Source organism: Lotus japonicus, chromosome 6, assembly GCF_012489685.1.
Source record: "Lotus japonicus ecotype B-129 chromosome 6, LjGifu_v1.2".
NCBI classification, from domain to species: Eukaryota; Viridiplantae; Streptophyta; class Magnoliopsida; order Fabales; family Fabaceae; genus Lotus; species Lotus japonicus.
Genome location: NC_080046.1, coordinates 41160012 through 41220959, shown reverse-complemented (window position 1 = coordinate 41220959; position 60948 = coordinate 41160012). Strand labels below are relative to the sequence as shown.

General features: G+C 36.3%; 4 protein-coding genes across 8 annotated transcripts; 2 read left to right on the top strand and 2 right to left on the bottom strand.

The window, feature by feature from the left end:
- Positions 1-7793: 7793 nt before the first annotated feature.
- LOC130725311 (leucine-rich repeat extensin-like protein 6) lies at positions 7794-8159 on the bottom strand. Its single transcript, XM_057576553.1, has one exon. The coding sequence runs from the start codon at positions 8157-8159 to the stop codon at positions 7794-7796; it is 366 nt and encodes a 121-aa protein (XP_057432536.1).
- A 554-nt stretch (positions 8160-8713) lies between these two features.
- Positions 8714-12446, bottom strand: LOC130726231 (nudix hydrolase 10-like). 5 transcript variants are annotated; one of them, XM_057577465.1, is made up of 9 exons: positions 11991-12427; positions 11656-11866; positions 11101-11166; positions 10840-10977; positions 10623-10700; positions 10478-10528; positions 10339-10373; positions 9960-10068; positions 8714-9247 (listed from the first exon to the last, which is right to left on the bottom strand). In XM_057577465.1, the coding sequence occupies exons 2-9, from the start codon at positions 11860-11862 to the stop codon at positions 8948-8950; spliced, it is 984 nt and encodes a 327-aa protein (XP_057433448.1). In that variant the 5' UTR covers positions 11863-11866; positions 11991-12427; the 3' UTR covers positions 8714-8947. The 5 variants fall into 5 exon arrangements, with proteins under 5 accessions (XP_057433448.1, XP_057433451.1, XP_057433450.1 ...); XM_057577468.1 differs by having other exon boundaries at positions 11656-11844; positions 11991-12425; XM_057577467.1 differs by having other exon boundaries at positions 11656-11849; positions 11991-12424.
- A 5269-nt stretch (positions 12447-17715) lies between these two features.
- LOC130724700 (NAD-dependent protein deacetylase SRT1) lies at positions 17716-31377 on the top strand. The gene is made up of 14 exons (XM_057575985.1): positions 17716-18011; positions 20046-20075; positions 20184-20276; positions 21176-21295; positions 21550-21650; positions 22181-22289; positions 24796-24875; positions 26070-26148; positions 26816-26869; positions 27566-27662; positions 28538-28620; positions 30022-30089; positions 30294-30396; positions 30686-31377. The coding sequence occupies exons 1-14, from the start codon at positions 17913-17915 to the stop codon at positions 30971-30973; spliced, it is 1404 nt and encodes a 467-aa protein (XP_057431968.1). The 5' UTR covers positions 17716-17912; the 3' UTR covers positions 30974-31377.
- Positions 31378-49435: 18058 nt separating this feature from the next.
- On the top strand, positions 49436-50469 carry LOC130724220 (uncharacterized). Its single transcript, XM_057575405.1, has one exon. It carries the CDS (start codon positions 49464-49466, stop codon positions 49884-49886), a length of 423 nt encoding a protein of 140 aa, XP_057431388.1. The 5' UTR covers positions 49436-49463; the 3' UTR covers positions 49887-50469.
- Positions 50470-60948: the final 10479 nt, after the last annotated feature.

Genomic DNA, 60948 nt, shown 5'->3' with positions numbered 1-60948 from the left:
TGTAACAACTTTCAATTTCGAGAAAAAAAAAGAACATGATAATGTATTTTCTATGGCTTGTATTCACGCCTATTTTACTTTTGACCACGTCTTTCCTAGTAAGCAGGTCCTTGCAGGCGCACCATGTTAATCTATGAGTTAAATATGATTTTAGTCTCTGACTTATACATTTAAATTTAAAATGGTCATTAAATTTCTTTATAGCTTTTAGTCTATGAAAAAAATTGCTTTAAATAAAAACATGTGATGTCATTATGTTTATATAGCAATTTTTTACCATGTCACCGACTCATGTGACAAACCTAATGAGATTAGATTTACGTTCTCAACCTAGACTTTTCACGTAAATTTTAGTTTTCTAAAGTTCCTTTTAATCATTTTGTTGCGTTATTATCCAACAGCCACCTCATCCAAACCTTCTCCCACCTCACCCCCTCCCCAGCCATGAAAAGGGGGTAAAATTGATGCAATCAAGTGGTGTTTCTATCTAGTTTAACTAGATTATGTTTGTTTTCAGTTAAAAATGGTGTACTTCTTGTTTCTGAGTCAGCTCGCATTTTGGCTTTTTTTTTTCTGAATGGCGTGAAAACAAATATTAATTGGAAAAAGGGGGTAAAAAAATAAAATTTAGCTGTCTGGGGTAGTTTCTGACATGCACTTTATAGCATTCGAAAGAAACCTTGCGAATGGTAGTAAGACAAACAACTTTTTCAGAACTGAATGACATGATGCAGCATGAACAGTAGCCATTCGCTTTGCGAATGGTAATAAGACAAATTACCTTTTCAGCACTGAAAAAGCAGATTCCTCCCTTGTCTTATTACCATTTGTAACACCCCGATTTCGGTGGTGTCACTTTAGTGACTTTAAATCAATAGTGCGGAAAATGCGTAAATATTTTTTTTCGTTTTCTTTTCAAATAGAAGACTTAACATAATGAAGACTCAACCCAAAGATAATAAATATAAAGTAATTGGGGATAGTGCCCGCAGGCGAATAAGTGCATCCCATGGTCAGAGCCATGAGTTTTATGAATACAGTTTTCAAGGAGATAAGTCAGCCCCAAAACGGGAAATGACAATCAGAGCTGTGAAAACAATCCCCCCATATAATACACTCCTAACATCGACCCTCATCCGATCATGCATGAAGTCCGGGTCCACGTCAAAGGCTCAGTAGTAGTCATTGCGCTCCGGATCCTCCCCGAACGACGATCCATCTTGAATCAGCTGTTGGACGTCTGGCAGCAGGCCGACCGCCCAAACACAACCATACACACAAAGCCAAGGCGCTAGGGTCAACTCACAGAATATAATAGATAATACAAGCAACATGTGATGAATAAAGGGGTATATATATATATAGGTTGTATATATCCATATAAGTTCTGTATCGTCTACCCTAAGGTATATACATAACATGTTATCAGATTTCTAAATTCAATATTCAATATCTCAACAGTTCAATAAGTTATATCTCGAAAACTCGATAAGCAATATATCAACGAATATAGTTAAATGCATGGTATGCCAATGCAATGTCATGCTCAAAATATGATCCGGATAAAATGTCACCCTCACGATGACTCGAAGCATCTCGCTCCGCTGTGAAGCAGCACGCTCCTGTGAAGCATCTCGCTCCTATGAAGCTGCACGCTCCTGTGAAGCAGCACACTCCTGTGAAGCATCTCGCTCCTATGAAGCTGCACGCTCCCGTGAAGCATCTCGCTCCGATGAAGTCCGATCTGAGATCGTCCTTCGGAAAGCAGCACACTTTCCAAGAAATGTATGCATGAATGCAATATGGTTAGCCAAACAACGAATCGTCCTCACCAAGGTACACGAGTCTAGCTAAAGTACATTGTCTCTACAATACCCTAAGGTAAACAAAAAAGTGCTAATCGAATTTGGTAACTTTCCTAGTCACTTGGGCTCACCGTCTCGATGGCCAACCAAACTGCTCAACGAGCAAAAGAATGCATCCCGCACTCAGTGACCTTTCAACTTACCATGGCTCACCATCTCGATGGCCAAACAAACTGCTCAACGAGCAAAAGAGTATCAACATACTCAGAACTGACTAGTTCCCCGACTTATCCCTTGGATTGGCCAACCAATAAAACTTGCTCATCGAGCAAAGGGCCAACGCACAATGGTTTCCCCAGAAACCTGGATCCGACGACACTTCTCATTTTTAAAACACTTATGTTCAAGCCCTAAACTTTCGTCTGAGTCTTTTATCATTATATTAAGGGTTTTGAGGTTGTTTAATACATTATGGAGGTTCATTATGAAATTGTTTAAGTTTTGTCTCTAATCCTATTAGTTTCAAAGATCCCATAATTCCAATGATTCCCTGGAGAAGGTCTCAAAACAAAAGGTCCATCATCACCCAAGTAATGGCCCGAGAAGTTCCCAGGTAAGCTGGCCGGGCACAATGCCTCATTAAAAGCCCTTCTTGCCTTAGACAGAACAACCCAAGTTCTTACGTGAATTCAAATGGGGTTTTTCCAATATCATTTTCAAACTCAATTTTCCTTTGAGAAGGTCTCGATCCATAAAACAATAATAGGGTACGAACCTCGGTCCGTCCCATCAAACTTTATCTAAAAACTCGTCAGGAGTCTGGCATAACTACCCGTTATCCACTATCTTGACGTTCCTCACTCATTCGCACAATTGCACGGTATATTCAATATAGTCAGCAATTCAAGTGCGTAATAGAAAGACACATTATAATCAATATAATCCAAATATCATGTGAACAAATAATCACATAGCCTATAGTTAACCATTTAACAATTAAGCATGCGAGTCAATTATCAACATATCAATGCGATAAATCCTAATCTCCCATGTCGGCCGAAGCCCAGAAAACGGAGACACACGTCTCAATCAGTTCACTCGGCCGAAGCCTTCAGAAAACATTTTCAATCCAGACAATTCATATGCATAAACAATAAATCAAGTCGAATTTATCGACGCCTACAAAGCATTAGCTAGCAAGTAAGTTGCCCTAACCTCGAACTCGTCCAGTGTGTTCAAGCAAGGCTCCTTCACAATCCTCTTTTCCTGCTCCAAGTGTTCCTCCAAACGAATCTTTGAGCAAACGAAGCGAAGGTCAATCAAAACAAGTCAATTCGGTCAATATAACACTAACTAGCGTTAGACAAAGCTTAAGAAGCTTCAGAGTACAATTTTTAAGCATGAATAGACGACATAACCTCGTTCGCTAAAACGAGCATAACTCGAGCTACAGAACTCGGAATGACACGAAACCAGCGCCAAAATTTCGACAATCGAAAGAGCTACGCAATGGCTCAGGTCATAGAGACCCAAAAATTATTTTTGGACACGTTACCCTAAGCAATAGGTTTCGGCCACTATGTAAAATAGGGTTTCCGAACTTTTTCTTCGATCTAAATCGATTCCTAGGTATTCTTAGGCGATATCTAGGCCAAGGAAACTCTCAGAAAAATTATCGAATCGAAAACTGCCGCAGGGGTATTTTGGTCATTATTTTTAGCTCAGAATTTCAAAACTGAAATCTCAAAATGCAAATTGGATGGGGACGTCACCAACGACGTTTATGACAACTAATCATACTAGCACTAAGCTAAGGCGATGGTTTTCAGCTCAAAGGTTGAGACTTTGCTTAAAAATGGGTATTTTAAGCAGAAATTGATTCCGGCGGAAATCCGGCGACATAACGGAAAAACTAATCCGACAGAAGTGATCTTGGGCACGTAAGGAAGATGTTTAGAATCAAAAATGAAGTATTCAGGATAGTTTTGTAAAAACCTCAAAACTATGAGCACAGAAAGACATAGAGAAAAGCTATGGAAAAAGCGATCAGAGGTAAGGATTAGCGACTATACCTCGAAACCTTGAAGTAGCAACTGTCGGATCAATGATCAAGCAAGAAATCAAGAAAATCTTCTTCTCCTCCTCTCCTCTTGGCCGCGTGTTGTGTGTGTGTGTTTGTGAGGTTTTGTCTCAAGCTTCAACATATATATATAGGGAATGAAATGGAAGATATTTAGCAAGGATCAGATAAGTATGAATAGATATTTATCAAAGATTGGATAAGGATGAACAGATATTTATCAAAGATTGGATAAGTATGAACAGATATTTATCAAAGATTGGATAAGGTTGAATAGATATTTAGTAAACCGGTACAATTTTGTTTAGATATCGGAGGATTTGGCTCATAGAGTTACGATAAAAATATGAGAGTGATTTCCGATTCTTCCTACTGATTCCAACGTATTTTAGACACGATATTCACCCCGCTGAATCTTCTAATTCTTCAAAGAAATATCAGCATGATTTTTGGTTTTCGAGGCTTGCTATATAGAGGATGGAAAAACGCGGGAAAATGAAAGTTTCACGATTCTGATTTTTCCGGCTTCATTCTCCGTGAATTCTAAGATACGTTTTGGCGAAAGAATTCCAAAACTAAAAAGAGGTTCCCTTGTATTTTAGGCGACTAATGCAAAATCGGTGTAAAACTAGTTTACCCGATAAGTTGCTTTTTGCATCGGATGTCGGAATAGAAAACTTCCTTCTGAAGAAAGATTGAAATCATCGAGAGAAATGGGTGTACGCGTGTAGAATCTTCATTTGAAGCTCTGAATAGAAAAAGTCTTCATTGACGGTTGATTCTAGGGTTTTGAAATACCAGGGTTTTGGTTTCAGCAAACTTCCGATGATTGGAATCGGACGTTCGTAGATTCTAGAGTTTCGCCTCGAAACGATTGTGATATATGGAAAAAGAGAAGTTCTAACATTTCTCTGAAGTTTTTTTTTTGGAATAAATTCCTACAGTGTTCCAAGGGTGGAACTTAGTCTTTTCCTAAGGTTCTTGTCCTAGGCTTAAGTGAATCGATCGTGCTATACCTTTTATCGATTCGGATACAATCCTTAGACTTTTCCTGAACTTTCTCCTTCATAAATTTATTTCATTCGATAAACTCTTGTTCAGGTTTTTCCTTCACGATACGTCAAGCCTAATCGTAAATGGAAATCTCTTCCACTTATTCTAAGCTTAAAAACTTGGGTCTTACACCATTCGCAAGCATCCTTGCGAATGCCTACTGTTCAACCTGAAAAAGCTTCCATTCATGTCATTCAGTTCTGGAAAAGTGTTTTGTCCTATTACCATTCGCAAGATTCCTCTCGAATGCTCACAAGACCAAACCAGAAACTACCCCAGACAGCTAAATTTTATTTTTTTCACCCCCTTTTTCCAATTAATATTTTTTTTCACGCCATTCAGAAAAAAAAGCCTCGCATTTTAGCTAATTTTTGGTTTTTTTTTACCGTGTTGTTGATTTTAGGGTTTTTACCGTGTCATGATACATTATCTCTTTCAAATGGAATTGCATCAGCTCCCAAAATCAAATCCAATTCAATAAAATTTAATTAATTTTTCTAATTTCCAATTTCCTCGATTTCTATCTTTATATTATTTCTTAAATTATTTATACTGGATTGAATTAGTCTATGAAAACATTTATTTAAATATAGTTGAAGTTTTTGCTAAAGCATATGGAGCAAGAACGTGGTAGGCACAAATAGACCAGCAAAGCTGTCCTTTGTGCCTTGCTCCTTTTGCAAATCCCACCTAAAGAATCATGATGACGTTTAAAGGGGAGTCAATTTTTTTTATCGACTATAAATAATTTTATATGTAGAAAAGTTATTCTTAGTTCATTCTTCCCAAAGGTTTTGCAAATCTTTTATAATTTTATTTTAACCTCTTATCAAAAAAAAAAATTCTGGATACGGTCTTGCAAATGACGTTCTCACACACAAGAGGCAGTTACTATTATAAAATTTGGAAGTGGCTAGCTGTACATGCAATTCAGCCACCTAGCTACCCAGTGAGCACAGAGCATAGCACAGACCCAATTATTCTGTAGTCCTTTATGAACACATACCTTGTTTGTTGCTATCAGTTGCACAAAAATAATTTTTTCATAAGCACTTTTGAAGTCAAGTGATGTGGATGTGGTAGCATGTGTTTTGGTATTGTACCAAAGTAATACAGAGAAGAAAGTGTAAATATTGTAAGGTGAAAAGGGGTAAGTGGAATTGGCAGTTTGGCATGACATGACATAGTTTTTGTTCTTGAGAAATTGGTGGTCCAGGCCAAAATTCAATGCATTCGGTGGCTTAGCTCAGGATATTCATCATGGTCCCCATTTGTCACAGAAGTTGATACTACTCTCCGGATTCACCTATAAAGGGATAAAATTTTCACACCAGATTCTTGTCCTTGTGTAAGGCTTGAGAGGCCATTTTCAATGTTAGCACAAACAAACACAAGCCAAGCCATATAGGACATCCTTCATGCATTTACTAGTGACACATCATCAAAGTATCAAACAACTTTACCTTCTCAAATCTCAACTAGGTAGTTGATTCCTCAGTGGAATTTTATTTGAAAGATATGTAAAAAATCTTCATTTTAAGAGGAGAAATTGAGTTTAATGGATACTGATGATGGTCATTGAACTTGAAGAACCAGTCAAGGCAAAACTTTCTCAGACACATGAATGGTTTTACATAATGAAAGAGTTCTTGGACTTGAAGTGTATACCATGTGCATGTAAACTTACCATAGTATAATGAATTAATGATTGAACTCTAGACTTCTTAGTTATAGAAGCTCTCATAACATATGATGAACCAATAGACACATCAATGGTTATGTATTGTATGTTATAAGTAGTTATCCCAAAAGTTTAGTAATTAGGTGTGATTTTATTTTATATTTCTAAAATATTACAAAGTTGTACTAAAGCTTTAAATACTACAGCATAATTTATGTAGGTATTGACAACATTATATTATGGTTAATAGGATATCCAATTAAAATTGATCATTCAATTTCCTATACTCGACATTTGTTTTTGTAATTTGCTCTTGTAAATCTGACATGTGGTGAAAACTGAAAACTAAATGTCTCCCCAAATAAGCCTTCTAAAAATCGAACTATCGACCTAGCAGTTTAAACAACCATTTTAGCAGCAGCCAAATTCAGAAGAGAAAAAGAAAGTAAGAAAAAAGAAGGCTTAAATAAGTTTTTCGTCCCTAACCTTTACCAAATACTTGGTTTTGGTCCCTCGCCGGAGTAAAGGTGGGTTTTAGTTCCTAACCTTTGTTAAAAGATTTGGTTTTGATCCCTCCGGAGCTCTAGGTCAACGCCGGAGCTCCGGTGGACCATGTGACATGGCCACGTGGGATTATGAGCTGACGTGGAATTTCTTTCATTTAAATTAATAAAACCTAAATAATTATTAAAAAAAGAAATTGTCTAAAATTCTAAAAAATAAAAAAATCTTAACTTACTTATCTTAATTTTAATTAAATCATTAATATCTAATCTTCCTCCATATTCATCTCCAATGAATCAACAACACAAGATCTGGGGAGATGAAGATGAAGATATTTTTTCAGACCTGATGAAGAAAGTGTGATTCAATGATCTAATGATTTGTTATTTTTTCACGGTAATGATTTGTTATTTCCTTTTTTATTTTATTTTGTTATTTCTTTTTTAAAAATTAATTAGGTTTTTTTAATTTAAATGAAAAAATTAAATTCCATGTCAGCTCATTAATCACACGTGGTCATGCCACATGGGCCACCGGAGCTCCGGCGTTGACCTAGAGCTCCGGAGGGACCAAAACCAAACCTTTTGACAAAGGTTAGGGACTAAAACTCACCTTTACTCCGGCGAGGGACCAATGCCAAGCATTTTGTAAAGGTTAGGGACGAAAAACTTCAAAAAAGAATTATGAGTTGAACTAGAACTGGCCAAAGTGTTGAAGCAGATCCTCTGCCTTCACTGTAAGGCACATAAGTGTAAGGATTTGGAAGAGCAAAAGTGTAAGGAGCTGGAGGGCACATAGCATTATAGCCTTTCTCTTGTGGTGGTGGAGGTGCTGCATATATAGAGTAGCCAGAAGGTGGAGGAGATGGTGGTAGTGGTGGTGGAGCCTCATAAAGAAGTGTTGGATCAGAGGGTTGTTGACAAGGGTATTCACATTTGGAGCAATTCTTACATGATGAAGCATCACCAGAAGCTTCAAAAGCATAATTGGAAAGTGATAAGCAAAGGGCTACAACCAGCAGAAACTCTGTTTCCATTAAATTACCTTTTGGCTTCAAACTGAAAGGAAGAAAGGAGAGGGAGATCATGAAGATAGCAATGATGATCTGACAGTGTTTTAGATACCATGTTTAGATATATAACTAGAAGATGTCTAATAAGGCCTTGGATCTTTCATCTTTCAACCTTTTTTGATTTGAATACCAGATGGGGTGCCGTATGGCAGAACATTTGTCTAAATCAGTTTGCATGACTTGATGCAGACAAAATGTTAAGATGTTTAACCATGGCTTTTCACTTTTACTTTTATTTTCATCTGTTTAATGGAGGTTTTCTTTCTTAGTAGTGCATGATTGAAAATTCTTCTCCAGCTGATTTTAAAGCTATGATCAATTATGGGGAAAAACTTATGTGAGTAATTTTTGGGTTTCAGAATTAATTTCGAGGAAATAGAAGGTAATCCAAAGAAGCTATTTATCAACTGAAGATTCGAAAGAAGAGTTATGAGCTTATTATAAAAGAGTCATGATTTTTGCGCATCAAATTCTTTTTAGTTCATCAATCTTACATCAGTTTAAGTTTTGCATAAAAATTGACCATAATGAACTTTGATTCCAAGACTCACACGTATGTTCAGCTCAAAATCCAAATAACATATAGGAATTATGAACGGAGGAAAAAAATAGCAATGCTCTCTAACACACCTTTTTCAGTGCAACCTTTCTTAACCGAAATTCATCTAGATCTCACTAAGTTGCATATGACTTGCAAATTGGTGGGTCTACTTGAATTTCACTCAATAATAGCGCGCATTATAAAGAGTATCTCAGAGAGTATTGTAAGTATTTCTCATGTGGAGAAATAAACATACAACAAATATTTGACAGAAAAGAAATATAAAAATCAACTTCAGTGGATGACCAAGACTTGACTTGGAAGACTTGTCAAGATCTTGGCTATTCAAGTATAGATAATTCAACTCCTCAGCAAAAAATGATGAGACAGGCCGTGGAGAGAATCCAGTATAGAACCTTTCTTCCTTTGCCAAGCATAATTCAATTATGTACTTGAAGGGCTCATGCTTCTGATTAAAAGGTTGAACAGCAAATTCCTCAAATGGCATCCACTTCATGACAAAGCACACCAAAAGAAATTGTGACAAAGAGAATTGAACTAATCAACAACACAGATTTCAAAATGTACCACTAATGCAACAACTATGGAATGTGGATTACATTACAATAGTAGAAAGTCTGCATTGAGTGATATGCAGAATGCGTGTAAAGAATCTTTAGTTTAACATACTAGTATCCCCTCCTCTCTATTCTCAATGTAGAGATTAACTCATGATTTTATCAAGGGATCTTGGTTTGATTTGTGAAAAACTTGGAACAAAGAAAAAATCCTCAATCATAGATTCCAATACTATAACTAGTTGCACTTCATTCTTCCACAAATTGAAGGACAGTGATTAGAACGAATCATGAAATTATGTAGGTTTATGGGTTAAAGAATGTTTGGACAAGTTTATAGTACAGATAACCATGATTTTTTTGTGAAATAATTAACGTTCATTCTATTAAGGTAAAGTGATTGTTCAGTGTTCACAGGTCAATTTCTCTTTTCAGTTAAGATTTTCATAGTGCTTGCACCATTGGACTTTGTTGATGACTTTGCAATGTTCAGCTCATGTTTTGGACAAAAATGATCCTAAACCGGAAGATTATCCATTGATGTTATATCACCCTAAAAGAATCATTGTGAGATGTTTACATTAATAAACAAAAAACGGAAAGAAAAACAGAAAGACATTATGTGACATTGTCAAACAAAAGTACCTGAGCTGCCTCAATTTCCAGCTCTTGCTTTTTGATGTCAAAAGAAAGAGGACGCAGCGTACAAAGAAAAGATAGACCTGACTTCCCAAAGAATGAATTGTGTGCCTGTCTGAAAACAAGTAACACGATGTTGTCAAGATATAAATTATTTAAGGGAAGAAACTAGGCCAAGAGATGTTAAATTCTATGATTTTACAGAACTCCAGTTAATTGTAATGTTAGATTCAGAACTTCTGATTAGACAAAGCAATCTTCTGATTAGACAAAGCAATATTTCCAATTCATCTATTATATTATAACTGAAATGTGAACAATAAAAAATACTGATGAATAAGAATTAAGATTAGAAGAACTTCAATGCAAATTAGAGGATTCATACTTGAATGCTAGTACTTCCACAAATTCTGTATCAACCTGAACAAAAAAAAAGACAGACCAAACTAAAAGTTAATATGATCAATACAATAATACTGGCATTCTACAACACATGGGAATACAACTTGTAGACAGATACTTACTCCTGTCTCTTCTTTTACTTCTCTAATAGCTGCTGCAAAAATGTCCTCACCCTGCAGGCACAAAGCCAAGTTTCACGTTTCTAACCAAATTGTAAATTTTTTCGTTCGAGATGAGATGTGTTTGATCTTTGAAAAATAAGCATACCGGATCAACTATTCCAGTAGGTAGCTTCCAAACGCCAATCCCGTGGAATATGCCTCTTTTTTCCTGGACTACAAGCACCTATAAGCCCTCCACCCCAAAAACAAAGGGAGCAAATAAATAAAGAAAGGAAAATACAGGGGAAAGAACTACAATCCAGAAATCAGAATGAAAAAAGTTGATTAAATCAACAAAACCTGTCTTTGATCTCATTTTGTACCTCTTTCTTATGATTTAAGACAATAGCAGCAACTGTTACACAATGGGAAGCATTTGGAGGGATTGTGCAGCCTATTTTAGGAATCCAGTAAACTAGCATCACATAACTTGGCTCAGCATGGTGGTACCAGAAACCCTCCTAAGAGCAACAAAACACAGCATTATTAGCTCAAATATCAAGATTCAAGATCCCATCAACTACCTTAGACTCAGTTATTAACAACACAAGAGAACAAGTAAAATAAAAAATGAAATAAATTACCTTGACTGCAGTTTCAACAAGATTAACAAGCTCGATAGGTAACTTGATCCAGACTCCATCTTTTCCCTGCAACGTGTACTAAAGTTGCTGAAGGCTGGCTAAGAGGTCATAGGTTCTCAATTTTATTGTATGGCTGAATCAGTTTTAGGTAAGATTTAAGAACATTATAAAAAGCAGTTAAGAAATTAAAATACAGATGAAGCTTTGAATCAATTACCAGATTCCCCATTGAAAAATTGACGTTGTATTGAAATATAGAGTGACGTTATAATAGTCATATATATCACATATCCCTTCACTTGAAGCTTCACATTTATCAGCTGAGTGAATGCGGTGTTAAATAGTAGTTGGTTCTTAAGGTGCATGTTCAACTGAAATCAGAGTCTTCCAAATGTTTAGTACTTTAGTCTTAATGTGTATGATTATACCGAAAGATGCCCTTAGGTCAAACAAGTGATATCATATCACCATGTGAACCTTAGTGAGTATTTTATTTCATGAACCTGAATACAACGAGTACTATTTTTGAGAAATACATATCATAATAATCACTACCTGTTGCTTCCATTGTGAAAGTGAAGATCTAAGCAAAGCAGCAAAAACTTGAGGGTCCATAGCCTCCTTCAAGTCTACAATGACTCCTCCATGGGCATCATTAATGGCAGGGAGAATTTTAACATATTCAAATCCATTTTCACATAAATGGTCCCCTAATGGTGGTGCTGGACTAGCTGAGACCATGGACTGAACTGCATAGTGCATATCACTCACATCACAAAAAGATGATAAAAAAAACCCAAAGTAAGTTGAAAAAATATCAACAATTAGTAAAACTGAACTCCAATGTCACAAAAAAGTGTCACTAAGAAGAAACATACAGAAAACATTACCTTAAGAACAAACCCAGGAAGCACTGAAGATTATCTAGAAAATTGGGGGTTTTCAAAAGCTAGAGTTTGGAAGTGAATAAAGGCATGTGGTTGCAATTTATAGCAAGCACTGGGCTTGGGCAGTGCCATGAGTGCGTGGTGACGTAGTTCCATCAACTCTTGATGAGCTATGTTCATTAGCCGCCCACAAGTTTGGTGTTGGTGGCCACAGGTCAGTGTCATGGCTGGTTGGGTGGTAAAGTCGACAAGAGCTGATTCTTTCAGCAGTATGAACAAGGTTACCTCTTTGGCTACATCATTTTGAATTCATCATCCCTTGTGTACATTCTTTTCAGCATTATGCCTAACTTCAAACTTTTGAAGACGAATGGACTTCTTGTTATCTCATTCATGATTTTTCTTTGTCCTCATGATTAGCTTTCTATTCTATGCGGATCAAATGGCCATAAGTCCACAATCACCGGCCGAAGTTTCACAATCAAGTAAATACCATGTTCGCCAATAGCGAGAAACTCATCTTGTCCAAGAGTTAGTCGAGCCGCTGTCATCATCTCAAAAATCATTCACAAGGGCGAGGGAGCTTATCAGCCAAAGAAATAAGATAGAGTTTATAAGTCACATCTCTTATAAAATCTTCATCTCGCTCATTCTTAACTACTATGGAGGTCCACCAACTCACACTTGAACTCCCAATATTTTCCTCCTCAAGTGTGAGTCACTAACACATTATCATGTTTTTTCCTCCGCAAAGTTTTGCACACCTGCAAAGCCTTTTCGCTTGGCAATGTTAGGCCGCCAAGTAGGCTTTCGATGTAAGGAGTTTTCACCATGGTCAAACTAATCATAAACATAGGCTCTAATACCATTTATTTATTGGGGATAAGAGGAGCCCATAAACCAATGAAACAAGACACTAAGGAACCTTAAAAGATTGAGCTTATAGATTAGATCTTTTATAAAATCTTCATCACTCGTAGAACTTTCAACTCACATTAAATATGTGATGAAGGAGTTGTCAACACTCAAGACTGCCACCATGTCAATGGTCAAGGAAGGAGATGATGAAATACCACCACCCAGTCAACAGAACTCATTATTAACAGATCCATACCTATTATATCCATTTCAATCGATAATTCAAAGAGTTTATGATGGGGTGCACCGACAGTGCATTGTTTACGCATAGTTTACACATACACCCAATATAAAAGTTTCTTTTTGCCACATCAAACTAATTTTAAAAATGATTTTGTTTCATTAAAACTAAAAATCAGGGAAAAACAAAAGATTTTGTTTGGTGCGTATTTAGGAAAATCCTATGCTGCAGGACTAAATTGTTTAACGAAAAACAGGAACAATGCCTTTTCAGTTTTTTTTTTTAATTGCATAACTGAATTTCTATTATCTTTTCTGTACTTTCGCAAATCCTAATTTGTTGTTTTTGTGTGTCGTGGACTCGTGGTAGTCATGCCTATCCTAGTTGTGTAGCTATTAATTAAATATATTTAAAATATTAATATAAATATTTTTGGTACATAAATTAATTTTAATTTTAAAGTAAATTTAATTTTAATTTTAATTTTAATTTTTTAATCATATTATATATTTTATACGAGAAACTATAATATAAATGAATAATAATAGATGTATATAACTGGTGTTTTAGAATTTGGACCTGACTAACAATTCGGTCAAAATGCTGAATTAGTAGTTGAACTGGTGAGTCATTAGTTTAACCTGTTACGCTAAGATATATAAAAAAATAATGTATGGTCATTTTTTTTGCATGGTTTATTGGTTTGATAGTGTAAAATATTTTTTTAAAGCAAAAGTTTTATTTTTATTTTTGAAAATAAAGCAAAAGTTTTATTGAATGAACGAGGTATTGTGAACAAGTCCTCTCGACAATGGACAAAGTAAAACGCCAACAGTGAAAAACAACACATGTCAAGATCACAACAATCCTAATAAAAACGCAACGAAAATAAAACCTGTGAAATTGCAAAATCGTATACAACATCTAAAGACACTTCATGAGGCACGCTTAAAGGCTAAGACAGTATCAACAAAACCTCCACTAAACTCTTCAAATTTCAACATGACAACTCCAGTGCAATCTGATTCGGACGTATATGCATTACGCACAATGAAAATAGAGCTAGAACCAACACCATCACATCCCATAAAAGCCAATGGAGGGAGTGGTTTTCAAATAAGCCCATAATGTGCAACAAGAGAGTTAGAGAGAATCGAAAGGAACTTCACCCTGAGTCCGCAAAACCTCCACTAAACTCATTAGCTTCAGATATGACGATACAAACTCGTTCTGATTCGGACGCACGTGCATTATACGCACAACGAAAACAGAGCGAGAAATAGTGCCATCATAGCTCAAAAAGCCAATGAATGGAGCAAGACTTCCAAAAGAGTCCATAAAATATGCATCTTCTTGACAAAATCCCGCAAAATAGCACCGACAATCTGAAAGCTTGCATCTTCCCGTTAAAATAGGAAAAATGTTGTCAAAGATGTCTCTTATTTGCAACGTAATCCAAAGAAAAAAATCAAAAATAGATAACATGTGAAATGGATATGTTTCCTAGTTAAGAGTGTGAGATATTTTGACACTATTAACTAACTAGATTTTAAAAATGTGGAATATTCTTTTTATTTAATTTAATGTGTTGATGTGACACATTTTATAAAATTGATGGTTAAGATATGTTTTTATTCTCAAACTTCAATAGAAAATCTAATCTAATTAGGTTACTAAAAAAATTCCTTAACAATTGTTAATAGATCTCTTAAAAAAATTGTATGCAATAGATTCCATTGATGGCATATCATCAATTTAACTTAGCCAACGCCTATGTGTATGTGTCGAGTAATGATACATACACACCTCACTTTCTCTTCCATCTCATTTCCACACATTTTTCTTCTTATTTCTTTCTGTATTTCATGTCGCATCACAAATCATATCACTCATTTCTCTCTTTTTTCTTCTCTTTTACAAAAGGTGGAGGTGGAAATGGATTGTTAAGGTAACTTTATTCCCTATGTGTCACTTTAGTAATTCTAGTTGGACTTTTTTTATCCACATGATTTTTTTTATTATTTCTATCATTTTCTTTCTCTGTCATTCTTTTCCCCTCCCCTCTTTCATCTTCTTCTTCCTTCTCCTTCCCACCACCACAGCAACCGTCACCATCCATCGGCCACCACCACAACCACTGCCTCTTAATCTGGTTGTGGTGGAATTTTATCGGTGGCGGTGAGTGGTGACAGTGATTGTGGTGGTGAGTGACGATGGTTGTGGTAGTAGGTGGCGATGCTATGGAGGAGGAGGAAGAAGAAGGTGATAAAAGTGGGAAGAGGAAACGAATGAAAGGTGACGAAGAGTTTGGAAGTAACAATAGAAATAACATGCGGATCAAAAAAATTCGACTAGCATTACTAAATGACATATGATTGCTGACCAGGTCAAAATTGATAATATGTCATTAATATATATATATATATATATATATATATATATATATATATAAATTATGTTGAGAAACAACCCCTCTCAATATGGGTACAGTAACCGAGTCAACAACTGATAAAAACAAGCTACTACAGCAAAACTCTCCACCACTAAAATCCCCACAAGCATGAAGCATGCAAGCATGCTTTAACACCCAAATCAACAACCCATAAAGTAAACGTCTACACCTATAGAAGAGTCCCTAGTTAAAATGATAACATTAATACAGTTTCCAAATACATGTGCAAAAACCTGAAAGTGACAGAAAATAAAGAACATAGATAATACATTTTGGGAATTGTTATTCAGACCCCCCTATAGCTATTTAGACCCCTCACTAATGTATGAAAAATCATAAATACCCTTAATGAAAAAAATATAAAATAATCCTCACTCTCTTCACATTCTTTCTCTCTCCTCTCTCATCTCTCCTTACCTCTTTCCTCTTTCTTCCACCCCCACCACCCACCACCACCCACCGCCACCACCGCCGCAGCCGCCACCACTGCCGCCACAGCCGCCGCTGCCACCACTACCACCACCACAACCTCCATCTTCTGTCGTTTTTGAAAATATCCAACTTTAGAGAGTTGTTTCTGTCGTTTTTTATTTTTTTTCTGCAAATAAACGCACTTTAGAAGTGCGTTACGTTACGCACGCACTTTAGAAGTGCGTAGTTAACGCACTGTTAACGTGCGATGTAAACGCAAATTTGTACATAACTAATATTCGACGATTTTTAAGAATCGTGAGACTACTAGAAGGTGTAGGAATTTGAAGATTCTAACTGCATATTTGAGCTTAGAATGATCCTATTACCTTAACTAATAAGTGACAGTCCAAAATTCCTTGCGAAAATTAAACAGGGAAAAAAAGAAATATTTGTGTTGCGCTCGCACTTTGAAAGTGTGTGACTATCGCACTTTGAAAGTGCTATAGTGACAGATTTTCAAAGTGCGAGCGAAAAAAATTTATAAAGGGCTTTTTTGGATTTTACAAATTTATCAGGGTCTGAATAGCTGTTGGGGGGGGTCTGAATAACAATTCTCATACATTTTATTTAGTTATAAGTTTAGTGCTAATATGTTATTTAAATTAAAATACATGAAAAATATATCTCGTTGAGTCCAATTTTTTACATTTAATCAGATGTTAAATATGATAGGGTTTTATATATAATTAAACTCATAGTTATGACTTGTAATTACCGTACACAATATACAAAATCTATTATGTTTGTTGTCACTTGTTTAGGATACAGTTGCATGTTCTTGCAAACAAATATCTTTCGCGAAATTCCAACTTTTGCTCTCATCTTTACATGGAGTCTAATTTGCTTACCACAAGATCAACACTTTATTGATAAAAGACTTAAAAATTATCAATGATACTATAAAGTATTAAATAAAAAATTATAGTATAACAATAATATTAAATATTAAAATTAATCAAATATAATGTTAAATAGTAATTATTATTTGAGTTAATGGTTAAATTAGTCCCTGAGTTTGTAAGAGAGTTTGATTTTAGTCTTTCTGACGAAAAATGACGTTTAGTGGCGGTTAGTTATACAATTACTGACGGTTTTTGGCCGCCACTAAACGTTATTTTTTGTCAGAGGGACTAAAATCAAACTCGCTTACAAACTCATGAACTAATTTAACCATTAACCCTTATAATTTTTAATTAATATTTTAAAAATATTAAATATTATTCAATGATGGTCTTTCGCAGTGATTAAAAGTGATTATTTGAATCTTAAAGTTGAAAATTCAATCTTTAGGAGACACACTCTTAAAGAAACATTTGACATTTATCATACTCAGGTCGAACATGATTGCCTGAAAAAGAATATATGTAGTTAATTTTTCTTATCAATTACTAATTGTTTCATATATGTATACGTTATCAAGCGAATAAATTTTATGCATTTGACGAAAAATTTACTTTTTATACACCGGAAAATAACGAAAAATTTAGTTAGTCAATTAATTAGATTTCAAAGATACGAGAATTATTAATTTTTATTTAATTTAATTCTTGATTTTAAAAACTAATTGGTTCACTGTGTAAAAAATTTCACATATACTATTTTCTCTATTATTAATAATTGTTTATCTTTGTATATATTATTGTCTATCTTTGTATATATTATTATTAATAAATGTTACTTGAGAAATTGATGTTGTGCTTGTTTGTGATGCCATGCTCCTGGGGATGAATGTTTTGAGTATATAGGCCTTTTGGGGTCTCCTTAAAAGAAGCAAATGCTTCACATTCCATTTTCTCTCTGCTGAAGAAAAGAAAAACACACACTTTCTTCTCCAATTTCTGTGTGTGAGAGATGGGAAAGTGAGAGGCATTCTGGCAGCACACTCAGTCACCAATCAACCATGTCTCTTGGGTATGCCGAGAAGCTTTCCTACATTGAAGATGTGGGCAACGTCGGAATGTCCGAATTTTTCGACTCTTCCCATGTTTTGCGAGAAAAAGTGGGTCCCTTGTCTCTATATTACCTTCTAGTTTCTTTGCTTTGCTTTTCTTCTCACTGTTGTTTGTGCCAGTAAGAACTTTGATGGGTGATCTCCCATTTGCAGCATTAATGCTTAAATGGGGTGCTACTTGGTGGCCAAAAAATGAAAACTTTGTGCTGTTTGTTGCATGATTGATGGATAATGGCATTGATGTTGTGATCTTGTGCTGATCAAGCTGAAATTTTGATGAAATTTTTAGTGCTGTTTTGATAATTAGCATGCATGATTTTGAATATGTGCTATACTGGATTTGGATGGCACATACTTTTGAGTAGATGATTGTTGTTCTAGTTTGAGGGTTTTGATTAAGTGATCTATGTTCGATACATTGAAATGCTTACTGGGTTTTGGGATTGTATCTCATACATTGGTTAATATGCTAAAGATTATCAACTATGGTGGTGCTTTTCGTGCATATCTGTGAGGCATGCCTTATGGCCTATATAAAATTGCTGTATATTCACTATTCCTTTTCTGGTTACAATCAGGAAATGGGAGTTATCTTTTGTTTTGGTGGAAAGTCAATTTCTCGCTATTGAAGTGTGATTTGGGTTGGGTAGCCTAGGTGTTTTATCTTAGCCCCCAAAATGGTGTTTAATTTCATTGGGAAAATTGTCCTTGATGAAATTGTTGGGGTTTGTTTAAGTGTTGTCTTAGATGGTTTGAGCGAGTATGGATAAGATCTGTAGAAGCACAGCTAAGAAGGGTTGATCAGATATAGAAGACGGAGGATAGACAAGTAGTTAGGGAAAGAGGGAGAATCAAGGAAAACTATAAGCCAAATCATTAAGAAAGATCTAGAGGTGAATGCTTTTATATTTGAACATAGTTTATGACAGGGCATTATGGCACTGTGTCATCCATGTAACCAACTCCACCAAATGGGAAAAGGTTTGGTTGTCGGAGTATTGCACAGAAAACTGTGGCCTGATAGATGCCAGAGTTGTCATCTTAACAACAAATAAAAGTTTAGATTTTCATTATAAATTTCAATAGTTAAGAAAGAACTCAGCTTATTAAGGATCCAGAGATAGGATGTGTATAATTGTTTCCGCAAGTTTATGTGTTGATTGACTTTGTCAATTCTTGCAATTGATGCTGCTTGTCAATCCAAACCTGAACAAGTGATTCAGTGTTAGGGTTTTGATTGGATTTTGTACTCGGAGATAAAATATATCCTTCCAATGATAGGTATATGCTACCAGATCATGTGATGTTTTGGTACAATGTAGAAATCTTCCAGGCTTCAATTTCTTTGGAAATCTTCTAGATATAAACCTATATGGACAATTACATAGTTTTTTAAGTTATAAGCTGAACCACACTTTTAAAGTAGTGCCATTCGAACCGTTGCCTCGTTCTTGCATCAAAAAAAAAAGTTGCACCATTCATCTTCTATTGTTTTATGTAAGACCACTCCAAGCTTTTCCGATGAAGGTTTTCATTGTTATCACAACATGATTTAAGCAGATCCATCAGCCACTATGAATATTATAATAGAATCATCAGCTGAACCATCACAAGTTGTAACATAATCATTGAGTGGCTTTAGTACCTTAAGCATTGGATTTGTTAAGCAAGTCTATTTGCTTTAGAGTAGGTTACCAGTTACAATATGCAAGCATTGTGGCTAGTATCTGTTTGATGGGTATGGACATGGTTTGACCATGTGTATATGCTGTACATTGTTCACTGTGTTTTAATTCATGAATTTTCTCGCCATTTATTCAATGATGGTTTCGTTTCTTATGGTGGATGGTTGCTATATGTAATAGTATAATCCTTAACACTGTTTATTTCAATCATTTCTCTCCATTTATAATTTCATCCTTATAACAGTTTTTTTTCAATCATTCCTCTTCTTTTTTTATTAGAATGCAATGTACCAATTTATCACCTTTTGAGGTTTTCTTCATTACATAGTAAAAAGTGTATATGTGTGTAATGAAAGTGAATTCTTCATGTGCTAATGTAACTTCTTTTTATTGGCAGATAGAACGACTTGCTATCATGATAAAAAAGGTATCAATTGCAGCTACTTATCAATGTTGATATTGTGAATTTACTTTATCTGGTCTGAGTTTTTGTCTAATCAACCTCTCTAATTTTTATTTCCTTTTACACTTGCAGAGCAAGCATCTAGTGGTATTTACAGGTGCAGGAATTTCAACTTCTTGTGGTATACCTGATTTTCGAGGTCCCAAGGGTATTTGGACACTTCAGGTGATGATTTTGAAGCTATAAAATGATTTATACTATGATGGAAATTAATCTTTTATTCCTTTGGGATGTTTACACAGTTGTGAGTGTGTGATTGACAATCTCCGCCATTTCTATTAGATTTAGAATGCAAATGCTAATGAGAACAATGAGGTTCATTCTTACAATATGCATACTATGATTTTTTTATTCTTTTGATTCTTGCACGTCAGCATCATACATCCCATACTAATAAGAGTCGCCTAACCGATTTGTTAAAAGTATATGCACTTTCGAAATTGATGTGGACAGAGGAATATAGTGCATCTGTTTTTTACTTTTTAACAATGCATAGACCATTGTACATGCTAATAATTTCAAGTTGATTGCTTCAAACAATATTTCCTCGGCAAGGATATGAGATAAATATGTAACAAGTTATCCTAGAACCAAGATAAGAACTTCTGTGCAGCCAAAAGATTTGACGGGATATAAAATTTTCAATTTATGTGCTTGGTATTAGCTTTTCCTTGCTTAAATAACCTGCAAGGAAATGTGTTTATATTTCCAGTTGCACTTGGTTTATCCTCCTTATAGTTTACGTGAATTTGGTAGCAACCCTAACATGAATCAACGTGGACAACATTTGTCTCTACTCACTCTCTAGGGTATCTTCGATGAATTTGTTATCCAACACAAGGAAAGAAGGTGGTATGTTTTTTCTGCCTCAATAGCTGACAAAGAATAATATAATAGCAACTAACATAGCTGTGCCAAGCTATGAAAAAGAAAGTCAGATGCTACCATTATTTTTCAGTACTCATTCTTTCATATCTTATGTCTGTCTTTTTTCTTATGGTTTTGGACTTCATGTGGGGAATTGGGGATCTTCTCATCCTATTATCCGTTCTGTACTGTTACAGCGTGAAGGTAAAGCCTTGCCAGGAGCATCATTGCCATTTCATCGTGCGGTGCCAAGCTTGACTCACATGGCTCTGGTTGAATTAGAAAAGGCTGGTATTTTGAAGTTTGTTATCAGTCAGGTAGGGTCATTTTATTTTTATTTTACGCATATACTTACTTCTTATAAATACATGGAAATTTTAGCCTTTCTAAGTAATTTATTACATATAATAATTTGTAGTATTTTCTTTCTAGCTATCTTTTCACTTGTTCCTTGACAATCAAACTTCAATAAACTTTTCATGTTTTCCGTCAAAGTAGTCGTTCTTTGGCAGCAGAACTAAGAAGTTAACTTTTTTCTCATTACTTACAACCTTTGATTTTGTTCTGATAGAATGTCGATGGTCTCCATCTTCGGTCTGGATTACCAAGGGAAAAACTGTCTGAATTGCATGGAAATTCCTTCATGGAAACATGCCCTTTGTGTGGTGCTGAGTAAGATCTTAATGCTCCTTGCATCCTAATATCTTGCATGAGTTTTCTTTTGGCAGTAGTTAATAAAAGAAGTTCTGAATCTGAAGATGCTAGCAAGTATAAGTAGAGGAAGCACTGCTACAGTTCTCTCAGTCTCATCAATAAAAATTCTGTCCTGTAGTTTCTGTTTTTTAATCAGTCCTAATTGCTAATATTATCTTTGTAGATTCTGCTATAGACTTGAGCTGACTTGTCTAGCGTTAAGTCAATCATGGGGGGACTTGATTCATGCATGTTGTAGTTATTTCTATTTTGTCATGTTTGCTTCAATCTTTAGCTTTGAACATGAAATTTTTTATTTCATAAAGAATATTCAGCGTGCTTCCATTACATGGATGCTATACAGCCAACTCTGGGGTTACCTTTTACAATTATGCTTTTTTCTATAGATGTCCTTTTTTGGTGTTTATATGTAAGTAACGGTCACTTGTTTTCAAAATCTTACATCTTAAAAAAGTTGTAATATAATTGTGTGATTTAAATCTCTTAAGGTACTTTCGCGATTTTGAGGTAGAAACTATTGGTTTAAAGGAGACCTCACGGCGCTGTTCAGATGCAAAATGTCGGACAAGACTTAAGGATACAGTCCTTGACTGGGAGGTACTACACTTTTAATTTGCTTGATGGTGATTTAGTAGAGGTTAAACAATTATGGCTCATTATGGTTGTGCATTGTGTCGCATGAATTTTGTTGTTTCCTTTGGTACTGAAATAGAATTCCAGACCAATCTGTTAGGAATATTGAATGAATTAGTCTGTTCTTACTGTTTAGTTAGTCAGTTATGCTTACTGTTTAGTGTTTAGTTGGTTAGTTACTGCTTGTAACATAACTCTAACAGAGCTGGTTACTTGCATCTCAGCCCTTGCTGTATCACTTGTGTATATATGTTCAGCACTCATGTAAACTCATTCCAAGAATAATATTCACAAAGTTTCACTCTCAATTTTCTCTCTAAACTTTGACACTTTAGTTTCCTCAGTTTCTTTATACAATCCAATTTTTATCAGTTGTGTATAACCAAGTTTGATTGATAGCTTCTCTTTATGTGGGTATTTGGCCACTAAATCATCATTGCATATTAAGATCTTTGTAAGAGATGTGATTAGGTGTTTATACGTGTTTTTTTCAACCTATGCTTCTTCTTTTTTAATAGAGTAATGACTTCTTTTTATTCAAGGTATTGAACTGGAAGCAAAAGTTTTTCTTCTGTTTTTTGGTTTCTTCTTGTCACATCACTTCTGGTTACACATGTACACCATGACTGTCCTGTAATTATTTTACTAAATCTAGATGCAATTATGTTTCCTAGCTGTAGGTTGATGTTACTTAAAATCAAAGTTGAATTGAGGTATGCATGGGTCAGGTGTCTCGCATGTACATTGTACATATAGAAATGCTAAAAAATGATATAAAACATACTCACCATGATATTCATAATTAACAATAAAAAGTCACAGGGGTGTCTTAAACAAAACATACAAGTAAATACCAACAAAAGTCAAGGTAATCAAGAAATTAAGCCTTGGAGGATTAAACTGAACTGTCTAAAATCATGAAAATTCAAATAAATTTTTTATATAGGGATTACCATCCTCTTCTGCATCCAAGTCTTCCTCGATTTCACTTTCACTACTAGCACAACTTGGTCGCTTGATAAGTTCAGATGGAGAAAGGAATAAAGTTTCTGAGGAGTGAGGGTTTTCTCAAACCAAATCCTTTTTAGTATGTTGATGAGTATCGACCTCCATTTAGGAAGGTATATGAGAGGAGAAATAAGAGAAAGGCTATAGCTTAGCCTTGTAGCTGTCTGTTATTGGAAACAGTTAGTTTGTTAACTGTTTGCTATTCTGTTACTACTGTTAGTGTGGGTATAAATAAAGGGGGAAGGGAAGTTAGAAGTCAGTTAGGAATTCAGTAGGGACTAGGAGAGACTGGACTCTCGAACATTCCAGAGGGGGAGTTAGGGTTTCCCTTTCTCCATTCTTGCACCTCGAGGCTCTAATTCTCAGTTCTGAGAATTCAGGCTCTGTATCTTGAATAAAATCACTTTCTCTGTTCTTGATTCCATCATATGTCTCCGAAGCAAAAACCCGAATACCCCCCCCCCCCCCCTGTAAAATAATGCCCTAGCGCTAGTTAACTTCTGAGGGAACTTTTGGGTTTTCATGGTCACTCTGAATAGCTTTCAGATTGCATCGTGACGGCCACCATTCCCACCAGCAGTCGCTGCATACACTGTGACAGCTATGCAGCAAACAAGCCAGGGGCCGCTATGCGCAGCGCTGATGTAGTGCACTATTGAAAACCCTACCTCCTTCTGTTTTTTCATTTTTTTTCATCTTGGATGTTTATGGACTTCTCTGTTTTCTTTCAGCTAGCATACTGGTTTTAATGGTTATTGTGGATTCAGGAATGCTAGTCTCTCTTTCACCATTGGGTTGCAGTTGTACAATAATATAATATAATACTAGGAGTATAAATTTGTAAACCAAAGGACACAGCATGAACGTGTACTGCTCACTAAATCGTAGAATCTACCCCAAAAGCTAGCTTAGAGGTGAGGATTTCCCTCCCATTTATAAGGACTTATTATTCCATATCTCGAGATAGTCAATGTGAGACTTCTCAACACACCACTCACGCCAAGGACTGGACATCTGGAGCGTGGAATTTGCGGGAATGAACATATGGGTGGTCTCCAAGAAACAGATCTAGGATAAGCTCTGATGCCATGAGTTTGGGTTAGGCTTAACTCTACCCGAAAAGCTAGCTTAGAGGTGAGAATTTCCCTCCCATTTGTAAGGACATATTCGGTCATATCTCTAGTCAACGTGGGACTTCTCAACATTGAAAAGTTGAAAGTGAAAGATTTTATACCAGCAGCTAGCTGAAGCCTGAGGTTGTATATTGAGCCCAATTGTCCTGACCAAACTATACATTAACTGACACTAATCACTAGTTTATCTCAATTGTTAATTGCTTGTAAGAACTATTATTCCCAGGGAAATGATTAAGGACATATTCATAAATCATAAATATATCTTTGTTTGTGTCTGCGTATCTCTGTTTTCCTCTGAGCATGTCCCTATGCCCTTGTATGTACAGGATGCATTGCCTCGAAAGGAAATGGCTCCTGCAGAGAAGCACTGCAAACAGGCAGATATAGTATTATGCTTGGGGACAAGGTAATTACAAGATTTATTTCCCTATCACTGCAACAAATTTGTTTTTCTTTTACCTCTATTTTTTTAGTTCTTTGCTATCTTGATGTCTGTTTTTCTTCCCTACCAGTTTGTAGGAGTTCAATTTTTTTTTATTAACTGTTAAACTGGAATAAGTCTTTATCCTAAACAGGCCAAGCATACATTGATATAAGTTTTGTAAGAAAAACTTTGCTCTAGTAATAGCAAGTGTACTGAAAGACTGATTTCTTGCATTAGAATGAAAAGTGAAAGGGATTGAAATTGAAGCTTTAGGTTAGTCTCTTCTGAAATGTAAAGCCCCTGAGCTTGAATACTAACTTAAATACAAACCCAGCAGTTGTGACATGTGTAGTTGAGTTCAACACAAATCTTACTACTTTGGAGTGCAATTTTACATCTACAACATAAAAGAGAATTTATGATAGATGGATTTGTTCCGTTTGTTTTATCTCCACTTAATGGCCAGATTATGCTGAGCTACCGGGCATATATTTAACCACCTGAAAAAATGAATCTTCATACATATTTCATATCATTGAAGGTGTCATGAATTGAGTATCCTAAAATTGTAATCTATTAGGTGAAGAAATGTGATCGATATTGTATTATATTCTAACAAAAATGGTTGTAGTAGGGTGTTTATAAACCAATTCAATCTAATCAATCCAAAAAAACAAACGACTGAAAAAGCCAATGTTTTTTACCATTCTAATCCAGCATCTTTAGATTGGATTATGTTGGACTGTGTTTATAATTAGAATCAAATCAATTAGATGATAAAATATGAAAACCAAATAGAGTCAAACCAATAAAATTTTCTGTCAGATGACTTCATCTCTTCAAAACGGATTTTATCTAATCCATGAACACCCCTACACAGGGATGGACCGAAGTGATTCAGAAATGGGACAGTCTCCTCCCCAAGAGAATTTTTTTTCTCAATAAAGCAGTACTCAAATGTTGTATTTTCCCCCTCAAAATTTTTACAGTCTTGTCTCAATTAGTTATTCTTGATTTTACTTAACCTGATAATTTTTCACCCCCCTTACTCAATATTTCTGGTTCCGCCCCTGCCCTTAAACAAATCCTGCATGAACATTTTGCCATATCTTTCATTTTTTTTTGGTTTCCTATATATTTCTTTCCATATTTTATGACTAAAATTTGTTAATGCAGTCTGCAAATAACTCCAGCATGCAACTTGCCTCTTAGAGCTATTCGTGGTGGAGGTAAAGTTGTCATTGTAAATCTCCAGGTTTGTCTCCCCTTTTTTCTCCTAGCCAGCTTCTGTATGTTTATCAGGGTAGTTGACCCAATATCAGTTGTCATGATATTTTGGTAGTTAAAAGAGGGGGGAAAAAGCTAGTTTTACTAATTTTCTTTAAGGGAGAAATAATGCTACTTAAGCTCCACTGATTAGATGAGAAACTGAAATTTTTGAGTTGAACATGTGAATTCTATAACCATTAGTTCATTCTCACTATGCATTCAATAATATTTTATTCTATTTCATATGTGATCCTTATGGTTGTCTTGTTTATCCACTATGATCTCAGTTCATGCAGTATCATGTAGCAAAGTAGATCTTGTCTGCCTTGATGAACTTATGCTTGTAATGATAATCAAAAGAATGCCGTAAATTTCTTGCTGTTACTCTGTTAGACAAATCCAAATTCAACAGTGGTCACTAGCCAACATATGGCATGGTTATGATGGTTATCTTAGAAACTGTAGGATATTTGTGGTTGCTACAGCTATGGTGCTATTAAATTATATGATTATATTGTCAATCTCTGACTGCTATCATTGGACATGCTGGCTGGCTTCTAATTTCTGTGTTTCATTGTTTCTTTTTTCTCTAAAGTACCTTTATGCTTGTTCATTATTTTAGTCATCTAAACTAAAGTGTTTGAACTCCTCAGAAAACACCTAAGGATAAAAAAGCCAGTCTTGTCATACATGGGTTTGTTGATAAGGTATTTTATCTGTATCCTTGATTACAGATTTTTTTTTTCCTTTTTTCCATTGTTGTTTATTTAGAATTTATTTATTTTCTAAGTTTTTCTGCATTAAAGTTTACAATGATGTATATGTCGTAAAAAAGCACTGACACTGCCAATGCCAGAGTTGAGAACATGTATCAGTATATGGGATATAAAAGGGTCACATAGTTAAGTTAAATACCTTGTACTGCTATACGCCTATACCTCTCTAAATGAAACAAACAGTTTTAAAGACACATACAATGACATATGCGGGCTGATATTCAAAATGTATTATTAGAAAAGAGAGACATAGCAAAAGTTGTCATCAATGTTGCTAATTAGGTAGACATAAGTGTGCACATGACTAGCATTCTCGATAACCGCATCCTGGGATTCTTTTTTTTTTAATTAAAAAAACACAATAAATACAAAAACAAAATAATATAAACAATCATTCAGCTCTTTCACCACCTTTCCGAATTCTCTTGTGGTAAGATTTCTCGAAGTACATTAAATGTAATATTGTCTATCTTTATCATCCATTTTCTCTGTATATCAAGTTTCTTATGTTTTCATATCCAAATATTTTCAGTTAGAAGTAGATTACTGTGACCTTTTTCTCCTTTCATGAGAAGTAAATACAGATTTGCCTCTGCATTTAATATGCATTGCTTCAAAATGGAACAGGTAATTGCAGGTGTCATGGACAAGCTTAATCTGCAAATTCCTCCATTTGTCCGGATTGATTTTTTCCAGATTATTCTAGTGCATGCTCTGAGCAATGGTTAGTTTTCACTACAAAATTCTGCAAGCTACACTTATATTTATAATAGCTGAACTAGGATGCACATGCACCTAAGTAACCAAATTATGTCACAACAGTTCAACAGAATGAACTGACTCTGTTAGCAAACCTTGCGTGCTAACTGTCATAGCAGCTGACTAGCTACCCTTGACAGCTAAGCCTAAGTCTACTATGCAAGCTCAATCCAACTACACAAGTTACGCAGGCTCACACACGAGCTGCGCCAACATTTAGAAATAGAGGAATGCTATAATACTCTAAAAGTTGATGTTCAATGTAACTTTTAAGCTATGCCTCCAGGGGCATTTGATTTTTGATGCATTCAAAGCATGATCTTAATGTATGCATCACAGAACACAGCCCACCCACACACACAAACTAACACTGATTCTTCAATGCCCCAAAGCAGTGATAATTGAGTAGTACCCAGAACAACCTAACCCTTGATAAGTTTTAATCTGTTTCATGTTATGACCGGGAATGGAAATAGTTGAGCTGTTAAGAGAGCTTTCTTGCTTCAATGAGGAAGTTTTTACGCATTTTTTTATTGACAATTAGTATCAGTTCTTCCGAACTAAGAATCCATTGCCTCTCAGATGCTTAGTGTCAAAATCACTGTTCAAAGCTTTTTTGTATAATCGAGTTTGTGTGCCTTCTTATTTCTTATACTCCTGCAACTCATATGATCCTATCTTCGAAAAATAGGTTGCTTTGTTCATGATCTCATAATTTTAGGCCATACTCTTCATGTATCACATAGCCTACCGATATACCAAGACACTGTAATACTTGTAGTTATATGAGTCATTGGTTTATATATCTCAATTCTCACAGTCCATTCCCTTGCATCACAGATAAAAGATTTGTAAACTGGTCTCTCCAAGTTGCTAGTTCTCATGTGCAGAAAGCAGCATTGCCTTTCATCGAGTCTGTTGAGGTGAATTCACATGCTGAATCTCTTTCTGCCTTTTTTATTATTTTATACCTATATTTCTATTTAGCTAGACTGACTTTCTTATTTACTAACATGTTTGAACCTTGTAATTTCGTTCCTAATATTTTCCTCATGTTTTTTGGAATCTTGATGTTTGGATTGCTTGCTCATTCCACTACTTATTATGAACTTTATGTGGAATGGGAGAGGAACAAGAAGATATAGAATATGGATTTTGGGATTATTAGGTATATGGAATAACATATTGGAAATTCACTTCAGAAGTTTATTATTATTTTGGGGTTTGTTAAGAGATGTAAATTGTTCTTGTGTTTTCACCCAACAGTTTAAGCTTTTGTAAAAAGGTAGTTTTTTATATGGCATCAGAGTCTCGATCAAATTGTCAGAGTCTGATCCTTATTGCCCCCATTCGTCCAAATAAGAGATTGATTTAAGCAGATGTTTATGGTTGTTTAGAGATGTAATAGATACATTTATGTAACTTCAGTCAATAGCTTAAGCTTTTGGGAAATGGGATTCTTTATAAGGTTATTAGGTATTTTAATTTAATTAGGGTTATTGGGGGGGGGGGGGGGGGGGAGGGGGGTTCTAGTAATTTATGACTGTTTGGCTATCAAGTTGGCTTTACCTATTTTCAAGATGCCCGTGTACTGGGTTCGACTTGAAATTGGTTTGCAAATCAAAATGCTTCTAAACTTCTGTTTTCCCCTCCTCCATCATTCTTCTGCCTGCTCCTTCTTGAATTTCCTGCTTTCAGTTTCTCTCTTTTGATTTCTTCTCTCCTTCCCGTTCTTGATACCTGCTTACGATCAGAATGTTCTAGTGCCTTTGTGTTTGCTAGAGTGAAATTCAGATGATGAATCCTGCTAGTTCCCTTTTAAGGGAGAGCAAGAATGGAGCTTTCTAGCTGTATCCATTAACCAATCTCATGTTTTGATGAAAAGAGAAATAATAAGGAAAAGCTAGAAATTGACTAGCAATTTATGACTGTTTGGCTATCAAGTTGGCTTTACCTATTTTCAAGATGCCCGTGTACTGGGTTCGACTTGAAATTGGTTTGCAAATCAAAATGCTTCTAAACTTCTGTTTTCCCCTCCTCCATCATTCTTCTGCCTGCTCCTTCTTGAATTTCCTGCTTTCAGTTTCTCTCTTTTGATTTCTTCTCTCCTTCCCGTTCTTGATACCTGCTTACGATCAGAATGTTCTAGTGCCTTTGTGTTTGCTAGAGTGAAATTCAGATGATGAATCCTGCTAGTTCCCTTTTAAGGGAGAGCAAGAATGGAGCTTTCTAGCTGTATCCATTAACCAATCTCATGTTTTGATGAAAAGAGAAATAATAAGGAAAAGCTAGAAATTGACTAGCATATCTGTCCTTGTCTGCAGGTCTCCTTCACAGACAAGGAAAATTACAAAGCAGCTATTCTGGATAAACAACCATTTCAGCTTAAAAGGTTTTCTCACGCTGTGTTTCTTTATGCCTTCAATAAATTTTTTTAGTTTATTGGTCCTTACATACTTGACGTGATTACACTGAATTCAGAAGAATTGTGAAAATCTATATATGAAGTTTGGAAAAATATTTTTCTGTTTTATTCTGCTTAAATTTAGACATGCCCTGCACCTTCTTCCTTACATTTAGATGAATGATGTCACAGGAGAACAGCATATGACAAAGCATTTGAAATGGTTCTGAAACTCAATTTTGGTGACGGCTGTGGTTGCCCGTCTCTTGAAATCGATGTCCCGGTTGATTTTAAGGTGAGACAATACTTAATTTTTACCTATCTTCCGACACGATGCCTCACTTTCAGTAATTGATAAATGACACAAGTGGCAATAGAAACCCCCCTAGTTTGGGAAATGCCATTTAATATTTAAAAACCTCAACCTTCCTCATGACTATACTCTGAAAGAAAATAGGGTGTTGGGGGCAGAATCAGTATGCTCATTTCTCAGTTTCTTTTGTGTGCAATGCTATTTTCTTATTTTGTCTAATAAATGGTTTTGCATTATGCATAAAATTGTTACTGAAATTTTATGGTTACAGTTTACAACAGATGGCTTCAACTTGGACAAGGACGTCATATTCCAAAAGCTGAGAGACAAGGCAATTCGCAAATCAAAATGCGGTCAGAATGCTGTTGTTGAGAGAAAGACAATCTTGACACCAAGAAGTGATGTCACTACCTATGCTGTTGTGACCAATGTTATTCAGTACAACAAAACATGTAAAGAAGCTCTTGATTCTGTTAGCAATGGTGATGTTAAGAAACGAAAAGCAAGCGTGACTGGTAAAAGATCTTCCAGGAAGCGTTCAAAAGGGTCCAAAGTGTAAATCAAGATCAGAAAGGGTTAGATTTAGGTTTGTATGTATGATGATGATGATATCAAACAGATGAACTGACAGGATTGACAAAATGTAGAGACTGGGTGAATTTTGTTAGATGTTACACTCGGTCCCCTCTAAATGGTGTCCCAAATGCTGAAAACTTGAAAAGCTTTTTGATACTGTAATTATTACTAAGCATAGTGGGTTTTTTTTTTGGTGTGGCTTTTGGAATGTTTATTCTGAAAAAATATATGTACTTCTCTGTTACAGATGTTTACAGTTAGGTTTCTGAAGTCAGTTAGATTCCATCACTAGACTAGAAACATGTATTTCTTTGTGTTAAATTTAATATTGCATCATGTACATATATAGAAACTTATGATCTAGGTGAAACTTGATATTTTAACGTATCTTTTTTTCTTCTTCCAATTAACCATTGGACAAGCTATGAAGTATCCTTAGACTATAACCTGTAGGTAAAAATCACTTATTATATCTTTCACATGTGGATATTTCGGATTCACATATCAGCTACTCCCTCCGTTCCTTATTAACTATCCACTTTGAAGAAAAAAATTTGTTCCTATATATCTGTCCACTTAGAGTTTCAAGAGAGCATTAAATGATGTTTTTCCAAGAAATATCCTTGCATGAACAATAAATGAGGAAAGATAATATACATTTTAAAGGGTTAAATAGGAAATCAAATAATACTTTTATAAAAAGTAACAAAATTGATTGCACTCCTTAATATGTGTGTTTCTTCTCTTCCTGAACAGTTAAATAGGAACAGAGGGAGTAGTTAGTAAATACTAAATATCATAGGCACCCTACATAGCAATGGAGTCTTTCTCGCTAGCAAAACCAAGCAGAGTCTCATTCTCCCTTAAGGGGAGATTCCTCCAGCGATAGGGTCTTTTTCTTCTTTACAAGTGTCCCTAACTTTTTAGGATGGTTTTATTTCTTTTTGTAAGGGATAAAACTTAGGTCAAGTTCCTTACCTTCATTCCATCAAGTTTATGTGTAAGTTTTCAAATTTTGACAATAAATTCTTAATAAATGAAATTTATTTTTAGAAATAGTTGCATGTGTCATCACATGATTGATAAACTTGATGAAATGGATTTAAGGAACTTGATCTAAGTTTCTCCCTTTTGTAAGATACTTCCATTTTCTGGGTATGATTCTTTTTCATATTTGGTTTTCTCTTCTTTCCTTTTTCCTCTCCTTGCCACCATCAGGTGCACCCATGATTGTGACGCCCTAACTTGTGATGCAGACTAGTTTATTGTGTGCCACCTGACTAGAAATTTAAAACCCTTTTTTTTTCCATAAATTAAAATGTTAAGACTTAATATTTCTCTAAGTTACAACTTCAATTTGAAACTTTAATATATCAAATACAACTCAATGTCATTTCCTAGTGAGTGTAAAATGCACGATCCTGAGTCCTAAACTCTTACCACCGATAGCTACTATGGCTTAATAGCTCCGGCGCATAAAACTCGATCTATACCCAATGTATTGCCCCGCGTCTCTCAGCATCACAGTTTCCATCTTCAGTGTCTGTCACAGATAAAAGAGGAGAGAAAAGACAAAACAAACAACAGAGGGGTGAGAAGCAATTCAACCCAGTCATATCAGGGAATAGCAAAATATAAATGAGCTTCACACAACAACAATCAACATATGCAATGTATAAACTATTATGCATGTGGAACCGTTTGATGCGCCACCATAATCATTAGGTTGTGCGAGACCCAAAGCATCACTGCTTGTATTCTCGAAATATTCCCCCGTGGGCGAGCCTCCATCCATTTCCGGTGAACACATCCCTATAGTCTCTTCAACAAGAGATGTCACCGACGACGTATCCGACGGTAACCCTGACATTCCTCCTCTACTCTTCCACCCTTGATAATCGCAGCCTCAAGATGATCAACTTCAATCAGCACCTCCATTTCACAACCATCAATATTATTAGGAATCATATGGTTGTCCATAATAGGTTCTGCGGTCTTTATTAAAATTATCACACAATCAAATCTGGGTTTCTTTTCAGATTGACTATCCATTCTCGCAAAGGTCCCCATACTACTGATTAATTTGGAGAAGAAATCTTCCAATCGGAACTTTCCATAATCTCAGCCAGACAAGGAATGCTCTCGGAATATCCCTTTCATCCACCTTCGTCACTTCAAATAAACGTCCCTCCTCTGACTGATGGCACTTCAAAAATTCTTTGCAAGCAAGCTCCGATTCAAAATCAACAATCTTTTCTAATGCACCAAACAATTTAACCATCAAGTCTCCAAATCTCATCTTCTCCAGCCGCACTTGAACAACAATGCAGCTTTCTACCTCCCTTGTTGTTAGTTTCACCATCTTTGATAATCTGGAATTCTTCTTTATCTTTACCTGTTTCCAATCATTGCTTTGATCTTCCGGGCCAGCCAACTTCTTAATTCTCCATTCCTTATGAGGGATGACCCGGTTCCCAGATCCTCTCGTCGATTTATCTTTACGTCTCCGCACTTGACTTTTTGGTTCCTCACGATGAAACAAAGAACCCTTCGTCTCTACATCCCTTCTTAGAGGGAACCTTGCCACATTAACTGAAAGGGATGCACTGTTTAGCTTTCTTTGATTAAGACCCTTTGCTGCACGCATGGCTTCTTCTTTTGATCCAAACAGAATAAACCCAAATCTAAACTTCCTCCTCAATCTTCGTTTTCCCTGGATAAACAAACTTGATACCTTCCCGTACTTTTCAAACAACCTTCTTACTTGTCTGTAGGATGTTCTGTCGTCCAGTCCATTCACAAACAAAGTAATCCCTTCACCCATCCCATCTTCCCTTCTGCTCCAATGATCTCGTTTCCTCCCAGTCCAGTCGTTCGCCGTCCCGCTGTCTTTTTCACTCCATCTCCGGCGAGAAAAAACCCTAGCAGAGCCAGTGGGGCTCATCTCTTTATTTTTAGTAATACTAGTGTTTTTTACCCGCACGTTGCACGGGGAATTTGTCTATTGTATTTGAAACATCAATCAATATTTTAAATTATAAAAAATTTAAGATATACTAAAAATGTAAGAACAATCATAATAAAGATGTAGATATTTAAAGAGAATAAATTTCAGACACTCAATTCTAGTGCTTTGTAAGCATATATTGAATTAACTAATATAAAGTGACCAAAAAGATAAACTATCATTAAGACATATTTTGACTTTCAGATGTTGCATAGAAATTATATCAAAACTTATTTCTCTATGCTCGTTCCCCTCGTATGAACTTTTAATTCTTTAAACATAAATAAATATAAATTATATATGTACTAATGTTTTCTAATCTCCGCACAAAATTTTTTATCATCAAATTGAGAGTTGCCCAAAAATAAAAACATGATATTGCGTTGTATAGTATAGAAATTATATCAAAACTTATTTATCTATTAAATTTTTCATGCTTGTTCCCCTTGTATGAACTTTTAATTCTTTAAACATAAATAAATATAAATTATATCTGTACTAATATTTTCTAATCTCCGCACAAATATTTTTATCATCAAATTATCAAACAGTTAATTATATTTACATCTAAAGTTAGTTTTAAAAACAAAAAAAAGTACTTAAATGATATTAAAATTAATTTTTATGTTAGTTTTAACATGGAATTATTTGTATGTGAATATATTAATAGTTCTCTAGTCGTCGTACGACACATTATTTTAAATGTTACACTGAGATTAGTTTATGGAGCATAAGCCATAAATTACATTCATGGAAGTGAAGAGGGATTTTCCATGACATAATTCACTTTCAAGCTGTGGCGGAGGCACAGAGGTGACTTGTCCATGCTTAGTCACCCCTGAATTTTAGGAATGTCTCAAGAAAAAAATTGAAGCAGTGTGAGACTTGAGAAGGAGAGGAGGGAGGGGAAGGTTGAGCTGAGAGGAAGGGGTGATATCTATGTTGTTTGCGTTTCTATTTCAGATTCAGTAGACATTCTTTTGAACCTCTGTGTTATCCACTAACAATTGAAATTAGAAATAGATATTAGGGTTTTGTTACATATGAGCCTTTTTTATTAGACGTGAAAGCTACTGAGCTGCACTTTTTTTGACATTAGAGTTGCACCTCTTTCCAACATAGTAATAAAAAAATATAAAAGATTAGTTTTAACTTATACGAAGCATCTGATAGCATTTTTTTGTGTTAATTTTTAAACAATCCTCTAAAACTATTTGAAATCAATTTGAATCTGTGATATTTAAGGTACATATAAATTTAACTTCTCAGTTAAAATTTGGTAATTATTTAATATCAATTTTTGTAATCTACTATATAATTTTTTAAAATGATATATTTAATTTATAGCGGCTATACCGGTCATACCACAATTCAACTATGATTGATCCAATGAACGGTGAACCAATTCCCTCACCGATTTGATCAACGGTCCAGTTTTAATAACCTTGTTAATCGGTCTGATTATATGAGATTAAATTTGTGGTTTTTGTGTTTTGCTTGTAAAAAAAGTTATAAAAATTATGCACACCAACTGTTTGTAAAATGTCCCATTTAAGTTTTGGCCTTCAACAAAGGAGTTTTTTCTTAGGTTGGGCTGCTACTTCATTCTTGTTTTGTTTATTTTTTTTGCACATTCTTTAGTTGATAAAAATTGAAATTTTCTTACAAATTATGTTCCTTTATATCTTAGTCCCCCCTTTCTGAAATTCATACCTCTGCCCCTGCTTTCAAGTCAAATAATATACACCACTAAGCTACCATTTGATAGTTAGATTGTCCTAATATTATGATGCATCACCGACTAATAAACTTGGAAGAAAAGAGCAAAGTTATTATGACACAAAAACACAATTCACTGAAAATTTGTCTTTTAATCAAAAAGCTTGGATTAAATATAAAATATGATACAAAACCTTCTATATTCTACAACTAAAAGAAACTATCACTACAAATACCATAACAACTTTTCTTTGGACTTTGAGATGGGATCAATCCCCCATTCTCCCAAAACTTACTTTCACCAGAAAATAAAAGTTTGCAAACCAAAGATCCAACCCAAGGACAATGATGATGATAGCATTTAAAAATTATCACAATACTTGACCGGACTCAACTTCCTTAATGCAAAGCAACCGCAATTGAGGAGACAGGCTCATAGAATAAAGCATAATTATCTCATAATAATGAAGGAAAACCTGATACACAAATGAAAAGAAAAACTTATAAGAAAATAAGCATAAACAATGACAACTAAGTTCAACCTGTCAATGAAACTGAAATCTAGTGAAGAAAGGATTTGAATTTCATCATTTAAGCATTCTCATCTTATCTCGGCTAGCAAATTAACTCAAAAGAGAAGGAACATCAATTAATTAGCCTTCATGCATCATGACCAACTTGAAAAGAAATATAATGAATGATTAAACATAAAAGAGCTCTTTGATACCAAATATCTGAGTTGAAGCCATAGGGAAAATCAGCAAGCAGCTCCGAGCACCTATAGCTTGGGGTCTCCACAATCTATCATGAATCTCACCAATGAAGTAATCACAATCTAGAGGGGGAAAAACTTATAAAAAATTCTCACATCGAACCTGAATCAGAAACTCACCACTCACACGAACTTAGATTCTTCTTTCTTCTCTTGTCAATTATTGGGTTCCTATAGTTTCTTCTCGTTAGGATTCTCTTCATCATACTTAGAAAAGAACAAAGAAATAAAATGAAAATAGAAAATAAGAACCCAAATAAATATTGATAATCCAAAGCAAGAAGAGAAAGAGTAGAGAAATTAATTAATACTCTAAAAATAAATAATAAAATATATTAAGATAAAATCAAGAAATAAACAACCTAAATCCTAATCAAATCTAAAATTTAAAAATGTATTTTTTTATGAGAATTAACCTGAGAATGACACGTGGAATTTTTTTTTATGAGAATTAACGTGAGAATGACACGTCACTAAGAATTAATGTGATAATGACACGTCACTAAATCAGCTTGATCAAGTTCTTCTTTTCTAATATATATTGATATTGATTGATCCCGATAGCATTGAATACATTATATTTTTAAATTTAAAACTTAAACTAAAGATAACACTCCTACAAAAGAAACAGACATGCCATTGAAGATGTAAATTCATGCCAATGTCATCTACTTCTTCTAGATTTTCCTTGTGGATTTTCTGCTTAAATGATGTGGATAATTATTAATTAAAAATTAAATTTTAAAAATTATAAAAAAAACTCTAAAATTATTAATTAATTAGAAAATTATATTTCCAGAGCCCTTTTACAATTGTTAATTAAAAAAAAAGAATACACGTTCTTGTTCTTCTCTATCCTCTCTTCTTGTTCTTCCCCAAATCCTTCAACACCCCGATCAAGCCACCCAAAGTCCAATCACACCCAGATCAAGCTACCCAAGCCTAGCCACACCCAGATCAAGCCTTTTCTTTCTGGTTGATTTTGGATCGAGATCCAGTAGAAGAAACACACTTTCATAAGGAAGCAGAGTTAACGTGCCTCAAGAATTTATCTTTGTTAGCAGTTTCAATGTCTGACACCAGCAACAATGTAAGTTCAAGAATTCAATCTCCCCAATCTTGTTGATGATGTTCGTTTTTTTCAATTTTGAACACGAAGAGGAGGTCGAGTAAAACCTAAAGGTGAGTTCTTTACATTACTATACTACATGCTTTTGTTTGCATTTTCTTTCCAATTCTTATGAATAGCTTGAAGAATGACCAGTTTGTGAAGGTATGAAAAACGATAGAAGGGGGGGGGGTTGAATAGCGTTGTCAGCTAAAAAATTTTCCCTCTTGAGATTTCGACAAATCTCTCGAACAAACAACACAAGGTGCAAAGATAAGAGATGAAGAGAAGCACACAAGTATTTTATCCTGGTTCACTTGATAATCGCTCAAGCTAGTCCAGTCCACCCGTTAAGGTGATTTCTTCCTTCTTTCACTATTCAATGTTTGTTACAACTGCACTAGCAACCTGCTCAGTGACTAACAATACAATGAACTAGCAAACACTAAGATTCACTCTCTTAGTCTTTTCAAGGAGCTGACCAAACTTGGTCCCTTAAGGAAATACAAACAAACTGTTTGAAAGGTTTTGTTTACAATGAAATGCTTCTAAGAAAGCTAGGGTAAACACAATTAGAACGATGAAGAAAGATTTCTAAGAAAAAGATGGAATATCGCTTGAGTATTGCACAAAGTTTCTTTCTTAGCGTCTTCTTCCAACTTCAACCTCTATTTATACTCCAAGGATTAGGGTTGTATTCGTTGTTTGAAATGCTACCGTTGGAGGGCAAATCCGAAACTTCTAGATTCTGCTGTGGCTGAACATCTTAAGTAAGGTCGTCAGGATAGTACAATTGCTTTTGTACTTGGATAGCGACGTGAGCCTTATCCTAGTTGACTTCTGATCAGACGACGCTTCATGTTGGAACTTGTGAAGCTTGGTGATTAGAGTCAGAGGGAAGCTTGGATCCTCTGACCTTCGTATCTTCTGCTTCTGGACATCAGAGTTGGAAGTACTTGGTCTTTAGAGCCAGCTTACTCTTGGACATCAGAGTCTTCACTTCTTAGCTTCTGGACCTTCAGAACTTCTGGACTTTCAGAGCCTCTGGACCTTCAGAGCTTCTGGTCTTTAGAACTTTAAGTGATCTGAATCCACGTCAGAGCTTATCATCTTCAGAACTTCTGAAGCATATACTACTGTTCAATCAGAACATAGTGAGTGCGAAAGAGTTGCGTTGGTGTCTCTTTTTGACTTAGTGCTTCTAAGAAAGTGTCTTTTGATCAGAGTCAGAGCCTGTCATTTAAACACAAAGAAAACAACGTTAGAGTACCATAATTGTTCATACACAATAGTTAACATGTAATCATCAAAACATAGAGTTGTACTACATGACCAAATCTTGGTCTTACAATCTCCCCCTTTTTGATGATGACAAAACCAAGTATTTTGATGAACAATTCTCAAACAGTAAACTGAATACACTCAGAGTTTAGGGTATCGGAGGTAAATTTATCCTGAGATGTATGGTTTATTTTGCTCGTTCTGAATCCAAGTCACAGCTTGATTCAAAGCTAAGCTCCCTCTGAATCTAAGACTTAATAAAGATATTAGTAGCGTATAGATTCTGAGCTTAAAAAATAATAGTGATCAGAGTGATATATCAGTCAGATTCATATATATATGAGATTATCAGAGCGCATGAATAATCAGAGTCAAAACAAGGAAAAGGTATCAGAGTTAACAGATCAGAGCATATGATCACTTCAGAAGAAGTGAAGATGTATTCCTTGCTAGTGCCCCACTGACAGATCTATGGTCATAATGATGGATCACTTAAAATTCTCCAAAAGAAAAATAAATCACACTAACACAACTTACACATCAAAAACTGGGTGTACTCCCCCTTTTTGTCATAAGCAAAAAGAATGGGGTGTGAAAAACTTAGCTTGAAGTACAAGGTACTCCCCCTTAGAGAAGGTCTAAGTTTAAAAAAAATGGAGAAAAAGATAAATAGATAATAAGACTAATTAAGAAAATCTATATCTATCTATATATATATGTAAAGGAGACTTGAACTTTTTTGCATTGATTACCACCTTAATATTAAATACATTAGATAATAAAATACAAAACTAAAAAATAACTACATTTACTTTATTATTCATTATATTAATTAATAATTGTTAAACCTTTCAATTTCCAAATTAAAAAAAAAACTTTTCAATTTCCCATATTTTAAAATAATTTTTAATAGTGATTAAATTTTAACTATTAATTATAACTTGAAGACAAATTTTGAATAATAATAATTTAAATTGACTAACTTTACATTATTAAAAATCTATATCTATATATATATGTAAAGGAGACTTGAACTTTTTTGCATTGATTACCACCTTAATTATAAATACATTAGATAATAAAATACAAAACTAAAAAATAGCTACATTTACTTTATTATTCATTATATTAATTAATAATTGTTAAACCTTTCAATTTCCAAATTAAAAAAACCTTTTCAATTTCCCATATTTTAAAATAATTTTTAATAGTGATTAAATTTTACCTATTAATTATAACTTGAACACAAATTTTGAATAATAATAATTTAAATTGACTAACTTTACATTGTTAAACATATATAGTAAAATAAAATGTACATTTATAACTAATTGTAAAAAAATCTCAAACTCTTATATATTAAAATTAAAACTAAAATATTAATTTTAATTTTAATTATCATCATAAGTTGATGAATTTTAAAAATTAACCAATAAAACTTATTACTACATTTTACGTATAAATAAAAAATTAAGTGCTAAAGTTAGATACAAAAATAACACGAATTAATATCTTTTAAATAAAAATAAACATGTTAAATATTGAAATTAGTTAATGGTTGAATGCTTTTTGTAAATATATATTTTGGAATTTACTTTTTTTAAAGAGAAATATATATATATAATTATATATATATATATATATAATATTAGAGTGTTGAGAAATATCTCCTCTCAATATGGGTACAATAACATAGGAATTTTCTTTTAAAATCTGAAATGATTATGCATGTTGTTTAAATTGACTATAATGTAGTTTTGTGTTATTTTAAAAAATAATTTCAAATTAATTTGTGATTTTTCTTAATATTGATAGTAATAATTTTTTTTTGAACGTAATGATAGTAATAAATTATTGATGAATATTTTATGTTATTAACTATATTATTAACTATTAAATGTCAACTTTTCATTTTCTTATACAAAAGAAAAATTTATTACGTAGTACTTAAAAATAGTTAGAATATTAACTATCAATCATAAATTGAGAGAAAAAAAATTAAGAAACTTATTTATATGTAGACAATATTAATAATTGAAATTAAATAGTAGTAAATATAAAATTTATTAATGAACAATCTAGAAAAATAGTTTCAAAATTAAATGAATGTCTCTGAAAGATATTTGCTATTAAATATACTGCATGTGTGTATTATTTGAAAAACATTGTAGTAAAAATATTTTCTCAAGTTTTCTTATGTTATTAATAATATTTTCTTTTTCAAATTTTTTTATATTTCAGTAATATCTTTTATTTACATAAAGAGAATTCGAATACCAAGGTATCCCCACAGCCGAAAGCCGTGAGTTTAATATCTCTTCCCAAAAAAAAAAAGAGAATTCGAATACAAGTAATTTAATGCATCAAAAAAACTGTAATACTATCTATTTCGAGATCTAAACACAATAATTTTTTCAGTTATATTTATATGTAGAAATATTTTAATATTTATTATTTATGTAATTACATTATAGTAATTTTCATATAATATAAAAAATATCGTGAATAAACCCGTGCAACGCACGGGTATAATATCTAGTAATTAATTAATGCAGATGAAGAAAAATAAATGACGTGAAAAATACCGGCCAAGACGGAGAAGAACGTTTACCACCGGCCAGGAAAATTGATGACTTGCATCTGTTTTCAGAGAAACACCTCGAGAAACTGCTACAACATTAACTTCTGGAGACTAAACTTGTATATAAATAGCAGTGATTCTATAACAGTCTTCACAATTCATCCGCTTCTATTAACAAATACTGCAATGGCTTCCTTCGAGATATGCATGAGTGAGCTTAGGAAGAAAGCTTTTGAGGAAGATCTCTTCTTCAACGTGAGACACCCAGAGGGTCCTAGCATCTACCAACTGACAAACCAGTTGCTAGGCATGGAGCTGAGTCCAGAGTTGGACGTCACGCTCAGAGGGTTCCTGGAGTTCGTGGTGGAACTGCAAGACCTTTACCAGCGGGAGTTGAACAACTATGCAGAGATCCGTGCGGTGGAGGCTGCACTTGAAGGCAGGGCAGAGTCTCCTGAGGAGGAGAAGAAGGAGATTCGGCAGAACTTGGTGCGCTTGGAGTACCAACAGCATCGTCTGGAGCTTGAGAAGGCAGAGATGCGTCGACAATGTAAAGCCATGAGGAAAAATCCTCCATTTTAGATGTAATGCAATGTTTGAAATGATGAAATAAAGGATGTGTTTTTGCAAATATTGTGTGTTTGTTAATTAAAATGCGAAAAAATAAATTGAGAATAAACTATCAGAAGAAGGAAGAGTTAGCGAATTAAAGACAAGGTTGAGAAACAACATGAATATAAAAGAGTTTAAAGACATAATAAGAAAAGAAAGTGCAAAAGAAATAGAGTTCCTAAGTCTAGGGCTGGGGTGCTGGCAATCCGCTGAGAATAATATTGAACATGTCTTGCACGCCTTTGTTGATAGCAGCTTGTTGATCGAGTTGACCCTGGAAAGAATCAAGTCTTGCATGAATAGAGGCAATTTCAGGTCCAGTTGCAGTAGGAGGAACGACTTGATCAGAGGTTGAAGGAATGTCAGAGCCAGGAACCGAACCAATGACTTGAGCAGAGGAGGAGGCCATTGCGGCATCAGAGGCAAGGGCATGAGCTTTCAGAGCACCAGCCTCAGCTTCTAACTTAGCAGCTTGTTCAAGAGCTTCCAAACGAGCAGATTCAAGCTTAGCGGCTTCAGATAATGCAAGTTGCTTCTTGACAGGTTCTTCTTGTTCTTTCCTTATTCTGGCTTCTTCCATAGTCTGCCAAAGCTTTTCTCTCAGACACATTTCATGCAAAGCTTCTCTTCTTCTGTTTCTTGCAGCTAACCTCTGCTTAGCAGCGTCAATTTTTGCATCTCTTTCTTCAGCATAAACGACCATCATATCGTCAATCTGATCATGGAACCAATTGCAGAGACGTCCCCATTGATTGGCAACAATGTATGATTTCTCACTGAGATCAGTGGCAGCATACAGATTTCTCACTTTCATTGAAGCTTGCTCATGAAATGAGTTGATGCACTCCAGAAGTGTTTCTGGTTCAGGGTAGGTATAGGGAATGATCTGAAGATTGGGTTCAGGTGATGGTGGAGGAGCAAGATTACTGCTAGTGGCTTCAGAGGTTGCTTGAGTATCAGAGGCTACTTGAAGAGACACTTTTTTCAGAGTCATCTGAACAGAGGTGTTTGGTGCTGGAATTTGGTCAGATTGGCTGACTTCAGGATTTTGAAATTCAAAGTCCTGAGAGGTTACTGGTGAGTAGTTGGAAAGAGAGACTTTAGGTTCTGTTGTTTCCTTTGGAGGAGGAAAGACAACATTCAGAGGAACCGCATCAAGTGGTTCAGGAGCGAGAGGTTCTGGTCTTAGACCTGGATAACAGTTTGGACTTGGAGCTCTAATGATATTCTCTGAAAGATCTGAGATCATACCCCTGGCAACTTGAATGAATTGGTGACCAGATTCAGAGTTGTTGGATGGTGAGAAAACTGCAGCATTGGTAACAAAAGGTATGGATGGAGTGGGAGAAGGAGTTTCTTGTGCAGAATGGTCAGAGGTTTGTTGGTCAGAGGCTTGCTGTTCAGAGGCTTGTTGTTCAGAGGCTTGTTGAGGATATGGAAGTAGAATAGGTGAAGTAGGTTGAGAGGGTTGTGGATTTTGGATTCTCTGCCACAGAGGTTCATCTTCAATGGAAGGTTGGATTAATGAGGTCTTGGGTGGTGATGAACAAGTGGTGGTTGTGGAGATGATTGTGTTTGGTTTCGTGACAGAGGTGTATTTTGGTGAACGAGGAGGTAACGTTGAGGTAGGAATATGAGAAGAACCAGTAACAGCATCATCAGAGTTATCATTATCAGAAAAAACTACAAACTTACTTGAGTTCACGACTGAAGACCTTGTAACTCTGGTAGGCCTTGGTGCTTGTTGGGTTTCCTGGTTGATGGCCTTGGTTACAATTCTGACCCTTTTTCTTCTTCTTCTGAGGTGGTGGCTCATCATCGTTGCCATCCTCAGAGTCATCCTTGGCATCAGAAGTATCTTCCTTCTTCCTCTTTGTCTTCCTCTTCTTATGAGAGTCATAATCAGGAGCGTCTGGAAGAATTCTGAAGAACTCATCTACATCAATTTCCAGACCTTGACTCTTCAGATCCTCAAGATAGAACATGATTGCTTCTGGATCATCAGCCTTAGACCAGAGAGGATAATCATTGAGAGGAACTCTTCGTCCCTTAATCTCATCTTGTGTGAAGGTAGAGTTATCCTCAACTTTCTTTTCTATGAGGCACATCCTCTTCATAGTTGTAGGAGTAAAGGCTTCTCCAGCGAGAGTGGATAAGTCTTCAGTGCAACCTGCATCGATCAAGTCCTTGACCAAGTTGCTCTCAACAAAGATATCAGACAACAGCCTTCTAAACGAAATGTATTTGATTGTGTTCTTGGTCACAACAACAGTTGTTCTTGATCTCTTGATGCAATCCTTCAGATAATTGAACAAGAAGTAAGGAAGACAGACCTTTTACCCAGTCTTGATGAAGTACAACATCACCTTCTGATTGAAGTTGATGTAGTCAGGAGAGCTTCCAGAGGGTCTGGGATTGAAACAATTCAGAATGATCTTGTGCCAGATCCTTAGGCCAGGATGAAGATCCTTCGTCTTGTAATCAGATTTTCCAGGTTTCCAGTTGGCGTACAACATTGAATTGATGTTGTCCTTGACTGCCTTTGACTTGGAGTCGCTAGTCTGAAATCTGTAGCCCTTGATAGTTTCTGGACCTAGAAGCAAAGCAATTGACCTTTCAGTAACAATGATCTTCTTGCCCAGCACATAAGAAACAACTTGAAGATCGTCATAGTCTGCATGTTTCCAGAATTCCTTCACAAGCTTGTCGTAGATAGGTCCTGCAAGCCTGTTGAAATACCCTTTCCAGCCTTGGTTCTCCATTGCAGGACGAAGATCCAACCCATTTTTTGCTACATTATCGAAATCAATTCGCATCTCACAAAGAACCTGAAGTTCTTTTGGTGAGAAATTGCAAGTTACTGCACAACTTCTCTGAGCAACCGAAGGAGTTTCCCCGGAACCTTGAGTTTCTGAACGAGACGGTACACTAGTTCCTGAACGAAGAGTAGGACCAACTTGACCCGTTGCAAGTCCCACAACCAGAGGAGGAAACACTCTTCCATCTGCAGAATCAGCCTTCTCTGTTCTTTCCATGGTGGATGAAGGTTTGGGTAGAAAGAGGATGAACAGGAGAGAGAAGAGAGAGTTTTGAGGAAAACCTAAAGCTTTTGAAAGATAGAGAGAGAAATGAAAAGAGTAAAGTGGAAAACGTGTGTGCATAAGTGGGTTTAAAAGTAATCGTTGGCGGTTGTAAAACAAAAAGTAAAATCAACGGCTAGAAATTAATGATATAAAGTTAAACAGTAAATGCACATATCACACGGTGGAGAATAAGCAGATCAGAATCATTACAACAGATTATCCCAAGAGGCACAAGGAACGAGGCATCAGAATAAACGGACACACGTTTGCTGTCTTGTCTCAGAGTGAGTACCAATGGGTACACAGCTTCTGACAAAGTTACCTTCTGAACTAGACATCTTCTGATAGGAAGCATCATAGTCAGAGGTTCTGATACATCTTCATACTGGACAAAAGTCCATATTCAGATTTTTCAGTATAAAATTAAATATATCCTCTGCTAAGGGCTTTGTAAAGATATCTGCCCATTGATGGTCAGTATCAACAAACTTCAGAAGAAGTACGCCCTTCTGAACATAATCTCTAATAAGATGATACTTTACCTCAATGTGCTTGGCCCTTGTAAGACCCCGAATTAAATAATTAGATTATTTATTTACTTTCGTCGTGTTGATTAATTAAGTAATTTTATTTTATTGTTTTATGTTATTTTCATGACTCGAGTCCTATTACGAGTCACGAAAACTATTTATATAATAATTAAGTTCAAATTATGTTTGAGGTTGACACTGTAGTCAGCTTAAGTAATAGCACGAGCCATATTCGCACCCGACTACGGTCGAGAGTGTCCGAAAAAGGCTATATCCGCTCCTAGAGCACTGTTTAAGAGAATTTTAGAATTGAAGGGAGAATAAGAACCTCTAGGTATTTTTCCCATGACCAGTGTTTCAATACGAAACCCTGAACTGTACGCTTGTTAGGTTTTGCTTCCCGGAAGTCCGTCGAAGCTAGACTTTAACTTCTCGGGGACTTTAATTAAGACCCTGAATGAAGAGTTTTTCTATTCGGAGCTTCTAACAAAATTTCCATCCGCATTTTCACAATTCTTTCAGCAATTGCGACATTTCTTCATAAGGAAGTTTCTCCATCCGACGTCGACTGCAAAAAGTAGTTTTCCGGCGTATTTTGGCCAATACTCCGTTTATATCGTTTTCTTCAATTTTGAGAACTTCATTTTGAGTTCTGGCATTCTGTCGCCAGATATTCACTTCTTATTGTTAGACGGAATTACCAGAACGACCGGTTTCGGAAAACCTCGAAGTTTACTTTTTCGACGTCCGCTATAAAAGGCGGGAAATGAGAAAATATCTCATTTCCCACCAACTAGAGAGAGAGGCCGCGGGTTTGTAGAGAGAGAGGGAGAGGATTTCTTCGTGAGTTCTTGTCCGATCGTCCTGATTTCAGAAGCTACGCGTAGGCACAGAGGTAAGGATGCTTAATCTTACTTCTATTTCTGCTTTCTGTCGGCTTATTCTATCTATTTATGTGCTCAAAGTTTTGAGCTTTTTGTAAAAATGTCTGATTACCTCGATTTTTCTTTCCAACTATCTTCTACTGCAACCCAACATGCTATAATCACTATCGGATCGTTCGGATTTTCATCGAGTCGCCGTAGATCTGAAAAACTGACTAAAAACCCATTTTCTTCACATGTGCTTACTTTATTATCAAAAAGTCGCAACCAAGCTTAGTACCCTTGAGATTAAGTGCTATAAACGTCGTTGTGAACAACCCCATCCATTTTTTTTTTCAGAATTTCAACTGAGTTTTTGGTCATTAATTCTGGACCAAAATACCCCTAAGTCGTATTTTCAGTCGTTAAATATTTCTAAGAGTTTCCCTGGCCTAGATATCACCTACGAATACCTAGGAATTATATTAGATCGAAGAAAAAGTTCGGAAACCCTATTTTCAAAAGTGGCCGAAACTTTTTGGTGCTGTACCGTGTCCAAAAATAATTTTTGGGTTAGTATGGCCTGAGCCATAGCGTAGCCCTTTCCGTTGTCGAAATTTTGGCTGTGGTTTCGTGTCATTCCGAGTTCTGTAGCTCGAGTTATGCGCGTTTTAGCGAACGAAGTCTCCGTTGTCCGTTCGTGCCTAAATGTCGAACTCTAGAGCTTCGAAGGCTTCTTTTCGGGTTTTGATAGTGTTATTAGTTGTATTGTTTCTTAGCGACTAAGCAATGATACTTTGCTTAAGGTTTGGAACGAGTTGAGCTGAGGAAAGAGACTTTGGAGCAATTGGTGAGGTTTCACAACGGAGGAGGACGCCCGGGGTACTTGCTGAGTTCGGGAGCTTTATTTTGGATTGGACTGGGATGTTGAGCTTGGATGGAGAAATTGGCAAAGGCAAGGGTAACTCAGTTTTAGAGCGTCATTTGAGTCTTGCATGATTTATTCGCACTGCATGCGCTTGAGATGAAGATGTTTAATTTGATTGGCAATTGATTGAAATGTCGATATGCTTGCAATGTTGTATGCTTGCTTATGTTGACTGTTTCTGAGGCTTGTGCCAAATGTTTTCTGGAGGCTTCGGCCGAGTGAACTTATTGAAACGTGTGTCTCCGTTTTCTGAGAGGCTTCGACCGTTTACTGGTTTCTGTCATTGAACTGAGTTGGTATGCATTGAATTGATTTATGTTCGTTGAAGTTATGAATAACATGTGGTTACCTTGATTTGATTGTTGGATTTGAGACTGTTGTTGACTAACTTGACATTTAGGGCTTGAACTTGAAGTGGCAATGTGGTGGTGATTGTCCCACGTGATTGTCCCGTCTTTCAAGGCGTTATAAAGTGGCGATGTGGTGGATATTGTCCCACGTGATCGTCCCATCTTTCGAGATGTCGTAAAGTGGCAATGTGGTGGTGATTGTCACACGTGATTGTCCCGTCCATTGTGGCGTTAAGTGGCGGTGTGGTGGTGATTGTCCCACGTGATCGTCCCGTCTTGAGAGACGTTGCTGATCGATCCATATTGGTAGAAGCATATAGTCGCATTATAGGACACTAACAATTGATTATGTTTATATCTGCTTTAATTATATATTGTTGATTATGTTTATATCTGCTTTAATTATATATTGTTGATTATGTTTATATCTGCTTTAATTATATGTTGTTAATTATGCTATATCTGCTTTAATTATATATTGTTGATTATGTATTATCTGATTCAAATATATGTTGTTGATGTTGTTGATATATGTCTTGATATATATTGATAGCTTATTTATCGGAATGTTTTGGAGTTTTCGTTAAGTGACGATGTGGTGGATATTGTCCCACGTGATCGTCCCGTCTTTCGAGACGTTATCAAGTGGTAGTGGAGTGGATATTTTCACATGACTATCCCGTCTTTCGAGGCGTTACTTAGTGGCAGTGGAGTGAATGTTTTCACATGACTGTCCCGTCTTGCGAGACGTTATTGTTTGATTGATATTGTTGAGGATTATTGATATCTGATTTATTGTTATATTGTTGGCATGATGATATCTGATTTGATTTACATTGTGGGTTTTGTTGATATATGAGTTGATTTGTATTATTGGTTTTGTTGAAATTTGATCTACATCTATACTGTTAAGTTATTGATCCACGAGTTAGTTTATGTTGCTAAGTTCTGTTAATGTCTGTTTTAAAACCATATCGTTTAATTCTGTTAAATATATGATTTGATTTCATGATCGATAGGATGAGTTGTCATCTAATTTGAGTTAAATTGATAGTGTATTTACCATGCTAAGTAATCAAATTTGAATAGCATGATTTTCTCTTTTATATGTGGTAGTTGTATGGAGTTAAAACTTTCTGTTTGCTACTTGTTGTTTGGGCGCTTAACGCTATTAGGCGATGGAAAATCTTCGCTGGAGCTTGACCTTCGTACGAGTCGGAGAGGAGAACTTGAAGAACTGTGGAAGACTTGAAGAATAGAGTCGGGTGTAGGGTTAGAGCCTTGGGTTAGAGAGCTAACCATTATTGGTTTAAGCTGTTATGTTATGTAGTCTATTTGTAGTCCCACATTGCTTATGTAGTCTATTTGTAAGTCCCACATCGCTTAGAATAAGGAGGAGGTTGACTTACTCCTAGTATATATAAGCACCTCATTGTAAGCATTATACACACCAAAGAAATATTACTACCTAGTGTAGCCGTGGACGTAGGTACACACATTGTGTTCCGAACCACGTTAAAAACTCCTGTGTCACTTTTCTTTCTCTCTTCTCTCCTTTCTATTATTGCTCCCAACAACTGGTATCAAGAGCTTTAGGTTCGTGGGATAGATCCTCAGTTTAGAGGAAGAAGTGGGAGCAATGGCGCTAAAAGAAGGGAAGGTGAAGATCGAGAGGTCCGATGGCAGAGACTTCGGGTTTTGGAAGATGCAGATGGAGGACTATCTATACCAAAAGAAGTTGTATCAACCCTTGACAGGGAAGAAGCCAAACGACATGAAGCAGGAAGACTGGGATCTGTTAGATCGACAGGCCCTTGGTGTGATCAGATTGACGTTATCCAAAAATGTTGCCTTCAACATTGTGAATGAGAAGACTACTGCAGATCTGATGAAGGCATTATCAAATATGTACGAGAAGCCATCTGCCGCCAATAAAGTACATCTGATACGACGTCTATTCAATCTCAGAATGGGAGAAGGTAACTCTGTAACTGAACACATTAATAGCTTTAATACAATTATTTCGCAGCTATCGTCAGTGAAGATTACCTTTGACGACTAATTGATGGCCTTGAGTCTGTTACAATCCTTACCGGATAGTTGGGCTGCAACTGTCACTGCGGTTAGTAACTCCGCAAGGGATAACAAGCTGAAGTTTGATGACATCAGAGACCTGATCTTAAGCGAAGATATTCACAGGAAAGATTCAGGAGAGTCTTCAAACACTTCCGGTTCAGCATTGAATACTGAAAGTAGAGGAAGAGGTAGCCAGAAGAGTCACAATCAAAGCCAAGGCCGAGGCAGATCAAAATCAAGAGGCAGAAGTCAGACAAGAGTCAGGAATGACATCACTTGCTGGAATTGTGACAGAAAAGGTCACTTCACCAATCAATGCAAAGCCCCAAGGAAGAAGAAAAATTACCAAAAGAGGCAAGATGATGATGAATCTGCTAATGCAGCAACTGAGGAAGTAGCAGACGCATTAATTTGCAGCTTGGATAGTCCTGTTGATTCATGGGTTATTGATTCAGGTGCATCTTTTCATACTATTCCTTCAAAAGAATTATTATCTAACTATATATGTGGAAAGTTTGGAAAGGTTTATCTTGCAGATGGAAAACCACTTGATATTGTGGGAAGAGGTGATATTGATATCAGATCCTCTAATGGAACTCTATGGACATTGCATAACGTCAGACTTGTCCCTGGAATAAAGAGAAATTTGATCTCTATAGGCTAGTTGGATGATGAGGGTTATCACACCACTTTTGGGGGTGGAGCTTGGAAGGTGACGAAAGGCAATCTGGTTGTAGCTCGAGGAAAGAAACGAGGCTCCCTTTATATGGTTGCAGAGGAGGACATGATAGCAGTAACTGAAGCTGTCAATAGCTCATCTATATGGCATCAAAGACTTGGACACATGAGTGAAAAAGGAATGAAGATCATGGCATCAAAGGGTAAGGTGTCAAATTTGAAGCATGTTAATCTTGGTGTTTGTGAGCATTGCATTTTGGGGAAACAGAGAAAGGTTAGCTTCTCAAAAGCAGGCAGGAAATCAAAATCAGAAAAGCTCGAATTGGTGCATACAGATGTGTGGGGTCCAGCCCCAGTGAAATCTCTTGGAGGTTCACGCTATTATGTCACCTTCATAGATGACTCAACAAGAAAGGTATGGGTTTATTTTCTCAAAAATAAATCTGATGTGTTTTCTGTGTTTAAAGGGTGGAAAACAGAAGTTGAAAATCAGACAGGCTTGAAGATTAAGAGTCTGAAATCTGATAATGGCGGGGAGTATGACAGCCAGGAGTTCAAAAAGTTTTGTTCAGAAAATGGGATCAGAATGATCAAGACAATACCAGGTACACCTGAGCAAAATAGTGTCGCAGAAAGAATGAACAGGACCTTGAACGAAAGGGCTAGATGTATGCGAATCCAGTCCGGGTTGCCAAAAATGTTTTGGGCAGATGCCATTAATACAGCAGCTTACCTGATAAATCGAGGACCATTTGTTCCCTTGGATTATCAGTTGCCTGAAGAGGTATGGTCTGGAAAGGAGGTAAGTCTTTCACATCTGAAAGTCTTCGGTTGTGTCTCTTATGTTCTTATAGACTCCGATAGGAGAGACAAATTGGACCCCAAGGCCATAAAATGCTTCTTTATTGGCTATGAGTCTGATATGTATGGCTACAGGTTTTGGGATGAACAAAACAGGAAAATCATTAGAAGCAGAAATGTTACTTTTAATGAAAGTGTGCTTTATAAAGACAGGTCTTCTGCAGAATCTATGAGTTCAAGTAAACAGTTGGAACTTTCTGAAAGAGTGGCATTGGAAGAAATTTCAGAAAGTGATGTAGCCAAAAGAAACCAGATTAATCCCGAGAACGAGGATGATGGGGTAGAAGTTGAGCTGGAACAAGAGCCAACAGCAGTAATTGAAACTCCTATAACTCAAGTGAGGAGATCTACAAGAACGCTGAAAGCACCACAAAGGTATTCTCCTTCGTTGAATTATCTGTTGTTAACTGATGCTGGAGAGCCAGAATATTTTGGTGAAGCCATGCAGGGGAATGACTCTATCAAGTGGGAGCTAGCAATGAAAGACGAGATGACGTCCCTTCAGAAGAATGGAACATGGTCTCTGACCAAGTTACCAGAAGGAAAGAAAGCTCTACAGAACAGATGGGTCTATAGACTGAAGGAAGAATCTGATGGCAGCAGAAGGTACAAGGCAAGACTTGTAGTGAAAGGGTTTCAGCAGAAGCAAGGAATTGACTTCACAGAGATTTTTTCTCCGGTTGTCAAAATGACCACTATAAGAGTTATCCTGAGTATTGTAGCTGCAGAGAATCTTCACTTGGAGCAGTTAGATGTTAAAACTGCATTCCTACATGGTGATTTGGAAGAAGAGATTTATATGACACAACCTGAAGGTTTTGAAGTTCCAGGCACGAAGAATCTTGTATGCAAGCTTCACAAAAGCTTGTACGGTCTGAAACAGGCACCGAGACAGTGGTACAAGAAGTTTAATGAGTTTATGAGCAACTCAGGTTTTAATAGATGTGACATGGATCATTGTTGCTATGTTAAGAAATTTGCTGACAATTATATTATTCTTGCTTTGTATGTTGATGACATGTTGATAGCAGGATCAAATATGACTGAAATTAACAGGTTGAAGCAACAGATGTTAGAAAACTTTGAGATGAAGGATCTTGGTCCAGCCAAACAAATCCTTGGTATGAGGATTTCCAGAAATAGATCAGAAGGTGTTCTGAAGTTGTCCCAAGAGAAATATGTTGAAAAATTACTGGACAGATTCAATGTTGGAGATGCCAATACCAGAAGCACCCCTTTGGGAAATCACTTAAAGTTTTCAAATAAGCAGTCCCCACAAACAGATGAAGAAGAAAGTTACATGTCAACAGTTCCTTATGCATCTGCGGTAGGGAGCTTGATGTATGCTATGGTTTGTACAAGACCTGATATAGCACATGCTGTGGGAGTTGTCAGCAGATTCATGTCAAATCCTGGGAAGGAGCATTGGGAAGGTGTAAAGTGGATACTGAGATATCTGAAGGGTTCTTCAAGAATGTGTCTATGCTTTAGAAGAAATGATCTCACTTTACAGGGGTTTTCTGATGCAGATCTAGGAGGAGACTCAGATGGTGGAAAAAGCACCACAGGTTATATTTTCACCTTAGGAGGAACTGCTGTGAGTTGGAAGTCTAAACTTCAAAATAGAGTTGCTCTCTCAACCAGTGAATCAGAATATGTTGCCATTTCAGAAGCGGCCAAGGAGATGATATGGCTGAAGAATTTTCTCAAAGAATTGGGAAAAGAACAAGATGTTCCTCCATTGTTTAGTGACAGTCAAAGTGCTATTTGCCTTGCAAAAAATCCTGTCTTTCACTCCAGATGCAAGCACATACAGATGAAGTATCATTTCATCAGAGAACTTATCAATGATGAAGAATTATCTCTGTTGAAGATCTTAGGATCAGAGAATCCAGCTGATATGTTGACCAAGACTGTTACAGCTGATAAGCTGAGGCTTTGCATTGCCTCAGCTGGCCTTCGAGGATAATTGAAGACGAAGGCGCTACACTAGGTGGAGAGCAGATTAGCTTATTTCTTACAAGAAGTACTACAATTAGACTCCAAGTGGGAGAATTGTTATGTTATGTAGTCTATTTGTAGTCCCACATTGCTTATGTAGTCTATTTGTAAGTCCCACATCGCTTAGAATAAGGAGGAGGTTGACTTACTCCTAGTATATATAAGCACCTCATTGTAAGCATTATACACACCAAAGAAATATTACTACCTAGTGTAGCCGTGGACGTAGGTACACACATTGTGTTCCGAACCACGTTAAAAACTCCTGTGTGATTTTTCTTTCTCTCTTCTCTCCTTTCTATTATTGCTCCCAACATAAGCTTGCATAATGATTTTAGAAATTTATATTTAGGGTTTCGGGTACTCGCCTTGTTCAAGGCTTGATGTAAATCCCTTTCTAGTTGGGAGTATGCATGACATGTTTTGGAAGTACATTTGAAAAGAAAAAAAAATATACTCGTGTTTATGTATCATTTTGGAAAACATCGCATATTTACTTTAGTAGGTTGCTACCGTAACACCCTGAAAATCGGGGCGTTACAGCCCTTGAGCGTAAGATAGGATTCTTACTTAGAGAAATGGAAGCAGTGTTATCGCAGTATATTGGAATATTGCTCTCAAGGATTTGATAATCCTCTAGCTGATGTTTCATCCAGAGCATCTGATTGCTGCAAATAGCTGCTGAGATGTATTATGCCTCTGCAGTGGATAATGCAATAGTTGACTGCCTCTTGCTTGCCCATGAGACTAAGTTACTTCCCAGAAATTGACAATTCCCAGAAGTACTTTTTCTTTCTGTTCTATCTCCACCATAATCAGCATCACAGTAACCTGAAAGCTTATACTCACGATAGAGCTTTTGGCATACTTTGCTACTGACATCTTCTTTCTCCAGAATGCATGTAGGATGCATTGGAGTCTTGGCTATTGTAGCTTCTGTCATGTTAAACTTCTTCAGAAGTTCCTTTGTATACTTGCTCTGATGGATATATGTTGCTTCTGGTTTTTGATCAACTTGTATTCCCATAAAGAACTTAAGTTCTCCCATCATACTCATTTCAAATTCAGCCTGCATCATCTTAGAAAATTCTTTGCAAAGAGATGGATTAACAGACCCAAATATGATATCATCAACATAAATTTGCACAATTAAGATGTCATCTTTGAAGGTATGAAAAACGGTAGAAAGGGGGGTTTGAATAACGTTTTCAGAATAAAACTTCCACCTTAAAGATTTTAACAAATCTTTCGAGAACAAAGTGCTTAAGATAAGAGATAGAAAAGCACACAAGGATTTTATCCTGGTTCACTTGATAAATCCCTCAAGCTAATCCAGTCCACCCGTTAAGGTGATTTCTTCCTTCTTAGAATGAAGGCAATCCACTAATCAGGTAAATGTTACAACTGCACTTGAAACCTACAAGTGACTAACAATTACACTGACTTAGCTCACACTAAGATTCACTCTCTTAGTCTTCTCTAGGATCCGATCAAACTTGATCTCCTAAAGGTAACTAAACAACTGTTTCAGAAAGAATGTTTACAAGGGATTTGCTTCTGAAAAGCTAATCGTAAACACAACGAATTTCAGATGAAAGAATGCTTAGAAGGTTTTGAATATAGCTTACGCGTGTGAGATTCTTCCAACAACATCTTTCAATCTTCAGCCTCTATTTATACTCCAAGGATTAGGGTTTGAACGCTGCATGGAAATGCTACCGTTGGAGGGCAGTTCTGGAAATTCCAGCTTCTGCTGTGGCTGAGAATGTTAGGTAGGTCGTCAGGATAGTACATTTGCTTTTGTACTTGGATAGTGACTTGACCTTTAACCCTAGTAGACTTCTGATCAGGGGAATGCTTCATGTTGGAACTTGTGAAGCCAGTTGATCAGAGTCAGAGGGAAGCACAGATCCTCTGACCGTTGTATCTTCTGATTCTGAACTCAGAGGGAAGGAAGTACATGGTCTTCAGAGTCATCTTGCTTCTGGACATCAGAGATTCCACTTTTCAGCTTCTGGATCTTCAGAGTCTTCTGCACCATCAGAACATCTGAACCTTCAGAGTTTCTTGGTTGTCAGAACGTCTGGATCATCAGAACTTCAAGTGACTGAGTCCATATCAGAGCTTGTATGACTTCAGATCTTCTGAAGCGTTTCTACTGTTCAGAGCGAACATAGATGTTGCGAAAGCGTTGCTTGGATCACTCTTTATGCACAATGCTTCTGATTTGTGTGAGATTGAATTGAGGTCAGAGCCTGTAAATAGCACACTCAGAAAAACACGTTAGAGTACCATAATTGTTCATACTAAAATGTTAACTTGTAATCATCAAAACATAGAGTTGTACTACTCGATCAAAACTTGATCTTACAATCTCCCCCTTTTTGATGATGACAAAACCAAGTATTTTGATAAACAATTCTTAAACAATAAACTGAATTCACTCAGAGTTTAGAGGGATAGAATTAGACTTATCCTGATGTGAATAGTTTATTTTGCTAATTCTGAATCCAAGTCATAGCTTGATTCTGAGCATAGCTCCCCCTGAATCTAAGACTTAATGAAAACGTTAGAAATGTCTAGATTCTGAGCTAAATAATGTAAGAGTTCAGAGTGAAGACGCATGACATAGATGAAATAAAATAATCAGAGCGCATAAGTATTCAGAGTCAACGATAAGTGGTATCAGAGTCAAATAGAATAACTTCAGAAGAAGTGAAATGTATTCCTTGTATTTGGCCAGTGACACATCTATGGTCATAAAGGTGGAACTCTTAAATTCTCCAAAATAAAAAATAAATCACACTAACACAGCTTACACATCAAAAACTGGGTGTACTCCCCCTTTTTGTCATAAGCAAAAAGTATGGGGTGTGAAAAACTTGTAAGATCAAGTTTTGATCTAGTAGTACAACTCTATGTTTTGATGATTACAAGTTAACCTTTTGATATGAACAATTGTGGTACTCTAACGTGTTTTTCTGAGTGTGCTATTTGCAGGTTCTGACCTCAACTCAATCTCACACAAATCAGAAGCACTGTGTATAAAGAGTGACCCAAGCAACGCTTTCGCATTCACCATGTTCAGCATGAACAGTGGAAAAGCTTCAGAAGTTCTGAAGCTATACAAACTCTGATGTGGACTCAGTCGCTAGAAGCTCTGAAGATCCAGAAGTTCTGATAACCAAGAAACACTGAAGGTTCAGATGTTCTGATGGTGTAGAAGACTCTGAAGATCCAGAAGCTGAATAGTGGAAACTCTGAAGTCCAGAAGCAAGAAACTCTGAAGGCCATGTTCTTCCCTCTGAGTTCAGAATCAGAAGATACAATGGTCAGAGGATCCGTGCTTTCCCTCTGACTCTGATCAACCGGCTTCACAAGTTCCAACATGAAGCATTTCCTCTGATCAGAAGTCTCCTAGGCTTAAAGGTCGCGTCGCTATCCAAGTACAAAAGCAACTGTACCTTCCTGACGACCTACCTAACGTTCTCAGCCACAGCAGAAGCTGGATTTTCCAGAACTGCCCTCCAACGGTAGCATTTCCCATGCATCGCTCAACCCTAATCCTTGGAGTATATAAAGAGGCTGAAGACTGAAAGAAACGGCTAGAAGCAAGAAGCATTCACATACGCAAGACATATTCGAAAATCTTCTAAGTTTTCTTTCATCTGAAATTCATTGAGTTTACTATTAGCTTTTTAGAAGCAAATCTCTTGTAAACGATTCTTTGATAAACAGTTTGTTTAGTTCCTTTAGGAGATCAAGGTTGATCGGATCCTAGAGAAGACTAAGAGAGTGAATCTTAGTGTGAGCTAAGTCAGTGTAATTGTTAGTCACTTGTAGGTTTCAAGTGCAGTTGTAACTCTTACCTGATTAGTGGATTGCCTTCATTCTAAGAAGGAAGAAATCACCTTAACGGGTGGACTGGAGTAGCTTGAGTGATTTATCAAGTGAACCAGGATAAAATCCTTGTGTGCTTTTCTATCTCTTATCTTTTGCACTTAAGTTCTCGAAAGATTTGTCAAAATCTTTAAGGTGGAAGTTTTATACTGAAAACGTTATTCAAACCCCCCCTTTCTACCGTTTTTCATACCTTCAATTGGTATCAGAGCGCAAGTTCTGATTACTACACCTAACAGTGTTCAGTGATCCGGGCCGGTGTGAAAAACAATGGCTGCCACCACCAGTGAAACTCAAAGAGATGGTTACAATGCAAAGCCTCCTATGTTCGACGGTCAAAGGTTCGAATATTGGAAAGATAGACTGGAAAGTTTCTTTCTGGGTTTCGATGCAGATCTCTGGGATATTATTGTGGATGGCTACGAGCGTCCAGTTGATGCAGATGGCAAGAAGATCCCAAGGTCAGAGATGACTGCAGATCAAAAGAAGCTGTACTCACAACATCACAAAGCAAGAGCAATTCTTCTAAGTGCTATTTCCTATGAAGAGTACCAGAAGATTACAGATCGTGAGTTTGCAAAAGGCATTTTCGAATCTCTGAAGATGTCTCATGAAGGAAACAAGAAAGTCAAAGAATCAAAGGCATTGTCTTTGATCCAAAAGTATGAATCCTTCATCATGGAGCCAAATGAGTCCATTGAAGAAATGTTCTCCAGATTTCAGTTGCTTGTAGCTGGCATACGACCTCTCAACAAGAGCTACACAACAAAAGATCATGTCATAAGGGTCATTAGGTGTCTTCCTGAAAGTTGGATGCCTTTGGTGACTTCAATAGAGCTCACGAGAGACGTTGAGAATATGAGTTTAGAAGAACTCATCAGCATTTTGAAATGCCATGAGCTGAAGCGCTCAGAGATGCAAGATCTGAGGAAAAAGTCCATAGCCTTGAAATCCAAATCTGAAAAGGCTAAGGTTGAGAAGTCAAAGGCTCTTCAAGCTGAAGAAGAGGAATCTGAAGAAGCATCAGAAGATTCTGATGAAGATGAGCTGACTCTGATCTCCAAGAGACTCAACCGCATCTGGAAGCACAGGCAGAGCAAGTTCAAAGGCTCTGGAAAGGCAAAAGGAAAGTATGAGTCCTCAGGCCAGAAGAAGTCTTCAATCAAGGAAGTCACATGTTTTGAGTGCAAAGAATCTGGGCACTACAAAAGTGATTGTCCAAAGTTGAAGAAAGACAAGAAGCCAAAGAAGCACTTCAAGACGAAGAAGAGTCTGATGGTGACATTTGATGAATCAGAGTCAGAGGATGTTGACTCTGATGGTGAAGTCCAAGGACTCATGGCAATTGTCAAAGACAAGGAAGCAGAGTCAAAGGAAGCTGTTGACTCTGACTCAGAATCAGAAGGAGATCCTAACTCAGACGATGAAAACGAGGTATTCGCTTCTTTCTCTACCTCTGAACTGAAACATGCATTGTCTGATATTATGGATAAGTATAACTCCTTATTGTCTAAGCATAAGAAGCTGAAAAAGAACTTATCTGCTGTTTCCAAGACTCCTTCTGAACATGAGAAAATTATTTCTGATCTGAAAAATGATAATCATGCTTTGATCAATTCTAACTCTGTGCTTAAGAACCAGATTGCTAAGTTAGAAGAAATTGTTGCCTGTGATGCCTCTGATTGTAGAAATGAATCTAAGTATGAAAAGTCTTTTCAAAGATTCCTAGCTAAAAGCGTGGATAGAAGCTTAATGGCTTCAATGATCTATGGCGTAAGCAGAAATGGAATGCATGGCATTGGCTATTCTAAACCAATTAGAAATGAGCCCTCTGTGTCTAAAGCTAAATCCTTGTATGAATGCTTTGTTCCCTCTGGTACCATATTGCCTGATCCTGTACCTGCTAAAGTTGATAAAAACCCTCTTAAAAAGGGATCTTTCTCTATGACTAAATATCATGCAAATATTCCTTTAAAATATCATGTTGAGACACCCAAGGTGATCAGAACCTCTGGGGTAACTAACAAGAGAGGACCCAGAAAGTGGGTACCTAAGGACAAGATTATCTATGTTGCAGATATCCTTGATAGCTCCACTGAAACACCAATCATGGTATCTGGACAGTGGATGCTCGCGTCACATGACGGGAGAAAGGCGTATGTTCCGAGAGCTGAAACTTAAGCCTGGAGGCGAAGTTGGCTTTGGAGGAAATGAAAAGGGTAAAATTGTTGGTACTGGTACTATTTGTGTAGATAGTAGTCCATGCATTGATAATGTGTTATTGGTAGACGGCTTAACACATAACTTATTGTCTATAAGTCAATTAGCTGACAAGGGTTATGATGTTATATTCAATCAAAAGTCCTGCCGGGCTGTAAGTCAGATCGATGGCTCTGTTTTGTTTAACAGCAAGAGGAAGAACAACATTTATAAGATCAGATTATCTGAGTTGGAGGCTCAGAATGTGAAGTGCCTTCTGTCTGTTAATGAAGAGCAGTGGGTATGGCATAGACGGTTAGGGCATGCCAGTATGAGAAAGATTTCTCAGCTGAGCAAGCTAAACCTTGTCAGGGGCTTACCCAATCTGAAGTTCGCTTCAGACGCTCTTTGTGAAGCATGTCAGAAAGGCAAATTCACAAAAGTCCCTTTCAAGGCAAAGAATGTTGTCTCAACCTCAAGGCCGTTGGAACTTCTGCATATCGACCTTTTTGGACCAGTGAAAACTGAGTCTATAGGTGGCAAGAGATATGGGATGGTTATCGTTGATGACTATAACCGCTGGACATGGGTAAAGTTTCTAACCCGCAAGGATGAGTCTCATGCTGTGTTCTCTACCTTTATTGCTCAAGTGCAAAACGAGAAGGCTTGTAGGATTGTGCGTGTCAGAAGTGACCATGGTGGAGAGTTTGAGAATGATAAGTTTGAGAGTCTGTTTGATTCCTATGGAATTGCTCATGATTTCTCTTGTCCCAGAACTCCTCAACAAAATGGTGTTGTTGAGAGGAAGAACAGAACTCTTCAGGAGATGGCTAGAACCATGCTCCAAGAAACTGGCATGGCTAAGCACTTTTGGGTAGAGGCAGTAAATACAGCATGTTACATTCAGAACAGAATCTCTGTGAGACCAATTCTGAATAAGACTCCTTATGAATTGTGGAAGAACATAAAACCCAACATTTCTTATTTTCATCCTTTTGGCTGTGTTTGTTATGTTCTCAATACGAAGGATAGATTGCATAAATTTGATGCTAAGTCTTCTAAGTGTCTATTACTCGGTTACTCTGAGAGATCTAAAGGTTTTAGATTTTATAATACTGATGCTAAGACTATTGAAGAATCTATTCATGTTAGATTTGACGATAAGCTTGACTCTGACCAGTCAAAGCTAGTTGAAAAGTTTGCAGATTTAAGCATTAATGTTTCTGACAAAGGCAAAGCTCCAGAGGAAGATAAGCCAGAGGAAGATGAACCAGAGGAAGAAGCTGGTCCCTCTAACTCACAAACTCTGAAGAAGAGCAGAATCACTGCAGCTCACCCTAAGGAATTGATTTTGGGCAACAAAGACGAACCAGTCAGAACCAGATCTGCCTTCAGACCTTCTGAAGAGA

Bases quoted from the DNA above. Each gene is read 5' to 3' on its own strand.
- LOC130725311 (XM_057576553.1), bottom strand. From the start codon at position 8,159: ATGGAAACAGAGTTTCTGCTGGTTGTAGCCCTTTGCTTATCACTTTCC.
- LOC130724220 (XM_057575405.1), top strand. From the start codon at position 49,464: ATGGCGCTAAAAGAAGGGAAGGTGAAGATCGAGAGGTCCGATGGCAGA.
- LOC130724700 (XM_057575985.1), top strand. From the start codon at position 17,913: ATGTCTCTTGGGTATGCCGAGAAGCTTTCCTACATTGAAGATGTGGGC. The intron at 21,296-21,549 runs GTAGGGTCATTT...TTGTTCTGATAG, and splicing joins TGAAGTTTGTTATCAGTCAG to AATGTCGATGGTCTCCATCT. The intron at 28,621-30,021 runs GTGAATTCACAT...CCTTGTCTGCAG, and splicing joins CTTTCATCGAGTCTGTTGAG to GTCTCCTTCACAGACAAGGA.
- LOC130726231 (XM_057577465.1), bottom strand. From the start codon at position 11,862: ATGCACTATGCAGTTCAGTCCATGGTCTCAGCTAGTCCAGCACCACCA. The intron at 11,167-11,655 runs GTAGTGATTATT...TACACGTTGCAG, and splicing joins TTTCACAATGGAAGCAACAG to GGAAAAGATGGAGTCTGGAT. The intron at 10,978-11,100 runs GTAATTTATTTC...TGTTGCTCTTAG, and splicing joins TTGTTGAAACTGCAGTCAAG to GAGGGTTTCTGGTACCACCA.